The sequence below is a fragment of the Muscardinus avellanarius genome, assembly GCF_963383645.1.
Source record: "Muscardinus avellanarius genome assembly, chromosome: 6".
NCBI lineage: Eukaryota > Metazoa > Chordata > Mammalia > Rodentia > Gliridae > Muscardinus > Muscardinus avellanarius.
Window position 1 is genome coordinate 114,988,734 of NC_137791.1, and position 72,089 is coordinate 115,060,822.

Genomic DNA, 72,089 nt, shown 5'->3' on the forward strand with positions numbered 1-72,089 from the left:
TCCACATTCCCATTCTCTTGGCAAATATAGTTGACAAAAATGAGCAAATAAATATCTAGTTAAATGACTAATATTTGAACAAAGTTTATAATTTAAATTTGAAAGTCAATTATAAAGGATAACTTTTGGTGAATTTTTCAAAAACTGATGTTCTAGAGTTCACACTCCAAGCAAATTAAAATTTCATTATTACTGTTTACTTAAAAATGAGCTTAAAGTAAATTATTAGCAGAATGTGAGGTTCTGTATCCATAGTGGAATATATAATAGTCAAATATGGAAAGAATAAAAATACATGAAAGAACAGCAGATTATATTTTAAATAATTCTAAGATATTTTGAAATTGTTTTATCTCCACTGTGTGTGTGTGTGTGTGTGTGTGTGTGCATTGTTAGTGGGGATTGAATTCAGGAACATTGTACATCTAACCTACACACAGCCCCCTATTTTTTTTTTTTAACCAGGGCCTGGCTAGGTTGCTGAGAGTCTTATTAACTTGCTGAGGTTGGTTTCAAGCCTTCGTTCAATCTTCCTATCTCAGCCTCCCAAAGCACTGAGATTACAAGTGTACGCCACCAAGCTAAGCATACTTGTTATATTTGAATCCTTCTTATCTATCATTTAGTCTAGAATTTTCTTTTTAAGTAATACTAAATGAGGATACAGCATTATCTTTTTTATAAAGATGTATGATTTTATGCACTTGTGAATGCCAACTTCTATACTATTGATATATCATTTTGTAACAAAATATATTCATATTGAGTTATGAATTATTTCAGTATTGGCCTTTATCAATAATTTCATCCAGAAATTTTAGTCTTTATTTTTTTCATTATAAAATTTATCTCAAAGAATAGATCTATTTATTATCCCTTTTTTAATTTTTAATTTTTTTAGCTCTGGGGGTTGAACCCAGAGGTGTTCTCCCTCCAAGATATATCTCCAGACCTTTTTATTTTGAAACAGGTTCTCACTAAGTTGCTAAGGCTGACTTCTGACATCAAAACTGTGATCCTCCTGTTTCAGCCTCCCCAGTACTGAAGTTACAGTTGTGTGTTATCATGCCTAGCTTTAATTGCCTTTTAATCGATGGATCCCTGGCCATATTTATCATTTTCTTTATAAAATGAATTTATCAAGTTTCTAATAAAACATATGTTCACTCAAAATAAATAATTTTTTGTGGTACTAGGAATGAAACCCAGGAGCATTCTCTCTCTGAGCTGCACCCGCAGCCCTATTTTTATTCTTTATATTTTGAAATAGGATCTCACTGAGTTTCCAAGGGGTTACTAAGTAGCTGAGGCTGTCCATGAACTGCGATTCTCTTGTCTCAGCCTTCCAAATGGTAAGATTATAAGCGTGCACCACCACACCCAATTCAAAAAAAGAACCCTTTAATTCATTTTAGAATAAAAGACATGTTTATAACTTTAAGTGATAGTATGTTTTTATATTTTCTAGATTCCCTTAATAAGATAATATCATTTTTAAAATGTATTTTTCTTATGCATATTTCCAAAATTAAATGACCTTCTATTATTTCAACTTAACAAAAATAGTGTCTTTAGCAAACTTTCTGTGTATTATCTATTTAGTAAATTGCTATTTTTTGATAAAATGATTTCTGCTCTTTTGAATTCCAAAACTATGCAAATAGACATCATCATTATATAAGATTTAGCCAAATTATTTAGGCTTGGAAAAGAAAGCTTATATGATAGAAATTTTATGATATTAATGCATATTAATACAAATTATGATATTAGTCCATGTTAATACAAATTTGCTAAAGCTCATTATTATGGAATGTAACTGAACAGAAGAAAACTCACTTAGATGGGATTAAATTAAATAATGTGATTGACTAAACTGGCTCCTGGATTGAGCGTGATAGCAGTTTGATTTTAATTTGTCAGCCAACTGTTGCCAGAGATTCACACTGTGTTAGCCCCATGTTTCATAAAGGTGAGTGAAAGGAATTTTTGATATATTACTCAAACAAAGTTAAATGTCTCCGGGTCATGAGAATACTGTGGTAGATGTCATCATTTATGAAAACAATGTGTTTCTTTGTGGAGATGCAAATTTCTCTACAGTACAACTTTCCCTTGAATGATTTCTTTTAACATTTCCTATGATATAGGTAGGTCTTGTAGTAATTATTTTATGCAATAAATTTTAAGTATTATTTTCTTTTTTATGCCTTTGTTGGTGCATTATTTTCTCACATCATGTCAATCATGTTGACAGTGACGTACATACACAAGCACCTCCCCAAATAATTCTAGGTTAACAGCTTATTTGCATTCTTTCTTTCAATGCTTGAAAAATATCATTCCACTGTATTTTTAGTTTGAATTGTTTCCATTAAGAAATGTGATTTTTTCATCTTTATCATTTTTAATCAGATTTTTCTTTTTATTACTTCTTTTGTCAATTTGACTGATCTATGAGTTTGTGTAATTTTCTTTCTTTCTTTCTTTTTTTTTTTTTTTTTTTGGTAGTACTGGGGTTTCTGGAAACCCTTCTATCTCTGGGCTACACTCCCAGACACCCATTTTTATATTTTTATTTGGAAACAGAGTCTCTGAAGCCAGCAAGCCTAGCTTTGAGCCTGCAGGATCCTCCTGTCTCCACCTCCCAAACACGGGGATTACAAGAGTGCACCACCACGCCCGGTTTGTGTAGTTTTCTTAATATATCTTTTGCTTAGAGTTTTTTGAGACTGGGATATATGTATTAAACTAGCATCAAATTTGAAAATAAAACAAGTTGAACTATTTTTTTTTTGGGGGGGGTAGTACTGGGGTTCATGAAAGCCCTTCTCCCTCCAGGCTACACTCCCAGACCTTTTTTTATTTATTTGGAAACAGGGTCTCTTAAGCCAGCAAGGCTGGCTTCGAACCTGCTCAATCCTCCTGTCTCCGCCTCCCAAGCGTGGGGAATTACAAGCGTGCACCACTACGCTCAGCTGAACTATCTTTTTGTCACATTTTTGGCTGCTTCTCTTTCTGTGGACTCCAATACACACACACACACACACACACACACACACACACACACACACACATATACACAAATACATATATATGTATATTATAAAAAGAGAACAAGACTCCTTCATGCTGTGCCACAGTTCACTGCTATTTATTTATTTATTTATTATATTTATTTATTCATTCATTTAGTACTGGAGGTTGAGCCCAGCCAGAGGTATCTTTTTTTGAATTATATCACTCAGCCCTATTTTACTTTTTGTTCAGAAACAGGGTTATGCTGAGTCTGGCTGCAAACTTGTCCTCCTGTCTCAGCTTTCTCCTATCTCAGTACTGAGATTACAGGGAGGTGCAACCATGCATGGCTTTTTTATTTTCTTTTAAATGCTTATTTTATATGTTAGCTTCATTTCATAGAATTTTTGTTATTATGCCTTGTCCCATCCCTAAGGCTCCGACCTGCAGAGCCCCAGGAAAGAAGACACAAACACCGAGTCTGCTGATGATACTTCTTCCTTCTTTAATGCGTACAGCAAGCAAATATATATCAGCATCATAACCCCTCCCTGATTCCCCACCAATCCCAAGCTTCCCACAGCTAGGGCACGCACATTTCTAACCCACTCATAGGCGGGCTGGTGGTAGCACGAGGCGCTGCGTCACTGATCATCCTGCAGGCATGTAATATGACACTCTGCGCATGCTCAAGGAGACCTCAATCTTGTGAGTCTTATGACTTGGCAGCAAGCCTAGGCGCCATCTTGAGTCAACGCTGGCAACAAGCCTAGGCGCCATCTCGGTCCAGCGGAGTGGGCCGCGACAATGCCTGCATGTCTACCATTTTTGTTCCTCAATATCTAACATGATGTTATTCTCATCTAGTATTTTTCAATCACTGACATTTTCATTTCTAGATATTTGATTTGAGGCACTTTAAACATATTTTTAATAACGCTAAGCACATGACATCTATTCTGTAGCATCCTCCACATATGGGATACAGTCATCATAGCATCCTTATCTACTTTTATCATCTATGTCATTTGTAGATAATTTCCATAGATTTTTAAAACTTTTTATGTTTATCATGGGTTATAGCTTTGTCAAATTTTGTAATTTTTCATTGTATTTCACTTGTTAAGGTGCAGAACATTTTAATGTGTCTTTAAACAGTGTTAGGTTTGCCCGGTGTGGTGGCACACGCTTGTAACCCCACACTTGGGAGGCAGAGAAAGGAGGATCTCACAGGTTTGAATCCAGCCACACTGGCTTAAGAGACCCTGTTTCCAAAAATAAAATAGGTCTGGGAGTGTAGCCCAGAGGTAGAAGGGCTTCCAGGAACCCCAGTACCACAAATAAATAAATAAATAAATAAATAAATAAATAAATAAATAAATAAATAAATAATACTGTTAGGTTATGGAACAGATAAAGTTACTTAGAAAATGACTAAATTAATTTCTTTGTTTTGTTTTAATTTTAAGTATTTTCAGTGAGTCAACAGTAGTTTTAGTGCAAGCTTGTTTCTCATTATAGAGGCAAGAACTCTCAGTATCTAATGCCTTCATGAAATGAAGTTTTCTTTTCAGGCTAATGAGAACTCATTCTCTCTCTGATCCTGGGAGTGTGGTGGGCACCACACTGCCTCATGATCTTAGTTCATCACTATTCTATCAGTGGATAATTTTTGCACACATTCACCAATTACTGTTCAGCTGAACACTGGGAGATACACTGTTCAAATCTTGAAAGTCCTCCCTTGTGTAGTTCTTTCCTCCCTCTTTTGTAAAATTGAGCTTTTTTTTTTTTTCTTCAGAAACTCATACCTATAATTTCAACTTAAAAAAAATTCCTAAACTGAGTTCCCTGTTTCAAGAACCAGGATCTAAAATATTTATATATGTTTACCTGGAGAGAAATTATACAAATTATACAACTCACTGTCTTATTGTTGTTGCTCTTTTCTGTTTCTCCCAGATAGCACTGCTCCTCTTTGCCTGATGTCTAATGCTTTAAGATATGTTCTTATTATATTTTATGTAGTGTTTATTTTATCCCAGAGGGTAAATGCAGTTCATGTTACTCCTTGATTAAAAACATTAGGGTTGTGGACATGCTCCTTGTAACAGTTTCATTCTCTGCTTTATGCCTTAAGATAATCCATGAGATACTACTTTATTCATGTCTCGTTCTTTAGTAAAACATAGACGTCTTTCCAATATTACCAGTTAGTCTTGATTTTCTGTGGCGTAAAACTCTAGAAGTGGCAGAGTAGAGCCAGATTTTGCTAGTTTATAATGTATACATTCAATTTTTCAAGAAACTAACACATCCATAGTTGTAAATTAGTTGTTAAACCCAAGTGATATTAATAAAATTAATTATATAAACATAATGGGACATTAAATTAAGAAGAAATGGGAGGAGTATTCAAAAGTCACCACTTGCTCATTACTGTACTGCTGTGTAATCAGCAGTCCGGCGTTGAGCTTGTTTCACCTGCACAGTGGAAATGCTTTCCAGGGCCTGTGCGTTTACTTGCATTGTGTTCAGCCATATCACATTGGTAGCTTACAGCAAGTTATGATGTGAGTATTTACACCACAGAAATCAGCAAACATTTAAAACAGGACTTGGCACATTTCATATTTAATATGTCAGCTTCAGAAAGTGACAGAGAAATTTTAGTAATACACATTTGACTTAAACATGTGTCATATTTGTAGTCAGTACAAAGTGAATAAAATGGAAAACATTTCTCAGGGAATGTTCTTCTAGCATTTGAAAGGCCTGGGCTTGACTTAATGTTTATGCCTAATTCGGTTAAAGAAGGAGTTTTAATTCATTGGATGGAAACAGTATTTTATAAAGAATGATATTTGGAATGTGTTACTGGCATTTTTGATTAGTAAAATTGGTCATAGCATTTTCATTATTTGTGTATATTATATAGTTATTCAATACTTTACTTGACTTTTGAGGAATTATACTATCAATCTGCATATATTTATGTTCTCAAATTTTTACTCTGTAACCACCTTCATTTGTCTTTCTAATTTCTAATAAATACATATTCTGGATTATTGACTTAAAATATTAAGGTATTTAATTTCTCTACTTGTAGAGGATTTTTGACTTTACCAAATCATATATATTAAACTCTCAATAAATAAAATATCTGACATGAATTTATTTTCATTTACTAATCAGGTAAACATCTATCTGAACAGTTCATTTTATAACAATATGATAGGGTAAAACTTTTGAAAAAATTAAGAAAAATGAATGGCTTATTTTATGTTTCTTTGAAAACCCAATAAACAGGTTTCTCAGGAATTGCAGAACAAAGATTAAAAATTTCATAGACTTATTGTCCTTTGCGATATGATTTTCTTTTGCAATTTATTTTCCTAAGAACTAATGGGTAATTTAATTTCCCATGAACTTCAAGATTAGAAATCCATAACTTAAATCTTTTTATAATTAAAATATTCACTATTTTTCTTAATATGTGGATCCTGTATCCTATGCATGATTCTCAGTGTTGAAGATATGCACATAGCTGAGCTTTTCCCATGCTATTAATGCTATCTGTTCAGGAGTCACTTAATGGCTGTTCCAGGTATCAGATATATCTTTTGCTTGAAAGCAAGTAACTAATTTTACTTAGTAATGACCCTAAATTACAAGAATAGTGATGTTGAGAATTTTTCTATGGTATACTGTCACAATTGTATACCATATTTATAGTATATTAAATATATTAAAATATATTTATATTTTATTCTATAAATTTATACCAAATTTATAGAATAAAATTCTATTTTATTAGTTATTATTAATCACTTACTGTGCATAATTTGCAAATCAAATTTAATTTATTTATATTTTGGGGATATATAACTAAATTAAATAACTATAAATAACTATATAAATATATATATAACTAAATTTAATTTAGTTATATATTGGGGAAATATATATATATATATATATATATATATATATATATATATATATATGAAAAAACAAAATATACATGAAGGTTTGGTACTATGTATAGTTCCAGCTACCCACTGGGCAGCTTGGAATATTTCCCCTGTGGATAAGGTGTTTATTTTATTTCTAAACAGTCTATGAAACCAAAGGCTACAACTTCAAAGTATGAATTGTTTGTTTCTGGAATTTTCCACTTAATATTTTTAGACGGCAGTTAACAATCAGTAAGTGGGACCATGGAAAGTAACACTGTAACACATAATCTTTGATCATATTTTAAAATAGTATGAAAAGTACTGATAAACAATTCATCCAGTGTGAATGTCAGTGTAGAGAATGAAGATTCCAGCTTATCCCATGCAATTTCCTTCTCTTGTGGAAGGAAATAGTTAAACGCAATGAAATATGATTAAACTTGCATTAGGGGCAATTAAAAAAGTAAAGGAAGACTCAACATTGCCTGGCAATATTTATGTGAGAACCCACATACATTTGGCATTTTCTTTCTTTCTCATCATTACCTAGTAAGTGCAGCTATTGAGTTCTCAGAATGTTCATTTGTGCGGACTCAGGGGAAAATAAATCAGGTTGTTTATTCTTTCTCAGATTACACTCTCTTATGATTTACTGTGCCCTTCCCATGACAGCAGATCAAAGACCATTCATTGCACAGAGACTTGTATCCTGGAGAGAGGATGTTGCTGGTTAAAGAATACAGTTAGAACGATCAAGTGAATTAGAAAGACACACGGATTTCCTCTAGTTCACTGTTGTAGACAGGGGAGATGAATACAATAATGGTAGTACCTAGCATATCTTAGGAAGCTACATTTACAAGTTCAATTTTTGTAAAATAAAAACCACATTTACTAAGATTCCTGGAAATCACAAAGAGACTAGATGTAATAAGAAAAACATAAAAAGAAACATATTTCCTTCAGCATTTTACTTCTTTAAAATCCATAATATATAATAAAATAAAGGTAGAGTGATGTTTTGGACACATATCTTGGAGTCTCAAAGCCTTTGGTTTCATAGACTGTTTATAAATAAAGTAAACACCTTATCCACAGGGGAAATGTTCCAAGCTGCCCAGTGGGTAGCTAGAACTATACATAGTACCAAACCTTCATGTATATTCTGTTTTTTCATATATATATATATATATATATATATATATATATATACCCCCAATATATAACTAAATTAAATTTAGTTATATATATTTATATAGTTATTTATATAGTTATTTAATTTAGTTATATATCCCCAAAATATAAATAAATTAAATTTGATTTGCAAATTATGCACAGTAAGTGATTAATAATAACTAATAAAATAGAATTTTATTCTATAAATTTGGTATAAATTTATAGAATAAAATATAAATATATTTTAATATATTTAATATACTATAAATATGGTATACAATTGTGACAGTATACCATAGAAAAATTCTCAACATCACTATTCTTGTAATTTAGGGTCATTACTAAGTAAAATTAGTTACTTGCTTTCAAGCAAAAGATATATCTGATACCTGGAACAGCCATTAAGTGACTCCTGAACAGATAGCATTAATAGCATGGGCACAATGGGCAAATGAATAAATCTTGTCCTGGGCAGGAGCAAGCTATAATGAGATTTCATCATGCTACTTAACATGGCCTACAACTTCAAAGTATAAATTGTTTGTTTCTGGAATTTTCCAATTAATATTTTTAGACTGCAGTTAACAATCATTAAGTGGGACCACGGAAAGTAACACTGTAACACATAATCTTTGATCATATTGTAAAACAGTATGAAGAGTACTGATAAACAATTCATCCAGTGTGAATGTCAGTGTAGAGAATGAAGATTCCAGTTACAGAATCTGTGTCCCAGCTCTCTGTAAAAGGTTTAGTGAGTAAGGATAAAATGAAATAGGTATAATAAGAGGAACGATTTTGGAACTGGACAGAATGAGATTAAATTTTAATTCTGCCATTTCTGAATATAAGATTCTATAGTGTATCTCCACCTGGAAAGTGGACTTAATAAATGCTATTCCCATTTGTATGGACAAATAAGTAATATAATTTTATAAAAGCTTACTAAACAGAAACTTTAATTTTGTAGTCTGTCCTAATTATTGATCAGCACTTTGAGTAAAAAGCTTTCATTCCTCACCAGACTTAACTTGATATATATGTATATATATGAATTATATTTGAAAAAAAATAAAAATATAATATAAAATATAAAAAATATAAAAAACTAAATTTAATATTTGAAAAAATAAAAAGTTATTTGAATATATACACATATATATAGTTAAAGTCTAGGTATAATTAATAATTTAAATTTTTTATTATTCAAAAATAAATTACTACCAAAAGCTATTGTAACCAAAATACTTTTCAGAAAATGCATATTATTAATAAAGATTAATAAATTATTAATAAAGTATTAATAAATACTTATATGTTCCTCATCTCATTTTTATCTATAGAAAATATTAAAATACCATTAAATATCATAGCCACCAGTCCTATACATCATAAATCCTGATGATTTAATAACATTGTATTGAGTTCTTATTCTTTGCCAGACATTGCAATAAGTAGCTATGGACTGAAAATAATTAGGGCAAAATGTAGCACATTAAGAAGATGATACAGCATCCATTGACCTTCACCTACATCACTGCCAGAATGTTTAGAAGCTTTTTAATAAAAGTAAAGTGCAATGATGATATATAAAAGGTTCATAATTAAGAACTGTGAGTAGAGCCGGGCGTGGTGGCGCACGCTTGTAATCCCCGCGCTTGGGAGGCGGAGACAGGAGGATCACGCAGGTTCGAAGCCAGCCGTGCTGGCGTAAGAGACCCTGTTTCAAAAACATAAAATAGGTCTGGGAGTGTAGCCCGGAGGAAGGAGGGCTTCCAGGAAACCCAGTACCACCAAAAAAAAAAAAAAAAAAAGAACTGTGAGTAGATAGATAAGTGAATGAAAATTAAAGGTACTATATTTTTCTTTTTTATAATTAGTTGGAATTAAGCACAAAAGCAAAGGCATATGTCTTGGTATCTAAAGGAAAAACAAAGGATACAGGTGAAACAATACAAAGTCTTTCTCTTAGTCTCAAGAACAGTTTTCAAAGTTTTACAATAAGAATAAAACTTGTCCTTTGAATAATATACAGTCCACGTTTATAACATCTCTCATGGTTACATAGGGGAATCTTCTCCTTTTCAGCAAAACATTTTGTCAGTATTCATCCAAGTTACTACTGTTTCAATTTTATTGTTTCCCACTTAAATAATGGCTATGTATATCTCTTTTTTGCCAAAACATCATTTGATTTGTACATTCATTTAGATGCCTTTAGTTTGATTACACTTTACAGTTTAGTGAAATCTCTAGCTCTCTTCACTGCTGAGAAGGTGCATGAAAGACAATTTAAGTTTCCTTTCTATTGGTGACACACTTGGAAATTGGATTTGCAAAATAATAAAAACAAAATGCAAAACAAAATACAAAAACAATTCTTAAGAAACTACAATGAACAAAATTGAAGGTTTTCTTATCTATGTCCTCTTGAACAATTTATGGGGTACTTACAGCCTTTCTTTCTTCCCTTCTTCCTTTTTATTTTTATTTCTTTCACCTTAGAATGATTGCTGTCTTGCTAACTTGGGGATTTTTATCTTTCCAATTGATGTATCTTTTAAATTTTAAGGACTTTTTCGTAATTTGATGTTTTAATGCATAATATAAAAGTAATTTTGTTCTTGTAAACTTTTACCTAATATTAGTCAAATTTAATGGCTGCAGTACAAACCATGCATGTTTTCATGCATGGAGATAACTAATAATACTTTTTCAAAATTATAAAAAAAAACTTGGTTTTATCATTTTTATTAGAATTGAAAGCCATTATAACTTTCTCTGTGTTCAACAAAAAATAAAAAAAAATGTGAATACCATCTTTTATTCTTTCTCCTTTTATATAGTTACGGTTAGTTTCTGTGAAATGGAATAATATATCACCAAAATACTTACAACATAATTCCTCAATGCTATGAATTTATTTTTCACATGGCAAAAAGAAGATTTGCTAATGTGATTATGGAAAAATATCTTGAATTGTTCAGGTGGAGTCAATGTAATCACAAGGGTATTTAGAAAGAATACAAAAAAATTAAAGGCAGATGAAGTTTCACATGTGGACCTCAGATTCATCCCCTACCCAAGAGTATTTTTTTTTTTTTTTTTTGCGGGTATGGGGCTGAAACCCAGGGGCATTAGACCTCTGAGCTATACCCTCTTCCCTATTTTTTATTCTTCAATTTGAAACAGGGTCTCACTAAGTTGCGGAGGGCCTAAGTAGCTGAGGCTGTTGGCAAACCGCGATCCTCAGGTCTCAGCCTCCCAAATGCTGGGATTACAAATGTGCACCACCATGCCCGGCATCCCTACCCAAGAGTTCTAAAATGTCCTTCCAATGGACTGTCTTGTGCATTTTTTGGACTGACCTAGCTAGCCTGTACTCATTCTATTTAAATATATGATTATGATGCATCATATATGGTATCAAATATATGATACATTAATTTAATAGGGAGGAGAGTAGATATGGAACAGGTAGGTAACCAATAACTATCAAGTTTAGAAAATTACCTGATTGAAATATTTCTGATTTTTATGTGTTTGTCTTTTTGAAATATTCCATATAATATTGTGTTGAAATATAATATATAGAATGAAAATAGTAGTAATAATATAGAATTAGTAATTATTAACTTTATGAAAGTATTGTTTTAAATTGTTTACATGAATCCACTGAATTGGTGTTCTCAAATACTATAATGAGAAAGTAATAGTATTTTTTTTATTTTATTGATGGGGAAATGAGGCATAGAAATAGTATTTTGACTAATGTCACTCAGTCAAAAGTTAATATAAAGAACAAGATTCCAAATACTTAAATCTTAAAATATAAACTGCTCAGTGTTTTCAGGATTCAATAGCTTATGTTTTGTAGCTGTGATTGGAATTTAGAATTCCTATAAGTTATTTTCTGTTGTTTAAGTATTTTTCTAAAATAGTTTGTGTATAAAAAGTTCAATGTTAAATACACAACAGATGTTTTATTAATAATTAATTCATAAATGCACTCATAAACTCAGTTAATATTAATGAGAAATCTCTTGTGAAAAGTGATTATCTCAAAACTGACAAATATAATTTGCAACTAGTTAATGAAAAGACAAATTAGCAAATAAAATATTGTTTTTAAAATAATAATCGCTTTTTCAACTTTGGTTCATATTCCAGTGTTAATTATTTGTTTCTATAATTAATATATTTTTAAAAAATTTATTTGTGCATTGTAGTCATACATCTTAAAAGGGTACAAAATGGTAAAGGCATACATGTACACCACACTCATTTAGCCCTTCCCTAATTCACCCCCATTCTCTGACCTCTCTCTCCTCCTAATGTTTAACTTAATGGTTGCTTTTGATATTTTGTGAATGTACATAACATACATAAGGAATTTCCCTCTTCTCCCCTCTGACCTCCCTTAGTTAAGTCATCCTTTTACTAATCTATGGTTACCTTCTTCTTTGTATAGAGTTTTTTCTATGAATCATTATCTCCCTAGATTCCAAATATGATGGTGAGCATACAAGTTTTTACTATATTTAATATTAAAAGTAACTTTGAGTTAGTTTAAAAATATACATAAAAGCTAACGAATTCCAAGAGTATAACATAAATACTCAACTATCAAAAAACATTTTATTCTTTCAAATACAATGTAAATTATGAAACTCTCAGCTTTTGAACCAAAATAAAATTGTCTTAGTTTCCATGGATATTTGTAGTAAAACAAAAATACTAGAAATATTATTTTTAATAATAACTAGGAATTATTTATTAGCTAAACAATTGAAATATAATAATGAGAATGTTTATAAAATTATGACTTCATATTCTAAGAAAATAAGCTTTAGAGTATCTATAATCTTCCTTTGCAGATAATGAGTATCAATGAGAATTTAGTATTATTTTTAACATGCTTTAACTAATATTCTTAATCAGGAAAAGTTTTTTTGGTGATATTAAAAACAAACTAAATTTTAGAAAGATATTCTTATCTATTTTTAAACAATTCAAAACTAGTCAGATAAAAATGCAACTATCTGGTAATTTGTGTGAAGAGGTCATCAGGAGCCTGTTAAAACCCTTAGTAATTTCATATACACCCACCTATGCAAAGAAGATTGGCATTTGCTTTTATTAAACCATAGAATAAGTTAAACAAATACTTCTTTTCCTTTTAAGATTTTAATAATTCTAGAAATTGCTTCAGTTCTCTACAAAATTATACTCAGATATGACCTTATCAAAAGCTAATAAAGAAGTTTTATTATCTTAGTTTCACTCTCTCTGCCCTTTGTTTTTTTATAATTTTGTCTCTCATTTCTGTGATCCAGATCCATAATGTTTAGGTAGTAACTCCTCTTGGACTGTGTTATTCAGTTTTGTCACTGTGACAAAACTCCAGAGATAAACAACTTATAAAGAGGAAACATTAATTTTGGTTCGTATTTTCAACAATTTTAGTCATAATCTCTTGTCTCCTTCACTTATGGATCAGTGGTAAGGCAGAACAATGTGGTGGAGATTGCATGGCAGAGCAAAGATGCTAACTTCATAGTGGCCAAAAAGAGTAGAGGCAGATTGGGCTCCAAATACCCCATCAAGGGCATGTCCCCCATTCCCAGTGACCTCAGTTCCTTCCACTGGGACCCACCTCCTTAAGCACTAGGAATGATTTATCCATATAGCTAAAAATTGTGATATCCTGTGTCAATAATTGTGAAGTAACTGAAATGTTATTCTACATGTGAAATCATTAACCTGAACTCAATGTTTTTATATTCATAGAATATACAAAATTTCATATATATTCATAGAAGAAAGATTAATATTCATCTGGAGAGCTATAGGGAGAGTATTAGTATTTTTTGTGACTGTTCTCTGAGACCTGGTTCTCTATTGGAGCATCCTGTGTATGTGCACACAAAGAGTTGTATTACAGTAGAGAGCACTGAAGCTGAGGAACAGAGCAGAGGCTGTCTGCACACTGTGATTCTCTGGTATCAGTCTCCCTGTGCTGGGATTATAAGTGTGCGCCACCACTCCCGGCTACCCAGCACTATTTTTTTAGACTTTTTATTTTTAAACAGGGTTTCATTGAGTTGAGAAGGCTCACTAAATAGCTGAGGCTGTCTGAGAACCACGATCCTCCTGTATCAGCCTCCAGAATGCTGGGATTACAAACATGTGCCACCATGCCAGGCAGATTACATGTATTTTTACTTTGTGAAATAATTCCTCTATTAAATCATTTGTAATCTATGTCAGCCTACATCTCATTATTTCATAAGGATCATTACTATAAATTCACTTTTTAATATAACTATGTTATAAGAATTATTGATTTATAACAATTTTGTATTAATATCAAAGTTTCTACTCATTGAAATAATTGAATAAATATTTATATTATTAAATTGTTTCTTTAAATTATTCTAATTTCATTTGTTTTAACTTACTGTCCTTTTTCTGTTCCAAGATTCCATTTCAAACAGTAAGTTGCATTTGTATGTCTTGTCACTTCCTGCCGCATCCTATCTCTTAGTTTTGTTAAGTTTTCTTATTTTTAATGACTTTGGCAGTTTTGAAGAAGTACTAGTTGATTAAGTTTTAGGATGATCCTTTCTTGATATTTGTTCATTTTTAGCCCGATGAACATGGATTTTTTAAGAAGACCACTAAATAAATTAGGATTTCATTACATCATGTCAAGGATACATATTACCAAATGTATCACTTATCACAGCTGATACTGATATTAATCTTAATCACCGGGCTAAGATAATGTTCTCTAGTTATTTTATAATAAGTTACTCTCTATCTGACTTTTCATGCTGTACTTTGTAAAAATAAGATTCTATGTGCAGCCCACAGTTTGGAAGACAACTATGTTCTGTCTCTGAGAGTGGAGGAATATTTACATGCATTATTTTATAATATATGCATAATACATGTGTATCATTTCACTAATATCTTTAATCATTTTAATGTGCTAATATCATATCATAGATATTAACTTTTGAGGTCTAATCCAATCTTCAGTTTTTTGCTCAAATTTTTTCAGCTTAGACTGTTGTGAGCCATTTCAGTTGGCTTCTGCATTCCTTTGCTATATTTATTCTGTGTATGTGAGAAAGTGACTGCGTTGAGTGCTTCCTGACTTTCTGATGCTATAAGATATTCTAGTCTTATTTTTTTAAGTTTGAGTATATTATTTTTATTGAAAATAAATGACATACATTTAAATAGTACTTGGTGCTCTCACCCCTTTATCCTTATTTTCCCTTCCCCTCTGCCAACAATGAGTGTCCAGGGTATATTCATACTTTTACACATATTCAGATGTAGCCCCTCATTAATCAAGTTCAGCCTTCTTCCTCTCCTCCTCTCCTATTCTTCAAGTCAAACTTTGCTGGGATTTCCCTTCCATTATCTGGAGTCCCTCTGGTATCCCCAGTGCTCCCTAGTTTGGGCATATTATTTTGGACAGATTGTTTCTCAAGGGCTAGAGCTACCATTGTTTCCAATGAGATCCAATTCCTTTCATTGGATAATGAAAAGGTATACTTCTCACCTCTTGCCCAAGTCTAAAATAATAAAATATATCTAAGGCCCTTTATATGGTAGTAACTATAGGAAATTAAGGCTAATTTTTAAAACTCCAACTTTTACAGTCTTAATAACTTAATGCTTTCCTGATTTATCAGGTTTTCAGGAGATTTTTTTATGTAGTAATTTGAGAAACCGTACTCTTTTCATATTCAATATTCATTTTTCCCTAGGACTTTGAGTTCCTTTACTTCTAGTTATGGGTCATGAGGAGGGAGGGAGAAAACTGTTGAGAAAAGAAATATGTTTTGCATACACTTATCCTGATAATTGCACATGTCTGCCCAACTGCCTTTAGTGATCTTCAACCATTAAGCTATACCTAACTGAGGTTTTGACTAAAACATATATTCCCTTGTCAGCTACTGCTTCTTAGCAAAGTCTTTAAACTATGAAAAGTGGCAGGAGTTTTGTTAAAGAGAACAAGTCTTCATTTCCAAGTCAATTTGAAATGTCTAGTGTTTCTTCTAGGCCATTGTATCAAACCATCTTTATCTGGTACATACTTCTTGACGATCTTTGGTAATTCTTACGTGTGGTAAATATGTCCTCTGATTCCTTCTGTACATAGCTCTCAGAATAACAATACCAAATTTTAAAAAATCAAATTTTCCTACTCAGAATCTCTTTAAACTACCTATTATGGCCAATAATGTTTTAAAATTTAATCTGATTATTCAAACTCCTCCATGAGCTATATATTCTAGTCTGTTCTCACACTGTTTCTCAATATATGTTAAATGATGCAGCCAATCTGACTTGCTCATCATTCCTAGAACACACCATGTGGTTTCCTTCCTCCCTATTTTAATACCCTCCCTCAGCACATCTCATTGTGTTGAATTTTTACCTACTTTTAAAACCTGACTTAAATGCTGTATTGTTTTATGATGATGGAAGTAATTCTTTGAATTTTGATTTAATTATAGCCTTGAAAGCCTCTTTCTAATACTTTTATTTTTGTTGTCAGTTATATCTTATGAAACTGGTGAATAGGTATTAAAATTTATTCATCTTTATATTTATTTATTAAATTAAAAATTATCTGTTATGAATTTTTACTCAGTAAAAAGTTTTAAGTAACCATACCAAAATGAACTTGGATTTCAAAACATTTGCTTTGCATAATCTATATAGAAAAACTGTTCTTTTAAATTAAAATCAGATGCAAAGACTATTTTAAATATTTGACATTTGACTATTAATATTTTCTTTTATATGCTTTATGAATATTCATTTCATCATACAAGAAAATTAAATTAAAAAGACAAATTAAAAGAGAAGGCAGGTAAAATATTTAAATAGTTAATTATAATAAACATAGATAATACATTAGGGTTTTAGAATTAAAACATGCAATTGTTTTATACATAAACGTGTAAAATATAAATTCACAAGTCTATTCAGAAGTATACATATGCCTACAAACAATAAGTTGGAAAAAGATGAACACTGATTCATATATTTTAAGGATATTAATACAATATCCTTTTAAACAAGGATCCCTCGATTCTTATATGGATATTTTATGTACTTGGAATTAAATATAGAAAATAATATTTGTTTCTACAATATGACATATGAAACGTTTATCTTAGTATTTTATAACTTGATTAAGATTCAGAAATTAAAGGAGATATTTGAAAGGTCAACAATTAATACCTAATCAGTTAAGACTCTAAATCATAAAGTACTTATCAAATGCATTCACTTAAAATATAACTGAAAAACAAAATTGAGAAAGAGAGCTAAAGTTAGTCTTCTTAAACATCTAGATGGTGCTATTTTCCTCAGGGGTGAGGTGAATGTAAGTAAATTTCTATGCAGTCCATTCTTTTAATAGACTCCATATTAACCATTTAAATATAAATTACAAGGTATTTGGTGGTTTTATTATAATATTGCATATATAAATATTAGCATAATTCATAAAAATCAAAAGAGTGCTAATTATATATTATTTTTCTTTTTAAAATAGGAAAAGTGATAAATTTAAATATGTATCCTAAAGTGTTGTATTAATGGGAAAAGTTTTGAAATGTTTTTTTATTTATTCAGTTGATTTATGCTCATATAACTGGTTACTGTTCAGCATTTGGAGGAGCGTTATTATCTGATTTTATGCCCTAGTCTGTAGCTTTGGGAGTGTTTGAGCATTTTTTTGTGTGTGAATTCTTCTTGCAATGTGTAACTAAAAATATCTATTAGTTGTTCATCTAACAACCTGAAAATCTTTCCGAGGCCAGATGAAGGAGACTAAACTTTGAAGTTTCATGCTTGGATCTCTTTACTGAGTAAAGGGCAACCAGTTCATGGGGTTCAGGTAAACATGGAGTCTTGGCCATTGATTTATGAAGAATGTATGTATAAAATCTGATAACTGAATAAAGGTTTTTCTCATTCAGCCTCATTTGCCAAGGACAGAATTAATCAGACAAAAGATACTGTACCCATAATATTTTTGTGCACAGTGTATGGTCTCTTGTTTTTTTTCTTTGTAGTAATAGATTATTTTTAAGAATTAAATTACTTGTAATATATTTTAATATCTTTAACTTACATTATGAAGATATTCAGCATCAAAATGTTTATTCAAAATCATTTTATTATCTCCAAATAAAAGTGTGTCAACATTATTTCATCGTTGAAAACCTTTAAAGAAATTATTTGTACATTTTTTCAATGAATATTTTTCTAAGATTGATATAATTTTCCAACAAAAATTAACATATAATTCTACCTCTCAAGCTTTCTTTTTAATATCAATATTTTAGAACCTCTCTTTTTGCTTTTTAAAAAAAGTTTAATAAACTTCATTATTTATAGCACAAAGGAAATTATTGTATTGGTGAGTTTGATCATCATTCTAAAGCCAAGATCACAGATGCTATTTAGAGACATAAGATAATGTATCACTATGGAAATATCCTATTTTCCAAGAATTACACAACTTTATATATTGTGTGTGTATTTGTGTGTGTGTGTGAAAAAGAGAGAGAAAAAAAAGAGAGAGAAAATTATTTCCCTCTTCTATAGCTTTATTTGTATACCTTCAATCTACATCAGGCTATGATATTTCTAAATATTTAATATTTACAATAAGTATCAGTAAAGTACATTGAATTGGATTTTGGCCAAAGCTGGTTAACTTTCACTATTTTTTTTAACTAAGTATTCATAGCATAGCAATTTAAGTTAATAATAAAAATAAAAATTTAAGAGACTTATGGATACATTGTAAATGCTGTTCACTAAAATATTGATCTTTTAATATATTCAGAACATTTGGATGGAATTAGTAGTAGAAATTTGAAAAATAGTTGATATATTAGATTTCATGATATATAGCAAATTGAAGTTAGTTACTGTAAAAATATGCTTCATGGTTAAAAATCTATGAGTTAATGAAATGTTTTATTTAATTCTTATAATTTTGTTGATAAGGGATCCATCTGAATTTTCAGAATATATTTAATAGCTTTAAAATTATAAAAAGTATTAACTGTCAGATACAGTAGTTATCAAATATTATGCCAAACAGCTCACTGGCGGGGACTAAACACTGGAGTGCATGGTTTTACATTGAAATTTTATAAATGGCTAGTCAATGATAGAGAAATAAGCTTATCTAATATTTCTTTTCATAACTCATGATTTATTAGATACATAATATATACATAATTGTTAATAAATGCAAACAAGGCTTTTTAAAATTGTTAAAATAATGATCAATAAACATAACCACCTAAAATTTTTAGTTCAAACATTTCTATTTGTTACCTCTAACATTTACTTTTATGTCTCTTAAAATTTCATTCTGTGTAAGTATTTTATAATGGATATTGACCGGAAAATACATTTCCACAAACAGTAAGTTTTTGACCATCTTAGATTCCCACAGCATCCCCAACACAGTCCTGTGTCTCAATTCTGTGCAAAGTGTAAATAGGCTCATATCACTACCCATATGAACATTGCCTAAGTATCGATTGTGTAAACTGCTGAAATGAAATGCTTCCTTTCTCTACTGTTTTTTTTTTTCTGACTGCTATTTTCTCTTTTAGAAATATAACCAAGCCAGGCATGATGTCTATAATCCCAGTACTTGGAAAGCTGAGTCAGGAAGATTGTAAGTGTGCAGCCAGCCTCAAAACTTAGTGAGCCCCTCTGCAAATTGGAGAGACCCTGTTTCAAAATAAAAAAATAAATAAGGCTGGAGGTGTAGCTCAGAGGTAGAATACCCCTGGGTTTACTCCCCATACCAAAAAAAGAAAAATATTTTAGCTGCATGATTGCTGTAATATAAAACTCTAATCTGTTGCATGAATTTTAATGTAAGAGCAAAGATCTTTACTGTAATTAGGGCCTTAATTAAATTAATTTGATGCAACATTTTAAAGCATCTTTATATCAGACACTGTTCTAGGTATTGAAATTTTACAGATAATATTAAGCAGAGAAAACATTACAATGTCTGTCACAAAAAAACACTGATGCTTAGCCCTACACTGACAATCACTATTAGATGTGCTTTAACAATTTTTTAATAAATTTATATTTCTGTATTGTGTAATGTAATGGGTTTTTTTTTTCTTCTCTTTTCTTTTCTTTTCTTTTCTTTTCTTTTCTCTTCTTTTCTTTTTTTGCGGGTTTGGGGATGGAACCCAGGGGCATTCAACCTCCGAGCTACACCCCCTGCCCTATTTTTTTATTCTTTATTTTGAAACCGGGTCTCACTGAGTTGCAGAGGGCCTCACTAAATAGCTAAGGCTGTCCGTGAACTGCAATCCTCCTGTCTCAGCCTCCCAAATGCTGGGATTATAAGCATGCGTCACCACGCCCAGCTATGGGTTTTGAATATAACAATATTTTTTTCAGACATTGCTTCTGTTTATCTTTATAAGACTATCAAAAATTGTTTTCCAAAAACAAATGCACATATTAGCTATTATTGTTTCCAAAAATATTGTTTAGAATCATTTAATTTTAGAAATATGAATTATTTTGGTTGATTGAATTGGATTATCTGTAGCTTGTGTGATAAAAGCAATAAAATTATGACAAAATTTTTTCATTTAAAATATAGAAATACAGGCCAGAAGTAGTGGCACGTTTATAATCCTACTACTTGGGAGGCTGAGACAGGAAGATCACAAGTTTGCAACATAGTGGGACCTTGTTTCAAAATAAAAAATAAAATTATGAATTGTGATGCTATGAACATGGGTATGCATATGTTAATGTTAGTTCTCTGATTTCAAGCCCTTTGGAAAGATACCCAGGAGTGGTATAGACGGAACAAATGGTGGATCTCTTCCCAGTTTTCTAAGGAATCACCACAGTGATCTCCATAGTGGCTGAACTACTTTGCACTCCCACCAACAATGTAAAAGAGTTCCTCTTTCCCCACATCTTCACCAGCATTTGTTGTTGTTTGATTTCTTTATGTTTGCCACTCTGACTGGGGTTAGATGGAATCTCAGCGTTACAAATGTTGCTAGAAGTGACTATCCATTTGTAGAATGAAGGAACTAAATCCTTACCTCTCACCATACACAGGAATCAACTCAAGATGGATCAAAGACTTGATCCATCAAGACCAGAGTCTGTGAAGCTCTTAGAGGAGGGCATAGACTCAACACTCCAACATAAAGGCATAGGCAGTAACTTTCTCAACAAGACCTACAAAGCTCAGGAAATTAAAGCAAGAACTAACAAATAGGATGGCATCAAACTAAAAAGTTTTTGTTTATCAATGGAAACCATCAACAACCTAGTCTTCTATCAGAGTGGTAGCTGGTAAAGATCTTCCCCCATTCTGTAGGCTTTCTCTTTAGGTTGTTGATGGTCTTGTTGAGAAAGTTACTGCCTATGCCTTTATGTTGGACTATATAATTTATGGGAAATACATACAATGGGAATCTATTCAGCAGTAAAGAAGAACAAAATCATGCCCTTTGCAAGAAGTTGGAAAGACCTGGAGAACATTATGTTAAGTGAGATTAGCCAAGCACAGAAAGAGAGGGGGCATATGTTTTCTCTAACATGCTCAAGCTAGGGAGTATTAGAGATACCAGAGAGATACCAGCCTCCCAAGTACTGAGATTGCAAGTCTGCGCCAGCAATCCTGGCTCATGCTAAATATTTTTTAAGGGAAGCTAATCTAATTTGAAGTGGTTAATTAAATTAATATGTCACAATCCTAGGAATACTATACATAATTAAATTCATATAAAAATGATTTCTACACAAGTAGAAGAACATATTTTGCCACTGCAGTACCAGTTCCTGTATAGACCAGAGTTAATATAGCCACACGACAAGAAGCTAAGTTTTAATAATATGACCACAAGAATATAGGACTAAAAGTCATAATGTTAGAAAAATAAGAACAGTGCCCAAGTGGATATTTGAACAGTAAGCATCTAAGCCATGTTAATCAGGACCATTTCTTGTTTGTTTGTTTGTTTTTTGGTGGTACTGGGTTCCTAGAAACCCTTCTACCTACGGGCTACACTCCAAGACCTTTTTTATTTTTTATTTTTTTGGAAACAGGGTCTCTTAAGCCAGCGTGAACCTGCCTGTGTGATCCTCCTATTTCTGCCTCCCAAGCGCTGGGATTACAAGCCTGCGCCACCATGCCCAGGGACAGTACCATTTCTTTTAACACTGAAATAAATGCCACTCCCCTCATGATAACTTCACATGTTTACAGAGACCTATATCAAAATTATTGTTTGTACCCGCTTAAACCTCTGCATATAGAAATATTGACAAAGGGGTAAGTTCTATCTAAATTAGGTAAACACAAGTAATTATATATATATATATACATATATATATTATTTATAGTTATATAAATATATATTTATACTTTTTTAAATCAAGTGATAATAACAATAAATACCTTACATTTTGCATGGATTAGGCAAGATTAAATAAAGCAAATATAAATATTTTTGAGCCTTTCATCCATATGTCATTTGTAGCTCATACTCCTTCTGAAAATTTTAGGCAGTGTTAAGAATGAAGAAAAGATCACAAATAATAGAACAGGAGATTGACAAAAAATGAAGACAAAATTGTAGCTTTCCATCACTTGATTATTAAACCAGAAAGAATACAAATAAATCAAATAAGCACTTAACACCAAAAATCAAATGAAAACCAACAAATACACCTTGGGAAAGTAGGTGGAAGAATTGAAAAAAAATGCAGTATTCCATTAGAAAGAAGGACAAAAATTACTTGAGTTTACTATAAATAGTTTTTTTAAAAAACACAATATTAATTAATAGCTTTATATTTTTTCTATTAGAAAAGAGCAAATATTTTATGTAAAATATGAAAAAGTACCACCAAGAAGAAATAAACTAATGTTTAAAATATATTAGTGCAAGTTGGCATGATGACGCATGCTTGAAATCCCAGTACTTGGGGAGGCGGAGACCAGAGTATCTCAGGTTCGAGGACAGCCTCAGGAAGTACTGAGACTCTCATCAACCTAGCGAGACGCTATTTCAAAAAAATAAAAATAAGCCGGGCTTGGTGGCGCAGGCTTTTAATCCCAGCATTTGGGAGGCTGAGACAGAAGGATCACGGTTCAAGGACAGCCTCAGCTACTTAGTGAGGCCCTGGGATCCATCCCTAGTACTGAAAAAAAAATAAAAATAAAACGGTAGAATTCTAGAATTATCTTGGTTCAATCTCCAGTACAAAATTTAAAAAAGAAGGAATATATATATATATATATATATACATATATATATATTCTTATATTAATATATTATTAATATATACATATACATATATATATATATTCATATACATATACATATACATATATATATATATATATATATATATATATTAAGGTTAGTTCTATCAGATGTTGCTATAGATTCACTTTCTCCTTAGGCTCAGATTTTTTATTTTTTATTTTTCCCATACTTTGTTACCCTGTTTCATGATACTTGTTTCATCAACCATTTTATGCATCATGCACCAATGAAAATAATATTGAAAAATGGAATGTTTTTTCTCAGGCAAACGAATTCTTGTGCTCCTAGCAGAGTAAACAATCTATGAACACAGGAAGCCTACTCTACCTATGGCCAGGAGTGGTTTGTGGAATCTGTCTTCTGGGAGACACTGGTCACTGTTTTCTGGGGCTCTTCTCTGGAATTGTCTTCTAGATCTTATTATCACTCTTCAACCACAAATAATCTTTTTCAATAACTTTTAATTTCAAGGGAGATACCAGAGTCCATTGCTCTTAGAGATGGAGTTTCTCAAGAGACTGGACATGAATACTCACCCTAAGAAAACATTCAGGCATAGTGAACCCAAGGGATTTTATAGATAAATATAAATTGTTTTAGTTGCCTTTTGTCATGAGTTTGTCAAGTCTTTTGGACTTTCACATTTTTATTTTCTAATTTACATTTTCTAGGCATAATCCCTGCTTGATTCTAAAATCTCTATTAGGTTTAGAATACTATTTTTGTTTGGTTTATTTTGTTTTCATTTTTCTTTGTTTTCTGGTCAGTAAATTTGCTTTAATTTTTTTCCAATGACATTTGGGGAAAAAGAAAATATAATCAATTTGTTCAACCAGTTTTCACAGGTATTTTTGTTTTACTGTTTCTGTATGGCTCAATGTCTGATACTCTAACTGAAATGCATTAATCCTTTTTGTTGAGTGTGGTCATTAGAGCTCCACTTACAAGCATTAGCACATTTTATTCTCAGGGCAATTAAGGCAGCTTCTTTTATAATACTTGTTTTAAAGATAGAGAAGCAGAAACAGAGAGAAACTGAGAAATTTATTCATTGCATTTGTTATGCAGTTTTGAAGAAGCAAACCCAATGTTCTTCCCTGAAGAATTTGACTGCATGACCCAAACTCTCATTAACTAAGAATAGTTAATTTACCTCTCTGAAAATAAGACTGAAGAATATGTGAGAAGTAATTGCTCTGTATTCTGTGTCTCACTCTTTCTGCTATTTTATGTACAACCCAAGAGGTTTTTTACAAATATTCATTTGCCCATCTTTAGACCTATACATCCTTGCTTCAGACATTCTGCAAGTTAGCTACCTTAGTGAAAAAGCAAGTGCATATACCAGGGACATGTGTTAATATGCACTCACAAGGAAATTTACTCTTAAAGGATGTATATTTTGCAGGAATGTAATTCTGTCCTCTATAAATAAACCTATATCATGCATATGTTGAAATTTAATTATTTGAGTATATCTTAAAATCTGTCCTCCAAATAATTCTGTTTGTTTTTGATTTGGTAATAGAATTTCAATGATTTTCCTAAACAAATAAAAATGTCTTTATAAAAGAGAATAAGGTATAATTAACCTATTATAGAAATATACATAAAAGACTTAGAAAAATAAAAATAGATTGACATTTGATATGTGTTTACTTTTGGTAATTTTATTCTATACAATAAAGTTGGAGATCTTATAAACTCTTTATTTGTGTGGAACTAGGAATGAATCCCAGGGGCATTCTACTTCTGAGCTACACTCCCAGCTGTATTTTTTTGGTCTTTTTATTTTTATTTTTTGAAACAGGGTCTCACTGAGTTGTGAAGGTCCTTGCTAATTAGCTGAGGCTGTCTATGAACTGAAATCCTCTAACCTCCATCCTGAATGCTGGGATTACAAGTGTGCACCGCCATGCCTGACCTTCTTATAAACTCTTAAGAGAATAAGAATAGATTGTCTTTTGGACTTCCTAAGTGTGTGTGTGTGTGTGTGTGTGTGTGTGTGTGTGTGTGTGTTACACTGCAATTATACTTCATAATGAAAATCAAAGTGATACAAATGAACATGGACATAGTAATTGGTATATTTTCTTCCACACCCTACTACTCTCCCACCTTCTTTTTTATACATGTTACAGAAATTGGTAGTGATATCTTCATATATGGACATAGTATTACTTGAACTGTTGTTCCTTCAAGCCTCATTTTTCTCCTCTCCACTTCCCTCCCTCAATCCTTACACTATTATACTGTTCTCTCTCCTCATTTATCTAAAGCAAATTAGTTTCCTACTTTCTCTCTAGCCTCCATGTTTGACAGAAAACATATTAGCTAACTTTCCGATAGTAGCTGATATCACTAAGCCTAATGTTCTCTAGTCCTGTACATTTTCCAGATAATGACATAATTTTTTTTTCCGTATGGCTTAGTAAAATTCTATTGTGTTTACATACCACATTTTCTTTACCCATTCATTTGTTGACAGACACCTAGGTTGGTTACATAATTGTCTATTGTGACTGGTGCTGCTACAAACATAGATATGCATGTGTTACTGTGGTATTCTGACTCTAATTCTTTTTGGAAAGATTTCAGAGAAGTGGTATATCTGGATCATATGTTGGCTTAACTTCTAGTCTTTTTAGAAACCTCTGTACTGATCTTATAAAGGTTGAATGAATATACAATCTCTCCAAAATTGTATGATAGTTCCTATTTTCCTACATCCTGGCCATCATTTATTTTCTTTTTATTATTATTGATTAACATTCTAATTGGAAGGTTGGGCGTGGTGGTGCATGCTTGTAAGCTCAGCATTCAGGAGGTAGAAATGGGAGAATCATGGTTCATGCCTTAGCAAACAGTGAGGTCCTTAGCAACTCAGTGAGACCCTGTTTAAAAAAAATAAAAAGACTAAAAAATAGGGCTGGGAGTGTATAGCTCAGAGGTACAATGCTCCTGGGTTCCATCCTTGGTACTGCAAAAAAAAAAAAATTCTAATTGAAGTTACATGGAATTTCAGTATAGGTTTGATTTGCATCTTTCTGATTGCTAAGGATGTTGAACCTTTTTTTTTTTTTTTTTTTTTTTTGGTGGTACCGGGGATGGAACTCTTCTACCCCTGCGCTACACTCTCAGACCTATTTTTTATATTTTATTTGGAAACAGGGTCTCTTAAGCCAGCGTGGCTGGCTTCGGAACTGCGAGATCCTCCTGTCTCTGCTTCCCAAGCGCGGGGATGACATGCGTGCACCAGCACGCACAGCCAATGCTGAACATTTTTAAATATATTTATTGGCCATTAGTATTTATTCTTTTACAAAGTGTCTATTCGGATCAATTGCTTTTTTCTTATTGGGTAATTTCTTTTTTAGTGTCAATATTTTAAGTTCTTTAAATATTTCAAATATCTGTCCCTATCAGAAGTGTAGCTGGTGAAGATGTTGCTGTGCAGAAGCTATTATTTGATGGCAACCCATTTATTAAAGCTTGGAATTATTTTCTGAGCTTTGGAAGGTTGATTTGGAAGTCTCTACCAGTGCCTATATGTTAGAGATTGTATTCCATAATGTCTTCTAATAATGATAAGATTTCCGATATAATTTGTAGGTCTGCCATGCATACTGAGTTATGTTTTCTTCAGGGTAAGACAAATTTTATTCTCCCTCATATGGATATTAAGTTTGTCTCATATCACCTGTGGAAAAATTAGTCTTTTCCCCAGAACATATTTTGGATCTTTTGTCAAAAATCAACTGGCTATAAATTGGGGATTTATTTCTGCATCATCTCTTCTGTTCTAAGTGTCTGTCTTTGTTTTAATACCATTCTCTTTCTGCTACAATAGCTCTGTAATATAATTTGTAATCAGGTATTTTAACACCTCCAGCTTGATTCTTATTGTTCAGAACTGCTTTAGTTATTTTGGGTCTTCTGTTCTTTAATATTAAATTTAGAACTTGACATCACTTAATTACAGAATTTTAAACACAAATATTAGTATATTCTCAATTATTAAAATAATTAAATATTGTTTCTAATAATTGTCAACTCTAATCCAACTCATATTATTAAGTGAGCACTTGTGTGTTAAACATATTTAGAATTTTGAAGAGACAGAAATGAAGACACTGTAGATACTATTGAAGAGCTTGTAATTTGTAGGGGAGACTGAGTGTAATCATTCACGTTATATTATATGCGGTTATAGCATTTCCAGCTAATGCTACTGGACTATGTTTGATGCATTTTCTTAATTTTCTTGAAAAAATAGGACATTACAGAAAAAGTAACATTTTAAGTAGGTCTCAATGGATATGTAGAAATTGTGTGAAAATAACTAGGACAAATATTCTCGTCAAAAAAAATAGCTATAATAATTTCCTATTGCTGCCATAATAAATTACTAGAAACATGATGACTTAAGCAAGAACAACAAAATCAGTGCAGTCTTATAGGACAATTTCTACATGTGTTTCACTAGGCTAAAGTATCGTCACATTATGTTCCTTTCTAGATACTCTAGGGGAGAATTCATTGTCACATACATTTTTTTTTTTAACTAGCAGCCTCTTCCTCCCTCTCTCAAACAGCAAATTTACTTCTTTCTATATCTCTCTTCTGTATAAACATCTTCCTCTGTTTCTTTTCTTTTCTTTTCCTTTTTTTTTTTTTTTTTGTGTGGTACTGGGGGTGGAACCCAGAGACTTTCTACCTCCGGGCTATACTCCCAGACGTTTTTTATATTTTATTTGGAAACAGGGTCTCACTAAGTTGCTGAAAGCCTCACTAAGTAGCTGAGGTTGGCTTCGAACCCGTGCAATCCTCCTGTCTCAGCCTCCCAAGCGCGGGGATCACAAGCGTGTGCCACCACGCCCGGCTGTTTCTTTTCTTATTCCTTGCTCTTCCTCTTTAGAAAAAGCTTATTGTCAAAACTATCCTGAGATTTTACCTTTTCCAATTAGAATAGCAATCATCAAAAAAGACAACAATAAATGCTGATAAGGATTTGGAGAAGTGGGAGCTCTAATACAGTTTGTGGGGATTGCAAATTAGTGCAACCACTCTGGAAAACAGTAAGAAGGATGCTCAGAAGAATGAGAACAAAATTTACAACTGACAAACTATGGAACCAGCCAAGATGTCCATCAACAGATAAATGGATTATAAAAGAACGGGATATGTACACAGTGGAATTTTACTCAGCCATAAAGAAGAAAACAAATACATCATTTACAGGGAAATGGATGGAACTGAAATTCATTATGCTCAGTGATATTAGTCAGTCACAAAAAATAAGAAATTAGATGTTCTCCTTAATATGTGGAAGCTAGAGAGAAAATGTGTTATAGGAGGAAGTTTAGATGAAGAAGGAGAAAATATGGATGAACAAGTAAGGCGACCTAACTGAGAGATGGAAGGGGGAAGAGGAAAACTCCCTAAGTCCATAATGTGCATTCACAAATATGTCAATCAGTACAACAAACATAAGACAGAGTGAGTGGGAGGGAATGAGATGGGGATTTGTTAAGGGCTAATTGAGTGCTGTGTGTGTTATGCCTCTACCATCGTGTACTCCATTATGATGTATGACTACAATGCACTAATAAAAAAATTTAAAAAGGAAAAGCTTGTTGTAGCAATGTCTTTTAGAAATGATGTCAAGTCTTCTACTTACTCAAAAGATTCTGTGAGACCTACCTGGGGAAATCTGAGTTCTGATTACCTAACATGGAAAAATAACTGACTCTTGGCACAACCTATTGGACATGCGAGTGGCGTTAGCAATAATTACAGCAGCGAAAGTAGCAGCACATGAGAAACTGCTGTGAATTAGAATCACAATTCTGAGTGTCGGTGACAATAGTAAAGAGCTATAAAATAGGAAATAAAAACATTGGGCAGCATAAAACTTGATCTTTTGAAGAGCTTAATGATCTGTTTACCCAGAAAATCTCATGACTTGTGTATGACTAAAAACCAAAAGATGATTTTAAAGAAGGGCCAAAATAAAAATCTTGATGGCATTAAGATATATTCTTCAATGAAAAGATAACTCTTAAAGAACCTGTTTCACATGTTATTTTGTACATACGAAATATTGAAATAGTGATTCTAAAATAAATCTGTATGCAGAAATAGGCAACATAAGCCAGGTGTGGTTGTGCACGCCTATAATCCCAATACTTGGGAGGCTGAGACAGGAGTTTCACAGGTTCAAAGTCAGCCTCAGCAGCTTAATAAGATCTTCAGTAATTAAGTGAAACCCTGTTTCCAAATAATAAATAAATAAATAAATAAATAAATAAATAAATAAAGATAGGGATATAGCCAGGAGATAGAATGTCTTTGAATGTCAAATATCTCAGTGCCCTCAAAAAAGTAGTCAATATAACCCCAAAATATGTGGATCAAATAGACAAGTAGAAAATGTTGTCTTTTCTATTAGCTTATTATAGTAATTGTAGTGGTCCAATTGGGACAAGAAATCACAACATCCATATATCAGTTTAAAAATTCAATATATACTTTTAAGAAAATGGATCATTTGAAAAAATATATCCTTATCTATTTATTTCTAATAGCACAATAAAATTCAGATACATCAAATTGTTAAATGCAAAAATCAAAGTGCCAAAATTTAAACAATAAAGTCAGAAAAGTATTCCGAAGAATAGAATGAAAAATATCACAATGGAAATTTTGATCACAGAAATATAAACTTTGAATCCTGTATATCATCATAAACAAAGTATAAAACAAGCAAGTGAGTATGTGTGTGTTAGTAGAATAATTTTTTGGAAATAAAATAGTTTGGAGGCTGATATTTTTAAAGTAATAAGTATATGATTTCTGAATAAAAATATTCAGTAATTATAAACTTAAAGTATACAAAATAAATGCATAAAAATAAATCACAAAGTACTATAAAAGGGTTTTACTTCATTACTAGAAAAAAAGTGTACATCAAAAATATAATTCAGCTGGGTGTGGGGATGCATATTTGTAATTCCAGTATTACATTAGGAGGATCTCAGTTTGGAGAGGACAGCCTCTAAAAGTAGTGAGACTCATAAACTTAGGGAGACGCTATTTCAAAATAAGAGTACAGTAGGGCTGGGGGTTTAACTCAGAGGAAGAATGCCTTTGAGTTCAATACCTGGAACCACACACACACAAAATATAAATAAATAAATACATAAATACATAAATACATACATAAATACATAAATACATAATAAATAACAGATATCACCGTGTAATTTTGATGAGAACACAACATACAACTTTCATACATTCATATAACATTACTCTGATAATATTTGAAAATATTTTAGTAAGGGGATGTCAGAATGGAGCACAAATAATGTTTGAAATAAATACATTTCCCAAAGCAGTGTCTTTATAAATGAGCTTTGGCCAGGCTTGTTGGTGCATGCTGGCAATGTTATCATTTGGGAGGCTGAGACAGGAGGATTGCAGTTTGTGTCCAGCCTCAGCCATTTAGTGAGGTTCTTTGAAACACAGTGAGACTCTGTTTCAAAATAAAGAATAAAAAATAGAGCTTAGAATGTAGATCAGAGGTAGAGTGTCCATGGGTTCTCTCCCCAGTACCACAAGTAAGTAAATAAATAAATAAATAAATAAATAAATAAATAAATAAATAAGCAAGCTTTGGGAAATTTTTTTACAAAATAATTAATTTTAAAGGGAAATGTGTTATAATTTTATAAACAATAATGAATGTAAAAATCAAGTAAATAACTAAATAAAAGTATAAACCAGAAAAGAACCTCTATATTTGTAAACATCTGAAAAGAAGTTGTTATTCCCCTAACTGTGAAGGATGATAAATGTGTAGTTAACTGACTTAATTACCTGGAGAACTCTGATTAATATAAAGGCTTAAAAATGTATAAAAGTCATAGAGATCTAAAAAGAAAATATTAAAAGCTATTAGATCCATCTCGGTAAGTGTGGAATGAAAGTTTTTTTGGAATTTCTAACAAAAAAGAAAGTCAAGCTCAAGACAAATGGAGATTAAAAACTCAAGGTAAAAAAATCCATTTTTTTCTAAAATTTGAATTTTTGTTGAGCTGGGGTTCTGTTTTTCGTAGTATGCAATATTTTACCAGAAGTTAAAGAAAAAGAATAAAGGTTTGAATCGACTGAAATATAGACATTATACTGAGCACTGTAAAAAATGTAAAGTGAACAAAATATAAACCCTATCTTCAAATAGGTTGTAAACTAGCATGACTCATATTTTCAGGGGTGATTTTAAACGAAAGCAGAGCATCCACCAGCCTTCCTGGAGAGGTACATTCTCCTGGAAAGAATTTGAGAGTTAGATATACAATTTGATTTGATTAAAACATGTTAGTGAGAAGGGAACAAAAGCTCCAGACACCTTTTTAGGGCTCATCAAAATGAGATTTCAAGAGACAACTGGGCTATTAAGCATATTTATAAAACTTTATTGAATGTGAAATAGTAATTCCAAATCAGGATCATTAATAGTCATTAATTGGATTTACCAAAATAGATGCAAAGGCCAATTCTTATGGCATAGAAAATGTGTCACTATGCAAATAAATACACAGTGAAATTACAAATAATATCATTTTCTAAGGAAAGTTTTGTTCTTAATGAACAAAACCTTATGCAGAACTCTCAAGTGAAAGATACTTGTGTATGTCTTGTGCTCAGGAAGAGCATCAGGAAAGGATGTGAAAACACTGACAGCCTGTTATTTTCTCATGCTTCTTTGGACCAATCAGAAGTTACTTCTGAAAATGACTATTCTGTGGAGTAGAACAAGTTCTTGGCTCATTACTGAGCCATGGAGGCAGTGTCATTTAGGTCTCTGTACAAAAAAAAAAATCCATTAGGAACAAATCAGAAGATAGCTGAACATAGTTATGCTGTATAGTTAGAGTCGTATTGTTAAAAGCATTCCAAAAATAACCAAAGTCACCAAGGAGTAAATAATTTTGAATATTTTTTCCTGTTTAAAAGCAATTCTTTGTATTCTTTAATAGTGTTTATTGCTGACATCTGTGAAGATTAAACAAAAAGTAAGGTGTTTAATGTCTACTTTTCAAAAATAATATTGTCTCTTTCCTTTAATGTTTCTCTGGGAACATACTGGCTTTCATTTATTTTTTGAAATGATAATTTTCTGTTGTAGGTATTCTAAACATAATAAAAAGCCAACACAAATCATAGATATTTTAAAGGATTCCTTGGTGCAGTGGCAGAAAAATTATATATATATATATATATATATATATATATATATATTTATACATATATGTATTAAAATATGATTAACTTGCAGAGTATGAAGACCTTGCCATGAGCACTCAGTAGATAAGGGAAGACATGACCTTGGCTAAAGTATTGTATCCAGAAGGCCCTGACAAGTGTGAGTATATCTTTAATTTACTATTGTTTAAACTTTTTCAAAAAATAGCTTTACAGGAAAGTTGCAAAGATAGTATAATTTCCATAAAACTCTCACCAAGTGTCCCCCATTATTAGCATCTGAGGTTACAAACTGAGAGACTGACATTGGTACATTACCATCAAATAAACTCCAGACATCATTTAAAATTAATCATTTCCATTGATAATCTTTATAATTAATATTCCTTCATAAAATCTGGAATTCCACATCTGATTAGTGATCATAGAGCCACATACTTCTGTCTGTGACAGTTTCTTAGTCTTTCCTTTAGTTTATGACTTCGAGAGAGTTGAGGAATATTTAAGTCTTAAAGAATAACAGAGAGAAGAGCCTTTACACTGGATTTATCTATTTTTGTTGTTGTCAGAATACCAAATTTTATATGTAACTTTTGTGATGTATCAGAATACAGAGGAGATGTACATGACATCAATGATACACCTTTATCACTTTTTTTTTTTTTTTTTTTGCTTTATGGGGGATGAAATCCAGGGCCATTCTACCTCCAAGCTACACTCTTAAAAATTTTTTTGAAACAGGGTCTCACTGAATTGTGAAAGGCCTCGTTAATTAGTTGAGGCTGTCCCAAACCGTGATCCAGGCTCTGCTTCCTGAATGCTACCTTTATCACTTTTTTAAGGTATTAACTGCCCAATTTTCTCACAGCAAGGTCATTCGCCTTACCTTTTTTTCTATTCTGTATTTTGAATGGTAGGCACTGTCTAGTGTGCCCACAAAGGGATGGGAATGAAAGTGGAAGTATAGTCTAATTTTGGAGGTTATATCTGCACACATATTATACATAATATATATGTGTATGCATATATAGATGTATGTATATATATATATATTTGCATATATGTATGTTTATTTGATTGTTTATTTGCATTATTAATTAATGCAATATTATTTTATTCTAAATTGGAAATCAGTAACACTTATTTTGTTGCTAAAAATCAAGTTTTGGACATTGGGAGCTTTATCAGTTTGACAGCTATGTTCATTTGAATAGTCTCCGTTTCCTGTAATATCTGCCTTTTTACTATTTTATATTGCAGTAAAAATTTGCATTTTAACCATTTTGAAGTGTGAGGTTAAGTAGCATCGATTGTATTTATAAAGTTGTATGATCATTAATACAATTTTTTAAAAAATCACCCAAATGCAATTGCTTTTTAAAAATTCAAGTAGAGAATGCATTGTCATTCACCATAGTCACTATGATTTAAAATAGACCTCTTACACTTATTTCTCCTGTCAAAGAAATATCTTATATCCTTTTACCAACATCTTCAACATCTACTAAGCCCTAACCCTCCACCCCAGCCTCTGATGAGTACTGTTTCACTTAGTATATTTTTAAAGTTCTGCTTTAGTAGATTTTACATATAAATAAGAATGAACATTATCTTTCTTTCTGTGTCTGTTGTATTATACTTAACATAATGTTCTCCACCTATATACACGTTGTGATAAAGAAAAATATTTCCTTCTTTTTGAAGGCTAAACAGTATCTTTATACACTGGTGAATACAAAACTTGATTCCCTATCTTTGCTATTGTGAGTAATTCTGTAATAAACAGAAAAATTCAGATATCTTCTTGACATAATGATTTAATACTTTTGTTTAAGTAACTAGTAATGGGATATCTGTGTTATATAGAAGTTCTATGTTTAATTTTTTGAAGATCCATTATAATGTTTTCCATAGTGACTTCACCAATTTACCTTCCTACCAATGATGTACAAGAGTTCACTTTTCTCTACATCATTATCAATACTGGCTATGGTTTTTGGTAGTAGTTATTCTAAATGATGTAAAGAGATAGCTCACTGTGGTTGCAATTTGCATTTCCTGAATAACTAGTGATATTGAGCATTTTTATATATCTCTGGTCTATTTGAATTTTTATTTAAAATATTTATTCAGGCCTGTTTTCCATTTCTTAATAATGGTATTTGTTTTCTTTCCATTGAGTTATTTGGATTCCTTATATACTTTGTTCATCAATCAATTATCAGATGTATGATTTGCAAATATATTCTTTTGCTACACAGGTTGATAACCTTTAACTCTTACCTCAGCTATACAAAAGCTGCTTAATTTGACATAATTCTATTTTTCATTTTTTCACTGTGCGTTTGAGGTCATATTCAAAACATTATTCCCCAAATCAGTGACAGAGAACTTTTTCCCTATATAAACTATTTACAGAATTGTGCATTAGCACAGCAAGAAACTTTATATTTACTTAAACTTTTTATAATTTTGTTGATTCCTATTATTTTCAAGAAAAGTCAGAATTACCACAGATTGTAAAAGGGCTCTTGGCGATCTAATATTGTCTATTTCTGCAGACTCATTTGCAATGTTTTCTCTTAGTTTATATCAAATAATACCTTTATTTCTAAGCTTCTTGACAAAACTATATTATTTTCTGTTTTGGAAATTCACAGCTAGTGTAACTCTCCTATTTTGTGGCAAAAGACAAGATTTTTTGTTGTTGTTGTTGCTTTAAATTAACCAGTGCATTCACAGTGCCTGACACACAACAGAGTATAAATAAACATATTACATGCCTAACATTATATTTGATATCTCCTTTTCAAAGTCATTTCACCAGGTGAAATCTTACTTATTAATCAATTTTATGCTTTAACTTTCTGTTCAAAAAATATATTTTTAAACAATCCTTGATGAGAGTAGGTTAGAATTCTACCATGTTCTTTGGACTCCACTCTGTTTTTTCCTTAAAATCACTCATTGTGATACCAATATTCATTGTCTTTCTTTCCTAAAAAGGTACAGATAGCTTCAAGACTGTGTTTTTCTCTTTCATGCCTTTGCACTCTGTTTCCTGCTACACGTTTTCATACTAGGAATCTGGTAGCTATTTGTTGAATGCATGAAAGAATGAATTGAGGAGAGAAAGATTAGATACGGAATCTGTGTGGGCAATGGAGCAGCTACTGAGATTAAGGGAAGATTTCCCTGTGGACTCTTTATCTGGTAGCTTCAGCTATGGCAAAGGCACCCTGGGGCACCTTAAGCAACATGGTACAAATTGTCTGTGAAAATGTCATTAACTCTTTGAAGCAGTTGAGAATCCTGTGGAAGAAGGAGGTTCCAGAGCAAAGATTGTCAAACAATTTAGGAGAATATTAGAACAGACATGGGAAAAGTTTGGGGAAAAAATGAGTTGATTGTGTGGCAATAAATAAATAAATTCATATTTTAAGAGTATGTATTTTTTCTTTTGGGGGGTACTACTTATTAAACCCAAAGATATTCTACTTGAGAATTATTCTCCCATTTTTTTTTTATTTTTAAGAGGATCTTCCTTTGTCCCGGAGAGTCTTACTAGATTCCTGAGTTTGGCTTTGAACTTGCAATATTCCTCTCTGCTTTCCAAGTATTGGGATTCAAGTGTGCTTTACTATATCTGGCTAATAGAGTATAATTTTGGATTTTAATTTTTATCCTTACCTCTCTTATAGGTTAACCTTCTAAAAAACAGAAACATGTATATCTATAATACATCAACTCTTCAACAGAATATATCAAAGGAAATTTTACATCCCAAAAAAATGTCGGGGTGTGTGCATACAGTGCCTAAAGAAATGCAGCCTCCCTCGGCCTGAGTGGCCTGCAGGCTAAGCCTTAGGTAAAGTTTAAGAACTTCTGCAGTAAAATGATTCAGTAGAAAAGGGGCTAAGATGGCGCCTGGAGGAAGTTACGAAGGCATGGTTTCCCCATTCGTTGTAGGAGACTGAGCAATTTTTCCCTTTTTACCTTTAAAGGAGCTTCCGCACAAATGAATGACTCGTGTACTGGCCTGGGATTGGCTGCAAGCTACATGCTGGGTCCATGAAGAGGTGACCTTTATCCCAATAGGCTAGGCTATTTCCTCATTAGAAATTCCCCTTGTGGTTTTGTGCTACATATATATGTTGCTTGAAGAAGAATAAACGAGATCCTGCTTGACTCGGCTCCCGGCTCCATGTGTTGCTGTTGTTCAGAGCCGTCAACACACAACCTTCCTTCCCAGCCACATCGCTGACGGACTGGACCCGTCACCAAAATTTTATACCTGCTTTCTCACTCTTTCTTATCTACCAGTCCCAAACTTTGATATCATCATGATCCTTAATGAAACCCATATTTGACACTTCTCCTATTGCTACATTTATCCCCAAATTTTATTATTCAACACATTTAAAAGTTCAGTTTTATTTTTGTGTGTCAATATAAATTATGCATAAATGTATAAAATTATTTTTATCATTTAGCTAAGAATTTAACAGTTATGAAGTCATTTACTTTTTAAAATGTTTTTATTTTTTATTATTTATTTTCAAGCAGGTTTTTATTAAGTTGCAGAGGGCCTCACTAAGTAGCTGAGGCTAGCCTTAAAACTGTGATCTTCCAGTCTCAGTCCCAAGTACTGGGATCACAAGCATGCACCACCACACCTGACCCCACACACTCTACTTTTAATAGATGATTTTTAAAATTTAACTCATTTATATATTACCTGTAGCTTGGGACATTATTATCTAATCTATACTTTTGGCTCAGAAAACGTTTTATAAGATATAATTAGTCTGGAAATGCAAAGTGACTAGAAGAGTATTCGAATTTCTAGATGAGAACCATTATTTATTTCACACATGAAAACAAAGACATTGTTTCTAATTACTTTCCTTCACTTCGCAAACCACATTTTCTTAGAATTCTATTTTCCAAATAATTTTGTTTTTATTCTGTTAGGAGCCAAAACCAAAACTTGCAGAAAGCATAAGAAATGAGTTGTTAAAAAATTTCTGTTAGCAAATTTCTACATTACAAAAAATGCATACATTTTTGTCTCTATGAGTAACACATGGTTTGGACAGGTGTTAGTATTAATAATGACAAGAGATTTGCATATTTTATAAACAAGTTTTCATATGTAACATAATATCTAACACTCCATACATAAATTTCAAAAGATATATCTCTTCTATCTAAAATGTGTTTACAACTTTCTAGAATGTACTAAAACACTCCAGCAAGAATGTTTACTACAGCAAAATCTGGGCCTATCTATTCACAGGTCCTAAAATGCAGAATGTATGCAGTTAATTAAACTCACTGAAGGTTAAACTTTATAGGACCTAAAAATAATATAAAAATGTCATTTTAAATAAAAATTTGAAATAGTTAAAAGATAATATGATATATTGAAGAAAAACAGTGTACTCTTACAATAAAGATTACAGTGATTAATTTTTTTCTTTTTTTCCCCTTTCTGTCAGTTGCTGTGTGGAGGAGGTTGGATGTAGCATTTCACTTACTCTTCTTTTTGTTTACTTTTGGATAGTAGCCAGTTAAGACTCTAACTCTAGCTTATGGAAATTGGTTAAGTAAATGGAGACAATGAGCCAGGTGCAGTGGATGATGATTAGGGAGACTGAAATGATAGACTTAGTGAGGTATGATTTTATTGTTTCAGTAGGAGAATCAACACCAAGTGCAGGAATATGGGATACAGAAATGAAAAACACACATAAATCAAAATAATTGTCCCATATATATGCATATTAGTTTAATGTGTCCAATAACTATCCATGTATTAGGTATAACTATATTTATAGCTCTATAAATATTTTTTAAATCAGAGGTGCTTCTCATGTTTGTCTTTTCTCTCTAAGCACATATTTTTGTCTACTGATGGATAGATTTGGCAAAATATTCTTGGGTCTTCTACAATGCAAAGAAAATCAAGAAAAAGAAACTGTAAAAATTTAATGTCTGGAATAAATAATACAGTCTGTCTAGTAGATTTTTACATGTTTGGTACATCATTAGCAATTCTCCTTGTATATAGCTTTTAAACTATCTCTGAATAATTTGACTGAAGATTACATGTATTATACAATTCAAATGTATAGCATGCTGCAAAATGGCAGATTGTTTTACTAACACAAAAATGCAGAAATTAACATGGTTTCCATGCTTTATAGAGAGCAGTCTGTTATTTCTTGTTTTGGATCTTCTTTTCTTACTTTCTCTCATAATGTACAAAATTTCAGTCATTAAATAAATGGCTCTCTATATATTTTCCTAGGAAATAAAAAGGATGAGACCTAGAATTCCTCTTTTTCTACTGTGTGAGACTAAGGATTAACTTTACATAGCTTACAAGAAAAATGTCACATATTTCTGTATAAACCAATGGGGGGAAAAAAAAGAAAACACAAAGGGAAGATCTAAAATATCCTACTAAAATCTGCAAGTGGTTATGAAATGATTAAGTTACTGCCACTGAGTATCTAGCAATCATCAATCCTGATACATTTTATGAAACTAAATTTTTTAAAATTTCTTGATTACAAGTTTCACAAGGGATGGTTCTTATAGCCAATACTGACAATGTGCAAGGCTACTCATGTCATAGAGTGGAAAAATGATTATCCTTTATCCTGTTTTTAAAAATAATTTATTTGAATGGGTAATTCCATTTGGCCTTGACTAAGTAATTTAAAATGCAAATGTCACATAAATTGTGATTAGGTTAAGCTCAGAGTGACCACAAAGTTATCAAATGTCTAATGCACATGACACTGTTAACAAGAATTCATCTGCCTTCCTCAAAGCCACAGGTGACCTTTACCCTTCATGTGACCAAAATCTGTCAGTTATTCCCTCAGAATTATGTAAAGTGTAGAATACTATAAGAAAAGATATATATGTTATATATGTATATATTTATTGTTTCCTTTTTCTGTCAGAAATCTCACCTATTCTGGAATCTTCTATTCTAATCACCAGACTTCTGTATTTGACCTCTAGAGTCAAATTTAAGTCTTTTATTTTTCCTAACTCAAGCTCACAGTAAGGACTCTAGATAAGAATTATCTTCATGAAATCCCTCGAACATCAATGGATTGTCCCTTCTTTAGGGAAAAGAGGTCGAAACCCCTATGAAGAGTGAGCATGGGGTGTACATAAAAGTCAACCTATTTGTTTTAGACTCCCATGTTAGATATCCTGAAACAAAATTAGTATTTCAAAAAAGTATTTTATGATTGCTGATAGCATATGACATACCTATTTCTAAAAATATTATTTGTATTTATCTTTCAACTACACTATTTCTGTGTAGTCATTTAACTTACTGAAGTTATGAGACACTTAAATGATCTTTGTTGTTTTTCTTGAAATACATTAAATATTTCCTCAAATCAAATGGAAGCTTCCTCCAATGTAAGTTTAGATTATGCAGAGGATGACCATGTAATTTGACTATCAGTACAATAATGATATGTATAGAGATTAGAAGCAATATTTGTAATTATTTGTTTACTTAGAGTGTATCTTCTTATGGAAGGCAGGAATATTTGGAGTTTTTTAAAAATTAAATTTATATGCAGGCAAAGAATATTTACCATTATCTAGTGTTATTGTGGTGATAAAATATGTTATAAAACATTGTAAAATAATAAAATATTATAATAGTATTTAAATAACCTTGAATTGCTATCAAAATACAAAATAATTTTTTCTGGATTTCTCACCTAATTTAGGTTGGACATCTTTAGTGCCATAATGTCAATTATATTATAAACACCATGAAATTATGCATGATTAAACTATATTTCTAAAGTAGCTTTTATTATTATATAACTAACTTTGTAAGTTAAATAAAATTAAAATAAATGTATTTTAAAATATAAAAATATATTAAAAGGTCTGAGCATGTAGGTCAGTGACAGAACACTAACCCAGCATACATAAGTCCCTAGATTTGATCCCTAGTATGGCAAAAGAAATAAAATAGTTTTCCAATCATTATATTTGTGATAAAAACCTGTAGTACTTATCCATCTGAACTACTGGATAAACATTATGTATATAGCAAAAACTATTGTGTATATATATATATGGATGTGTGTGTGCTCTTGTGTGCACACACATGCTTGTAGGCTTAATATTAATAGGGACATTAATTTAAGACAAATGGACAATGTTGAGATAACACTAAATGTATTCAAAAGACTAATACTCAACACAAAAATAAACACATGGGTTTATGAAAAAACATTGACAATTTTACTAAATGAAGCTCTTAAGTATTACTTTTTTATGTTCAGTGAAAAAATCCAGGCACATCAAGACACTGATTAAATGATCTCACTAATATGTGAAACATAATATTTGTTCTCATAGAAGTTGAGAGTAGAATATTGGTTACATTACTTCTGTTTTAAAAGCTTATTACTTAAGAAACCCAGGAGTAAAATGCCCACTAATACTCTCTCATATATGTAATATAAATTTATTTTTAAACTAATTTATAGAAAACAAAAAATAGTAAAATTAAAGGTTGCTTTATTCATATATTGTCTTATTAACTATGTTAAATGGTGTTAAAAATATCCATCTTCACTAATGTTTAGTTATCTTGGAAACATTCATAGATCCCTTGAAAAGAAACTGAAGAAATAGTACAACATTTATTCTTAGGGTGATGTTAGAGGTTCTTCCTCAATGAGAACTTCTCTTTCCTTCCTCCCTTCCTCCTTCTACTAAGTTCTTGATCTATGACATAACAAAATTAGAACTAAAGGATTGTCACTGTCCACTGCAGAGGCTAACATCTGCCCCCTGCTCGCTAGCTATCACTATTTGAAAACACTTGATTAATACCATTGTATCAGTATCTACCAAGTTTATACGTTACTGTATTTGCTCATTTGCTCATCTGGTCTTAGACTAAATTTGCTATCTAATACTACAAATCGATGTGGGTCAGGGCACCATAATCTTGGTTTATATTCTGTCACTAATCCATGAGAGATGCCATCAGATTATTGCTATGACCAATTTCAGTGTGCCCAGTTTCATGATTTTATCTTACTACTATAACTCTATTCTTCTTTGGACACACAAATCAGCTTCCAAAACAATATATCACAAACAAGATAGATAAAAAGAGAAGGAAATATAAAGAGAGAGAGAGAGAGAGAGAGAGAGAGAGAGAGAGAGAGAGAGAGAGAGAGAGAGATGTATATTTTCATATATGTGGAAGCTTACATACTCAGATCCATGATTATTTTCTGCGAGGGTGCTCTTGGAGATGACTGTCTTCTCACTGGATTCCCATATAACTTTTCTCTGCATACGTGCGAGAAAAGAGAGGGACAGAAAAAGAAATCTCAATGTTTCCTTTTCTTTATTTTAAGGACATTGATTCTATATTTTAGTTGTTTCACCCCTTCAACCTTATTTAATGCTAACTATCTCCTTAAATATTCGGTTTCAAAATACATATATATTAGAAGTAATGGATTTAATATATGAATTTAAAAGAATCCAATCAGGTCATTACAATGAAAAAATAGCTTTTCAAAGATATCAATGAGCACCTAGTCTCCTATTTATTTTATTGCAAATGAAAATTCTATCACTGCACTCACCTAGAAAGGGCTGCATTAGAGAAAACAAAATCATGCAGTGGGTTTTATTTCATTTTATTTTTGCATCACTAGAAATTGAACACAGATTCTACCTCTGAGCTACACCGCCAGCCCTATATATTAATTTTACTTTGAAACAGTGTCTTACTAAGTTGCAGAGGGTCTCATTAACTGAGGGTGGCCACAAATCTGTGATCTTGTTTCAGTCTTCCAAGTACTTGGATTACAAGCATGTACTACTACCCTTTTCTATAATCCCACATTAAATTTTTAACTCCTTGAGATTTATGATTTCTACTAGGATGCTACTCAAAGGAAATTATGCTGTCTCTACCTTCTCAATACACAATCATTGACACAAACCAAGAAATCACCCAGGATAATATTAGCACTGTCTTTAGATATTCTTAAGAAGCCTTATATTTGGAGATTGTTGAGGGTACCCATGCATATTAATGTTTTATTCACTACTTTGTATATTTTCTGCCCTTAGAAGGACTCAATAATGTCATTAACTATTCCATATATACTGTCCTACTTAGTAGATAGATACTAGTTCTTGCTAATTAACTTGCCTTAATAAATAGTACTTTCGATACATAAACTCTTTCTAGAGCATCAGCTATGTTTTCTATCCTGGATTATGCTAAGTTATAACCATTATTTTAATGCAGGGAAATTAATATTGTAGGTGAATATCACCAAAACCAAAAATCATCCTCAGAAAAAGTGCCCTGAATGAGTTCTTTCCACAGCCTCCAGAAATGAATTGGTGCTTCTTTTCATGAAAGTTAGAGAAAATTATTTTACCCACCCTGGAGTATTCAAAATCCTCAGGCTCATCTATAGAGATACCCCCAACCTAGGCTTTTCCCTTCCAGTCTCTTTCTTCACTTTGACATAGGAAACCTATCAAGGCTAGACACAAAGCATACTTAGAAGCATTGATATCATTGCTTTAGGTCTTAAGCCTGATTTACAGCAGCAGCAGCCAGAGATGTGAGTCTCCTTAAGATCTTCATAGAAGCCCTCTGGCTTTCACAGCTTGCCCTAAGATAACAGTTGTATTCCTTGAGACAATCATCTTCTTGTTACAAAACTTCAAATGAAGTATAAAATAGCCAGAGTACTCCATATCACTGTAATTATTATCACCATAAGTTTATCCAAAAAAGAAGTCAAAACATCATTTGGTCTCTTAGGACCCACTGAACCTCATCCTAATTAATTACAGTTAAAATCACAGTAAATAGTTTGCACTGTATAAATAAAGAATTTATAGCAGCTCTCATTGCCATAAATGAATGATCTTTATACTTTGCAGTCCATAGAGTAATCTAGGTTCAAAATATGATTCCAAGCATCAGCTATTTGTTCACTTTTCTGATACCAAAACTGCACTCATTTGTATCACAGAGAAGTCTGAGAACTGCATGTGGAATGCAGTGTCTGAGACCAGTAGTGAAATGCAAGAGAAGGTTCTAGTAAGATTTAACACGAAGATTCATTAACAAGATGGTTACCAGTAATTGCGACTTACTGCCTGATACTTTTAGATTTTCCACAAAGAAGCATGCTGAAGAACTTGCCCTCTGAAAGCAATACTTCATCATATTACACTGGTTTGAAAGGAAATGTTGAAAAGCAGCAATAATATCTAGCAACTGGTTTCCATTAATTATAAACCTTGGTGATGCTTGTTGAACATAGAATTTTTCAACATCAACTTCAGAATGGACTTTTCTTAATGAAGATTTAACAAGGAGAATGCTAGATGATTCTAAAGTAATGGCCAGAGAATGATAAAAGTAACTACAGTAAAAGCAATCTGCAACATATGATAAAATGTTTCTTATACCCTATTTTTAAATTTTCTATTGATGCATTGTAGTCATACATCTTAATGGAGTAAAAAATGGTAGAGGCATTCACACACACATTACTCAATTGTCCCTTACCCAATCCCTGCCCCATTCCATCTCCCCTATCTCCTTCTCATGTTTGACTTACTGATTGACTTTGATATATTTGTGAATCTACATCAAGTACTCTTGAATAATAAGCCTATAACTGCTCTGTTCTGTTCCTCCTGTATCCAACATAACACAAAATATCAAAATATCAAAATTCTAAATTTCTCCTACTTTGTACTCTATCTAGAATACCTCATTATTCCTTGAGTGTCTCCCTCCTAATGTAGTCTCTAAATTTTAAGTTTTTCTAACATTTCTTGTTATTAATATTTTATACACACATATGTACATTTCTATATTATACATAATTTTATTTCTCTTCACTTTGTTAACAGGAGCTTAGTAAATATGGCCTCGGCCTAGGTGTGTTCTGCCTGGATTTTGCCTGGTGACCATTAATCGAAGAACAGTCTACAGTTGTGTATTATATATGTTAGGAAACTAAGCTGTATTCTAAGGAACCCAAATCAGTGAAGTTTAGGTCAGGAGGCAAGACTTCGATATCAAGAGCTTGAGTTAAAGCCAGGTGTTTTGGCACATGATTATAATCTCAGCATTTGAGAGGCTGAGACAGGAAGACTGCAGTTTCTGGACAGCCTCAGCTACTTAGTGAGGCCATTTGCAAACCAGTGAGACCCAATTCAAAATAATGAAAGAAAAATTGGGCTGGGGGGTAACTCGTAGGTAGAATGCCCCTGGTTTCATCCCCAGTACCAACAACAACAACAACAACAACAAAAGAGTTGGAAATAGAGTGTGATTAGATGTACCTTCATTAATTTTTCATCACCCATAAAAAATTTTAGGTACATACATCTAGAATATTCTGATCACAGCATTAGAGATGTAGTAGAGATTAGGGCAGTTGAAGTTTAAGTAAAATATTTGGTGTGTTGATGCAACATGCATCTACACATAGTAAGGCAAGACTTAATTTGCACTGAAATATGAAATGTGTCCTTTAAGTCTATCAAAATATACATCTCTAAAACATTGAGAAAATTATATTAAGATGATGAGTATTCATTAAAATTATTACATGGTGAACATTTCAAAAGCATCACTGTCACACTTTAAACAGATCATACACAGTTAAACACATATGTCAATAGAGAACTTACACACCCATTTTTGTACTGATAATTTGTTTATAATTTTATGTACATACATTTAGAATAGTCTGATCTTATCTTTGATTTGATTTCTTGAGAGTGAAAAAATTAGTTTTGATCTAGTTTCTGATTCATTGCAGTAACCAACATGGTCCCTAGGGGGAGCATTGAGGCAGCCTTTTAGGGCTTTATATATGATAAAAAATAACAGAAATTGTTCCTCTCTAAAAAGATTGGTCATTAACATAGCCTACTAAGATTTCTGCAGCCCTGTTTTTTGGTGGGCTTCAGATATTTCACATTTTGTTTCTATACTCTTCCCTTGTTAGACGGTCTTATACATAAACAAGCTAGATATCCATGGATATTGTTTTTTCCTGAAGAAATAAATGAACAAATAAACCTAGGATTCTTATGCCTACGTGGCTATACTAAGAATCTATGTCAACATGAGCAGAATTGTTTCCTCTTTCTATTTCAATAAATAAAATTTTTTCTCATTAATTTTATGTACTATAAAATTTCAAAGACAAGGTATAATAATTTTAAATCTACATTGATTCTTTTTATTATAATATACTTTTCATTAGTTTCAGGAGACACATTTTCTCTGAGTTATAAAATATAATTGAAGTAAATATCATACTTAATAATGTGAGATTTAAGTCAGATATTTTACTGTCTTTATTCATTCACTACTGTATTCCTTTACTCGCTCAGCAAATATTTATTGAATAGTTCTGTGCCAGGCACCATGCCAGGTACTTGAAAACAGTCGTAAACATGATACACTCAACCCTTGTTCTCCTGAGTTTTATGATTTAATATCATTATGCTTAAGAATCTCATAGTAAATATGAAAAAGGCTTTCAGTGTTGGGGCTGACCTTTAGAAGTTATTGAAAGGCAATTTCAATATTATGTGTGAGCACTTAGGCACTTTCTTATGCAGATTCACAGAGCTTGGTTTCCACATTAAGCAAAGCAGGTATTCTTCTTAAATGAAAATAGTAATTTTGTAATAGATATTCCAAAACAATGTTTGTCTGCCATTAGCATTTTGGTTTTTCACTTGGCAAACACTGCAAAGAAATGACTATGTGTGATTATAATATAACTGAAAATAACATTGTCATTTTTGTGTTTTATGACTCTCAGTCCCTTAATACTTCATCATGGCCAGAATGTATTTACTTAAAAACTAGCATCAATGTCTGCCCTTAATATCAAAGTATGCCAATAAAAGGCAACTTTTCCCTTTCTTACATTGATGCATATCCTGATACTTTTAACGAATACAAACAATAGTATGAAAGGCATGTTCTCATACATTATTATCTTGAAACAAAACTTCCCAATTGAATGGTATAATGGTTGAGAAAATAGAGATTGCACTTGAAGAAGCAAAAGGATGAGTGCAAAAAATATGGAAGCTATTCCATGGAAAAAATATTAGACAATTTACAGAAGAAGAGATTGGTAGTGTGTTGTCTTAGATCTACATATAAAATAAATTTCAAATTTGAATGTTTTTAACAATGTGAATATAAAAGAGACAGTAGACTATTTCAGTCATTGGCATGTGTTTTTCATATCAAATTTGCATATTGATGTTTTATGAAAGTTTGCTTTATGTTGTTGTGATAAAGATTTTCGCATTAATAATCCTCTATATGATCTTGCTTGAGTTCTATTCAATGAGGCCTGATTTTTTTGATTTCTGTATTTGTTTCTGCATTACTAACTTTAGCAAGAATTGGGCTAAGTCATTTTAACCACTGTTGTTTTCTGATTGCTTTTGATATCTGAAAAGTTTCTCATCCTCTACTATCACAAAAATGAATTCTGTTCACTTGGACCTGCCTGCAGCTAATATGTTATTGGTATAATTTTCATAGACTCCCAAATTGTATTGACTTCCCACTTCCTTTACAGAAGAACGATTGCTAAGCAGTCCCTGGATACATCCACTGCACCATTATTTTTATTTAACACTTCCACTTGTACCCCAAGCTGCTACCCCATCTTCTTTGACTTTCCAACTCTTTCTCTTTGTCCTATGTCTCATGTATTAGGAATTTAGGAAACCTCTTTATCCTTAATGATTCCAATTCATTGTTTTCCATCCACTGACTTCCACCATTTCTCTTGATCATAAATTTCTACTTCCTCAAACAATGTTCAAATTTGATTTCAATCTTGCCCACTGCAAGAGTTCTTTGCAGGGGTCCCTATAGCTATCACTATAGTTTTTTTTAATCATTTCTTCTCTACCATCTTATGCAAACATCATAAATATTTTTTTTATTTAGAAGTAGCCATTATTGTTTCAAAAAAGAAACAAACCCCAAATCTGCTTTTAAATATATTTCTTTGAAAATAAATGCTTTAGATATCAAAACTACAATGTAATTGCTTTTCTAAAACACTAATTAGCTGGATTCAGTGGATCTGGCCTGTCATTCTAATACTTCGGAGGTTGAGATAGGAGGATTGAACGTTTGAGGCCAACTTTAGTGATTTAGAAGAACAATATTTCCAAAGTAAAGAATAAAAAGGGTTGGGGGTGTAAAAAGCTCAGAGGTAGAGTGCCTCAGTGTTTAATTCCTGTATATCCTCTACAAACTAATTATATACATATAATATTTCAATATATAATTAATTTTAGTAAATTTTACTATATATAATTTATGTATGATAAAAGTCATTTTCACATATGCAAGCCCCATTAAAATCATTTTATAATAAAATTTTATTACACATAAATAATGAAGTATAGAAAAGCATTGAATATTGTATTTGAAATCAAAATTTGCAACCACATTCCAATAATAACACATGATAAGCAGAAAGGTAGCACTGAGAATCCTTGATTTGACTTTCACATTGACTATAAACAAGTCATCAAGGTGTCAATGCCATTATTTTAGAAACAAAATAATCTTAAATCTGTGCGATAGTGAATTTTTCCCCATCCTAAAGGAAAAAATTCTTTCTTTCCCTACTCCTCAGTGTAAAGTGACTTCTCTTTGAAATGGACAAATGGTTTGTATGATCTAACACTGCCTTTTCTGTCATTAGAAAGTACAATTCTTGGGGCCTCATCCTGTGGTGCTGGTATTCAATACGACATTCATTTGAATAGGCAGCTATTTTACCCCATGGGTTAGTCAGGGTTACAATATCAGTTTTCACTATTAGAAAATTATTAGCATAAAACGTTCACATTCATTCTTTTTCTTCCAGATTTTCTTGATTAACTAAGTCCTTTGATTTTCTTGAGTAGCCATTGCTCAGTTTTAATTTAAATTATATTAAACCTATTAAGCACTTTACAGAGAACTAACATCGTAGTCATATTAAGTCTTCAAATTCTTGAATATAAATGGGTGTCGTGGTGCATTTCTGTAATACCAGTACTTGGGAGGCTGAGACAAGAAGATTCCAGGTTTGAAGTCAGCTTCTGAAACTAAGGGAGGCGCCAAGGATCCTAGCAAGACCATGTTTACAAATGAAAAATAAAATAGGGTTCGGTGTGTAGCTTGGAGTAGAATTGCAGCATGAAAGAGTATCTTAAACACGGCACATCTTTCCATCAGTCTATTTCACTTTAATTTCTCTAATGATGTTATCTATTTTCAATAAGGGATTATTGCATATGTTTCTTAGATTTTTCTGGCAATTATTTATACTTTTATATCCTATTGAAAAATGGATTTTAAAATTTTAATTTCTAACTTTTGTGTGTTGCAAAATGTGCGGGTTAAATTGACATTTGTACCTTGACCTTTCATCAAGTAATTTAGCTAAATATTATCAATTGCAATAGTATGTTTGTAGAATATGTCGAATTTTCTATAAACAAATTCATGTAATCTCTGAATAAAGATAATTTTACTTTTTCACGTTTTTAAGTATTAATTATGTTACTTAAATCTCTTATATAGTAGCTTTTGTTTTGTTTTGTTTTTCAGTGGTACTGGAGTTCCTGGAAGGCCTTCTACCTCCAGGCTACACTCTCAGACCTATTTTTTACTTTTTTATGTTTGGAAACAGGGTCTCTTAAACCAGCGCAGCCGGCTTCTAACCTACGCGATCCTCCTGACTCTGCCTCCCAAGTGCGGGGATTACAAGTGTGCGCTACCACACCTGGCTATATAGTAGCTTTAATTTTAATTTTTTTCTATCGCAAATCAGAGTGTTTGCAGCATTTAGGATTATGCATGGCCTCAATTTTCTTTAATTTTAAAAATAACTAACGATGTGTTGACAATTCATTGCAACTCATGATATACAGTGTATTTTCTTTTCTTGTGAAATGTGAATAACTTCCAAAAGCACTTTTGGTCAGTTTTTCTATTATATGGAATGGGACTAACCTTATTGTAGAATACTAGAAATAGATGTTAATATTGATATAGTATTATAGTTTCTTAACAAATAATAAAAATCTTTCCATAATCTCTGTTCTATAAAGTAAGAGCTATTGTTATGACTGACTTCATTCCAGTAGTAAAATGGATAGAATTATGTAGGAAATTATCAAACATAAGTGAACTGATATCACACATACACACAAAAAAACTTTTAAATGAATTTTACTCTCTGCTGTTCCTGAGGTCTCCATAATTTTGATAATGCATACGAATAAGTTTAAAGTAAAAATTTGGGGGCAAATAGGTGAGTAGCTTCTTAGTACTGTTTCTCGAATGAAGATAAAATAGATAAGATTTGTGTAAAACTTAATATAATTGCAGAACATTTTTTAGTTATTTTTAGCTCTTGCAATAGCTACACCTAAGGCTTCCATCATTAGTTGTTTTTCTTTAAACATTGTCAATTTCTTGAATTACTTTGTTCTTTTCTCCACAGAGGTAGATTACCTTGCTGAACCAATAATCACTGTTTCCATGTCAAATATCATGAATGTAAGAAATTGCAAATCTTTCTATTCTCTCTGCAACCATATCATAAGGAGATAGCAATCTGGGGAAATGAATGCAGGGATTCTAATGTTTGTTTAAATAATCAATACTCCAGGCTAGACAGGAAGGCTGAGGACTCAGCAGGACTATTTGGCTCTCGTTTTAAGGCATGTTAATTACTACAGGTTTTATCTGGGATGAAATTTATTTTCAATCTGTTGATTGACTCTTTTGTCTTATATTCCAATTGTTTACAACTTGAATTTGAAAGATTCTAATTATTGCATCTCTTTAAAAATGTAATGATGTACATTTTGTTCTGTGAGCAATATATAGAGAACAAACATCCTATAATTCATTTAGCCCTGTTGTTATGAATTAGATGTTCAATTTGATATTGCACATCTTTTTAAAATTTTAATTTCAGATAAAAGATAAATATTTTAGCATAATTGTGTTATACAACTGCAAAAAATTTTTTTTCATGTTTTATTGGTGTATGGTAGTCATATATCTTAATGGAGTACAGGATGGTAGAGGCATACATGCACACATCACTCATTTAGCCCTTCCCCAATTCCCACCGCATTTTCTCCTCCCTCATCCTTCTCATTGGCTTAGATTGACTTTGATATGTTTGTGAATGTACATCATGAATATTAGGGAATTACTCTTGTAATTACCCACTCCCCTTTGCCTCAGTTAGGTTGCCTTATTTATTTATCTATGGTTTCTCCTTTCTCGTTTAGAGTTCCTCCTATGGCCCATTTTCTACCTAGCTTCAACATGTTAGGGAGAGCATTTGATTTTTTACTTGTTGTGACTCACTAATTGCACTTAGCTTATTGTCTCATAACTTATTTTTCTAATTGGTACACCATGTTTTATTCCATAGAGTCCTATGCTGTCTACAATATGACATTTCTTTATTCATAAAGGTTAAATACTTGTTAAAATCCATTTTAAAAATTTATTTATTTATTTATTTATTTATTTATTTATTTATTTATTTATTTATTTATTTATTTTTGGTGGTACTGGGGTTCCTGGAAAACCTTCTACCTCCGGGCTACACTCCCAGCCCTATTTTAAATTTTTATTTTGAAACAGGGTCTCTTAAACCATCGAGGCTGGCTTCGAACCTGGAAGATCCTCCTGTCTTCGCCTCCCAAGTGCAGGGATTACAAGCAAGCGCCACCACTGTCACAAACCAGCTCAGTCTAATTGGGGCGCGAGTCCACTCACGGTCGAGAATCTCAGCAAAAATGGGGAAGGATTAGAGTGAAATACTGCAGCCTCTTATCTACAGGGATTCTTTCCCTTCTAGGAACTAAGAGTTCCTAGTGACGGCGCTCTCTAGAAAGAATCTGATATGGACAAATGCTTCTTGAGCCAATGACAATTTATTACGGGAACCCAGAAAAATTTATACCCTTCACCAGTAAAGTTAATAGTAAGAGAAAAGGAAGTAAATGCAATCACTGTGAAACAATAGTGAATGACATGTGAACAAAGGTAAAAAAACTAGTCCGGCTTTCAGCTGGCTTTTGGCTTTCAAGAGATTAACTCCGGATCCTCTCCCAGATCTTGCAGACAAGCAGTTCCAAAGGGCAGTCTTCCAGAAGAAACGGGCACGCCCCAAGGCTTGGAGGCTTCTCGGGGAATCTTCTTTAACTTTCTTGGAACTTTCCATCTTTTGGGCTCAGTCCATATAGCAAGTGTGGGGAGATGTGGTGATTCAGGTGGATGTGATAGAGTTTCTTCAGGTGTTGGCATCTTACCTTCTAAATCTGAAAGTTTAAGCAAACTCACAACACAGTTTGGCAGACAAAATACCACAAACAACACCATGAAGTTCTTGGATTTAGTTGTCAGATGTATTTCCTTAACTGCTGAACACTCTTCTTTAGACAACAAGCCTATTAAAAGCCTATTCATTTTTAATAATCCATTTCCCTGTCACAAACCCTCTGCAACCTGCTTCTAACTTTCTAATTCCTTTCTTTCCCAGTTGGGACGTTCTTATGATAAGCTCTTCTTCATGCAAAAATGCTTTTCTTACTCTTATGGTATTTCTTTTCCTTCATACATGTATTTTTAGAACATCTGTCCTTTATTTTGTCATATTCATTTCTAACCATGCGGCCAGTCTCTCTGTCTCGGGGAATGCTCATACTGGGCATAAAAGTCAACAATCTTTTTCCTTCGGCTCTATTGTATTTGGGCAACTAAGTTGTTCATCAACTAAATTGCTTTGAAGTCACACACAAAGTTTTATCTTCTCTGTCTCTAGGCAGGATCTCAAGGTTAAACAGAGTTACCTTAAACTGAGCTACCGGTTACCAGAGTTAATGGCTAACCTAAGTTAGTGATAGGAATGAGGGTCAGAGACCATTTGTGATTGCTGCAGCTGGAATGCTTATCACAGCATCTGAGTTCTGGCCACTTCTTCATTACTATTGAGCAAAGCCAAGGGCGTTTAGACAAATTATTAGAGAATTTATTTCCACGGACTCAATTTCTTTCATAGTCCTGATCTCACATCACTGGAGCAATTCGTGTAGAGAGTTAAAAGGAATCATTACCAAGAAAGTAATAGTCATGAAGGGTATCTAAAAGTGGGGGGTACTTTGGCCAGAGATGACACCTCCTTCTCGGGGCTTGTTGCCGATTGGCTATGTGGAGTGGGGTCTTAACACATAGATGCCGAGGCAGAAGGCGGTCTCGGCACACCACACCCAGCTAAAATCCACTTTTATTTAGCCAAATTCTCATCACATTATTTAGCCAAATTCTTATCATCTATTCAAAATAGAATATTAGCAATGATAATAAAACAGATTCATGAATTAGAATAATAATAAACAAGCTCTAGAAACAATGTTTACTTTTCTTTATAGGTTATACATTTGTACATTATAAGTTTTAGTGAAAAAATATATTTACTGTGTAGATGAAGAGCTCAATTTTAAATTACAAAGTGGAGAGTCGGGCCTGGTGACACATGCTTGTAATCCCAGCATTCCAGAGGCTGAGACCAGAGGATCGCGGTTCAGGGACAGCCTCAGCCTCTTAGTGAGGGCCTCTGCAACTCAGTGAGACCCTGTTTCAAAATAAAGAATAAAATATAGGGCAGGGGGTGTAGCTTGGAGGTCAAATGTCCATGGGTTCCACCCCCCCACACACACAAACACATAATAATAAAATAAAATAAATAAATTACAAAGTGGAATTACATTAAGATATAAATGCATATTGAGAGTCCCATGTTCATGATAGGGGCAAGAACTAGCTATTGTGTAGTTCACTATTAGTTTCTCTTTTGATGTTAAACTAACAGTCATGTTTTGAAGGTGACAATCCAGTTGTGTTATTCAAAGAAATCACCAGCTCTTTTTGCAACCATCAGCTTTAACCATTAAAAAATATCTAGGATGATTAAATTTATTGATTTTCCATCATTTTCCAGACATGAATGCTTCCTATATGTTTTTGGGAAGAACATACTCCAGTCAAAGAGAATGGCATATTTGGTTACCTAGATAAGATATATATAGAAAGAGTTTGTTTGTTTGTTTGTTTGTTTGTTTCTGCAGTACTAGGGATGGAACCCAGGGGCATTGTACATCTGATCTATACCTTCAGCCCTATTTTTTATTTTTTTATTTTGAAACAGCGTTTCACCTAGTTGCAAAGGGCCTCACTAAGTAGCTGAGGAAGACTGTAAACTGCATCCTCCTGTCTCAGCCTCCCTAATGCTGGGATTACAAGCATGTAAGATAAAAAGTGTTTTATATTGGTGATAAGTAATTATTTTATTAAATAAAACATTTTTTATTTTGATTAAATAAAACATTAGATTTTTTTTTTGTCTGTATTTACAGGATCACACTTTTTCCTTGAGAAATTTAGAAAAAAACCTATGATGGTTAACTAAAATAGGTTTATTTTGCCTGTGTTATTCAATAGATTATCAACTCTTAAGAAAATGTATATTGGTATTATGGGAGATTTTTGGCTGATAATTTTTGTGTATTGCTTCAGTGTAAAAAATGAAATTATTTTAAAGGAGAATTGCTACTGTTTCACACTCAAATAAAGGGGAAAAAACGTTCCTCTGCCAAGTTAGTGCTTCCAAATAAGATAACTACTTTCATTCCCCATGAGAAAACAGGCACAGTAAAACTTATTCCTCCAGTGTTTCAATATTTGGAAAATGATAGGGACAATTAATAAGGAAAGGAAATGAAGGGCTTGTTATGAAAAATAACCTTTACAAGTAAGAACTCACCTCTATAGGTCGGTCTCTGAAGTGCTCAAATGATCTGTGTGTTCACTATCTCCCCCTGGTAGGAAGTGTCTGCATTTATAAAGTTTCTCCTGAAACTTTCTTAAAGACCTAGACCTGACCTAGTCCTCACCATCTGAATTGTAAAATATGCCAACTTTATGTCCTCTCGTTTCAGACCAAGCAGTGTAATTAAAAATGAGTCACACTTTGGGAAACACAGAAAGACATATTTTCTTAAAAACCAGGTACAGTGCTATTTCTGGAAGAGTCCAGTGGTCTAATTTATTCAAAATGCCCAATAGTAACCCATCAGGGATAGTTCCTGGGGTTTCATCATGAAGTTTCTGTCTCTCAAACCCATGCTTAAAAAAGAAGCTACAGAATTAATTTTTTTTCTGTGCCCTTATTATTGCTTCAGTACAATAGAGAAAAACATATATTTAGTTTCACTTAGCAATCTAACTATGGCCCCATGGCTTATCTGTGATTTCTAACTATACTATCTTTCATGAATGTTACTATACTCAATTTAGACAGTAGTCAACATAAAAATTAAAATAATATTTAGCTATAAAAAGGAACACTATACACGCTGACGTTATCTACCTATCATCTCTCTTTCATATATATATATATATATATATATATATATATATATATATATATATATCATGTATGGGTATATGTTATATGTAACTATACAAGCCATATAAAATAAGTAATCCACATATAATTATATTTTCTAGAAGTGAAAATTCATCTTATAAAATGTCTACTAAAGATTCTTCTTTGAAAGGCCTCATAAAGTATGAATATTGACATTAATAAGCACTCTTTTAAAAATAAAATGGCTGACAAAACAAAACTCTAAAATATAGAGATTCTCAAGAGCACAAAGGAAGCAAGTGTTTTAATGCCTACATTCATTCCTGTGGAAGAAACAGTTATTTTTAAAAATAGTGCTAAGTCTCAGCAGGTGCCATCGTGGTGCCCATGCATATTGTATCTCTGCCAAACTCTAGTAATTATTTAGACTAGTCAGACTCTGTGTGTACTCTACACAAAGTCAGCATTCACTACATTGCTTCAAATTGTTTGTTGGACCTTATTGTTGGGATTGTGACATTCATTACTAGGGACTAAACCCTTCATTACACAGTTTGTCAAAGTCCTCAAGCAATAGAATATTTGAAAACGAACAAGCAGAATTAGTTTCCTATTGGGAGCCCTCAAGAAAAAAAAAGACAGAAAGAAAAGAGTTTTGAAAATACATGTTACTTTGTCACCAATTAGTGACAGTTCCTTTACCTGAATGTCAGATTAGCAAAAGTACACAATATTTAAGAGATAGCAGTAAATTTATTTATAATAATTTTTATAATCTTTACTGTCTTACAATGATCATCTTTTTAGCAATGAATAACATCATTTTCACGTAATAGAATTTTGTTTGCTCGCAACAGATATATATGTATATATATATATATATTTTTTTTTTTAGAAAACAATTATAATATAGCTGTTCTATAATAAAAAATTTGTTTTAGAGAGCCATTTGGCAAGTATAATTTTGACATAACACCACAGAAGTTATGAGAGCAAAAGAATACATCTGAAATATTAGACATGATCTATTATTGAAACCTCTATTGAAATCCAAGAGATTACTTCTTAGTCATGTTCATTCAGCCTTCTAAGAACTAACATGTTCTAAGTCACTTTTAGAACATGACTTCTCAGTCTTATTCCCTCTGCCCTGTAACTTAAAACTTGTAAACTACATAAAACTTTTTTTTAATATAATAAGTCCAAGTTTCTCTTCAATGGAGCATAAATCCAGAAAACCTTGGCAGTATGAGAGACAGAACATTTAATGCATGCCAAATGCTTTCACAGCCAGAAAAATGAACCTCTATTTCAGACAATGGTTTGGGACTTTAGATTCCTCAGATGACCATTTCTCTTCAAACTACCCAGGCCTATCAAAAACCCAGTGGCCTGACCAGTTAGTAACCTTGCTTTCTAACTGAATGGGTTTGTTGATTGTTCTGTTTCTTTTCTTTCAATTATTTTTTTCTTACTCTATATAGTAAGCCAGGCCCCATGAAGTTAAGTGCATTCTGCAGCTCTTCCTTTTGAATATCATTTCCCAGACTTTATTTTTTTCTCTGTTCAGAAAATTTTCAACACCTGTCTTCATTTCTGACTGTTGTTTCTTCTGCTACTATTATTTTGCTGGTAGTCATTTTTTAATTCAACTTTTACACTAATCTCCATTTAAAAAAATACTAGAATTTTTATGCACCAATGTATTCTTAAATTATATACTATTAATTACTCTCAAGAGGAAATTGGATGACCATTAGAAAATTCAGGTAACCTGATGTTTAAGATAAAATATAAGAATTTTCAGATCAAACTATAATTTTAATCTATAAGGCCACTTGACTGTGTTATGGTTTGTGTGTTTTTGTGTATGTGTTTGCATTATATATACAGAGGTCAGTAACATCTTTTTTCTCTATAGTTTTCCTATTCAATAAAATATTTGGCTTTATTTATAGCAAGTATATTTTTCTTAACCTGGTGTTATTGATATCTGAGATTTCACTTTGAAATATATAAAAGGGACCATCCATGCTCAGGACTTAACTTTCACAATTCAACCATTTCTCCTTCACAGGTAGGCAGATTTAACAAATTGTCTTGGACCCCTGTAGTTTCTAATTATTACAGTTTACATGATTTAAATTAAACTATGAGCCTAAGCCTGCCTTGGGGAGGGAGCCAGTATTGAATTCCTTGTTTGGCATTCTGAGACCAGGGAATGTGGGTCCAAAGCCCAACCAATGCATCTTCAGAGAGAAAACAAATAATCAGAACTGAAGAAAGTTGCTTCAGCCTCAGGAAAAAAAGCCCTTTGTAATTGAGCCAGCTTTTCAAAAGAAATAAAATATGTGAGGAAGAACGACTGTCTACATCCTGAGTGGGCTGTGGACTAAAGTATCAGCAGTCATATGCAAAGTCTCAGGTCAGGAAATGAAGAATTACTGTGAAGAACTGATTGTGAACCTGCGTAGTACTCAGTAACTAGCTTCTGTAATAAGCTAAAAAGGAATCTGAATGTTTAGCATAATATCTGCTATTAAATAAAACAACATATTTATTAAATAATGTATAGTTAATTATTTTTCAGATAATTTAATATTTCTCCAATTATTTTTTGTAGAAAGCAGAATGTCTCTCCAGCCCAACATTGGACACCTCAAGTGCTTAAATTATAGTACTGTAAATTTTTAGTAATATCAGATATTATATACTTTATTCTCTTCTTCTGACCTCATTCTAATCCTTAGATCCTGTCCATGGCAATTCTAAAGATTGTCAGTGATACACACTGTCTCTTACCTAGTGATATATAGTAGCACCATATATATATATATATATATATATTAACACAAAGTGGCCTAATATTTCAAGAGGAGAGTAAGGTAAAGGTGATGTGGAAGGGAATTAGTACTCCACGTGACTCATATTGCTTTGACAATAGTCAAAGGAAGTAGCCACCATTCAGAATTATAAGAAAATGCCATACAGATTTGGTTAATAGCTGTAATTCTTTGTCCCCTCCTGTCATTGCTCCCCTTTTCCTAACATAACTGGTAGGACTCTATCAGAGGGCATTAATGTACCTAGAGATGGTCCTAAATGTGCTACTAGATTATATTCTAATAAATCCACCAAAAGTTAAATATTCCCTTAGTCCAAATGCATTGCGTATGCTTAGCCTGTCAGATGTCTGGGCTCAGCAACAAAATTTCCCATAGATCAATAGTTTCCCTTCATGATCCTGTGGCCAACTGGGGGCTGTGGCTCACTGCTTCTGTTCAGCTGCATGAGAGAGACTGTATTCCTAGCTTCAGAAGAGAGCAAATGTCATGTGGTGTATACTTTCTACTGAATGTTCATCGTTTTCATACTATTGTAAAGTTTAAAAATTGAGTTGAACCATCATATGTCAGGAAACATCTGTATATAGCTTTTTCTAACTAAATTATTCTATTTTCTTGTAGAAGTAATTTAGGATGAAGTCAGAACAGAGTTACATTTTTCAGCAACAAGTTTTTTTTTTTTTCTTGTTCTATGTAACATCTCAGGTTCCTCCATGTTATGCCAACGAACTGCACTTTTGAAGCAATTCCTTGGCAGAGCATATGTAGGAATGACTTCACTGTTATTTCCAAGGATTTTCAGTCCAAGACAAGAAAGAGACATTTCTATTTATGGTATAATATAGGTATTCTACACTTTTATTTTAAAGCCAGTATTATTGGATCTAATTTGGTCCAAGTAAAATGATTCCATATGGTGATTTTAAAAATAAAATTATTTCTGCATAGAAAAAGATTCACAGGAAAGGTACTAAAACTGGCAGATAAAATTCTGATATGAATATTTCTGGCCTGAGAAACTAGAGAGAAGGACTATGCAACAACAAAAGATACAATGTGAAAGGGAAAAAAATCTGAGAATGAATGAGCCAGAGACTTGGAATCTATAAATCTAGAAAAATACCACTTAAATCTCTGTATGGCTCACAAGAAAGCTAAGCACCAAATAGGACTGCACACATTGTAGTTAATAATAAAAGAACATAACTGTGATGTGAGCTGCTACCTGATAGTGAGGGTAAGTGAACTGCCGGCTAAAAGCAATGTACAAATGAAACATAATGCTCTCCTGAAGAATAGAATATAAAGTCTACAAAATAGAAACCACAATGTCTGATAAATAATAAAAAATAAGGAACATAAAAACGTTACACTGTTCAACAGAAAAGCCATTCCTGAAGATCAACCTTGGGGTGACCCTAGCAGGAAAACTATCAGATAAAGATTTTAACTCAGCTATGATAGCTTTGCTCAGCAACATAAAGAGAAATACACATGGGGTGAATGAAAAGTCTATCTGAGCTGTTCAGCAGAGAGTAAGAAGCAAGGAAACAATCTCAAACAAATCATCAAAGCAAGGAAAGTGTGAACTAAGGTAAAATGTCTGCATTTGAGTGGACAGAATGCATATTTCCTGGGAGAACAACCTAAAATTATCTTATTTATGTACATATAACAGTGTTTGAGATACAGACTCCAAGAGCAAATCATACCCAAGTCCTTAGGCAAATCCATGTTTTGGTGAATTAAAATAAAGAATAGATGGAATATATTTTAACTTTTCTCTAGATTTTCATCTTGGATCTAGCTGATGGATGAAGTTTGGAGATTATTTTATTATTACTTGGGTTACTAATATTCATATCATAAAATAGAATAGCTATCAAGTGTCATCTAAAATTTTACACCTTTTGGCATGTGATAGTGATTCTCTCACTGAAAAGATGACATTTTATAACATCATTCTCTACAACCTAAGAGACAAAAGGTAAATCCCATAATCACATTTTCATATATATAAGAATTATTATAATCACAATTGACTTATAAACTATATAAACATTTGTAAGTATTGACTTACAAAGAAAAACTACAAAATAAGCATTATTCTGTTGTACTTTTTTTTTTAGTGAATAGATGGGTTTTCTAAGACTAAGTTCCCCTCAAAGCAAAGTCTAACAACAACAAAAAATCCTTTGTCCATGACTTTATTAGTGATGGGATTCCAGAAAGTGGAACAAGACCAGAATACAGCAAGAAAACACAAAGAAATGTTGCCAAGCTATCCACCCCAGGCAAAAATAACTGCTCAAACTTGTAGTCTCATTTTTCAAGTGAACACTGTTGACTTCTCTATTCCACAATGTTGAAATGTCTGGGAAATATGTATTTCCCCAATATATGATTTTCCTAGAAAATATTTACCAGGTCATCACAAAAAGATACTGTATGATTGTGATCTATAACTGGTGCTGTTTGGAGTCCTTTCTCAAGGTGAACATGCATATTCTTTATACAATTTGTTTTGTTTACAAACTGTCTTAGAGACTGGTTTACAGGTAACAGTTTTATGGTGTAAAATTTCCTCAACCTATTTGATACATTGTAGTCATACATCTTAATGAATTATAAGATGGTAGGGGCATATGTGCAAACATCACTTATTTAGCCCTTCCTCAATTTCCACCCATTTCTTTTCATTTCAGTCATTTGAATTTTATTATAACCTAGTATGTTCTCCATCTCACCTTTGATAGTTTAGCTATAAACCCTTTGGATCAATGCCATTTGATTATATTTCCATATTTTCTTTGCCTTATGGTTAAATTCTCAAGTGCATACCCTGGAATTCCATGATCTCCAATGATGTGCATAGGACCATTGGTCAGTCATTAGTGATATCATCATCCTACACAGTCCATGCCTGACAAGGGCCACAGTGTTGAGCTTCTCACTTCTGCCAGTGTCATCCCGAAACAACTGATTATTGTTTTAAAAACCATCCCAGAAAATATTTTGAAGGTTGAGTTCTGGGATATGGCATAATCAAGTCATCAGCCTTCCTACATTCTTTTGCTATTTAAACATTTGCTCAATACAGTGTAACAAGATCTGTCATTTCAAATTAATTTTTTGTATGTCACTTTAACTCTAAGCTTCAAGGAGCCATTTCAGAAAGTTATTAGAAGTTTCCTTTCCTCCATATAATTTTTATGAAATGAAAATGCACCAAAGGTAAATGGTGTATGTTTTTAAAGATAAAAGCCTCTTGCAGCAGTGAAGGGAAAGGGGACAGAAGCAGGGAAGGGGACAGAGTAAACACAGTGAATGGTCACAGTTGGTAACCACTTGATAAAATGGCCAAAATAAATAGTCTTGAGGTCTTCTCTCCCAGGAGGCTGTGTGATAGACCAAACCCAGGAAGTTTGTTAGAGGAAAAATTCATACCTGTTTTCCATTAACTCTTGATTAATGTTCTTCTCAATGCCCTTTAATTCCTTACATTTTCTGGCTGCTCATATATTGATCCTAAGTAGATACCACTGTCAATTATGGCTTAGTAGCATAAAGAGTGTCCAAGTATCATGGCAAAATGATAACAGAATCAATAAAACTTGGTGATTCAATTAGTAGCTGTGGTACAAGATCTGTGAAGTGGAATGGAGAGGATGAGGGCTGACACAAGAGAAAGGTCCTGACAGATGACACCCAAATGGAGATATAAATGCACATAAAGGCTCAGAGGAAGACACAAAGGTTCTAAAGCCCTGAGGATGAGCAATTATTAGCATCCAAGTGATGTTACATAACTAAGCCAACAAAAGTTCAGTTAAGCATTTCTAAGGCTAAGATCCTAAAGAGAAGTACAAGATTTTCTGGGCAAAAACTATTTTTTAAGTGCCCTGTTTAATCCTAATGCCATTAGTGACATTGAAGTCAAACTGACAAAACTCATCCTGAATAAAAGAAAAAGTGTGCATGTATGTGTATGTGTGTGTGTTTATGTGTGTGTGTGAGAGAGAGAGAAATTACAAAAGTGCCAGAACAACAGTCAAAACTAAACATTTTTCTAAGCTACATTTCAAAATAGAAAAGGATCTGTCAATTATAAACTAGCTGGAAGAAAACACTTTTATTTCAGTTGGTCTTTTAAGAGTTGGGCTGCTATTAAAATTCTGTAAGTATTCAGAAATAGAAACAATATTTTATCTAGGGATAAACAAAAGTGTGTTTGCCTAGATCTTTTAAATATTATATCCCCCCAAACAATGGATTAAGCTGTATAGGAATTGATAACTGAATGCAGGAAGCTGTCACATTTGACCAATGGTGTATGTCAAATGCCTATAGCAATTACTGATGCATATCAAATGCCATTTACATGTTTTTTCAAAGAATAAATGAATTTGTGTTGGAGAAGTAAACAAATGATAGAAAATAACTGACTAAATAAATGATTTTATATTTAAAATCAGTCTGATCTTTCTATATAATTGCATACATTTTGAAAGTAAATTATTGAGTTTACTTTATTATTGTTATATACTTTATTTTATATTTATTTATTTATATTTATTTTATTAATACTAGCAACATAAATTATAGCCTACATTATTATATGAACTTAAAATTAATCTAATCCCAGAACCAGTATAAGACAGGAAATTACTAAAATCAGAGCAGAAATTAATGAAATAGAGAGTAAAAACAATGCAGAAAATCAAGAAAACCAAAAGCTGGTTTCTTGAAAAAATTAACAAGATCGACAAATCACTACCCAACCTAACAAAAAAAAAAAAATGAGAGAGAGAATCAACCCAAATTATGAAGGTAAGAGATGAAAAAGGAGATATTACTACTCACAGTGTAGAAATCCAGAGGATTATCAGAAACTACTTTGAAAAATTATACTCCAACAAAATAGAAAATCTGGAGAAAATTGACAACTTTCTAGATAAATACAACCTTCCTAAACTGAGTCAAGAAGATATAGAAAATGTAAGGCAACCAATAACAATCAAAGAAATTGAAACAGCAATAAAGAACTTACCATCAAAGAAAAGCCCAGGACCAGATGGTTTCCCAAGTGAATTCTATACAACCTTTATAGAAGAGCTAATATCAATACTCCTCAATCTATTTCATGAAATAGAAAAAAAAAAACCAGAATTCTCCCAAATACATTCTATGAAGCCAACATCACATTAATACCAAAACCAAACAAAAGGGAGTTCAAGGAAGAAGAACTACAGGCCTATAGCTATGATGAATTTGGATGCAAAACTACTAAACAAAATACTAGCAACACACATTCAAAAACACATACAGAAAATCATACATCATGACCAGGTAGGGTTCATTTGAGGGATGCCAGTCTGGTTCAACATACGGAAATCAATCCATATTATTCATCATATAAACAGAACCTAAGACAAAAATCACATGATCATTTCAATAGACGTTAAAAAAGCATTTGATAAAATCCAACATCCATTTATGATAAAAGCACTGCAGAGAATCAGAATAGAAGGAACATATCTCAACATCATAAAGCAATCTACAATAAGCCCACAGCAGACACCATATACTAAATGGGGGAAAACTTCAAGAATTCCCCCTAAATACAGGAACAAGACAAGGAGTCCATTATCACCACTTCTCTTCAATATAGTATTTGAGACTCTCACCAGAGCAATAAGACAAGAGAAGGAAATCAAAGGAGTACAAGTAAGGAAAGAAGAACTCAAACTTTCACTATTTGCAGATGACACGATACTATATTTAGAAATCCCAATAAACTCAGCCAATAGGCTTATCGCACTGATCACTAAATTCAGAAAAGTATCTGGATAAAAAAATCAATCTTACAAAAATCAGAAGCTTTTCTGTACACCAACCATAAATCCACTGAAAAAGAAATTCAGAAAACACTTCCACTCAGGATCTTCTACAAAAAAATAAAATACTTGGGAATAAACTTAACCAACGAGGTAAAAGATCTCTACAAAGAAAATTATAAAACATTGAAAAAAATCGAAGAAGATCTTAGAAGATGGAAAGATCTTCCATGCTCAAGGATAGGTAGAATAAATATTATCAAAAGTGATCTACAAATTCAACACAATGCCCATTAAACTACCAAAATCATTCCTCACAGACATAGAAAAATTAGTCTTTAAAATTATTTGGAATAACAAAGGCCCAGAATAGCCAAAGTAGTTCTCAGCAACAAAAACAATGCAGGAGGAATCACAATACCTGACTTTAAACTATACAAAGCCATTGTACAAAAACCATTGTACAAAGCCATTGTAATAAAACCAGCATGGCACTGGCACAAAAACAGATACATAGACCAATGGAGCAGAATAGAAGACCCAGAAACAAGCCCAGACACTTGACAGTTGATTTTTGTCAAAGGGGCCAAAGACATATACTGGAAAAAAGATAACCTCTTCAACAAATGGTGTTGGCAAAACTGTTTAACCATATGCAGAAAACTGGAAATTAATCCTACTTCTTCACCCTGTACAAGAGTCAATTCAAGATGGATCAAAGACTTGGAAATTAGACCAGAGAGCTTAAGGCTAAGCTCCTCAAAGAGGGCATAGGTCCAACACTGCAACACATAGGCACATATAAAAACTTTCTCAACCAAACCTCAAAGGCACAACAAACCAAAAGGCGAATGGTTGTGTGGGATTGCATGAAATTGAAGAGCTTCTGTTCAGCAAAGGAGACTGTCACAAACTTCAATCGAGAGCCAACAGAATGGGAGAAGATTTTTGCCACCTACCCCTCTGATAGAGGACTAATATCTAGAATAGACAGAGAACTCAAGAAACTCAACAATAAAAAAACAAATCATCCAATCAAAAAATAGGCAAGTGAACTAAATAGGCACTTCACCAAAGAAGAAATTCAAATGGCCAATAAATGCATGAAAAAATACACAAGGTTTTTACCCCATTATGATGTATAAATACAATGCACCAATAAAAATATTTAAAAAATAGAAAGTAAATTGAGTTTACTTTATTATTACTATTTACTTTATTTTATCAATATTAGCAACAGAAATTATAGCCTACACTATTATATGAACCTATAAATAACAACATATACTACTAAAATATGTCATAATATTACATAGCTTGGGAAACATTTTAAAAACAGCAAGGTAAGAAACAGCAAGGTAAGAAACATTTAGAAACCACTCAATTAGAAATTAATTATCTTTAAAAATGCATATTAACAAAATCCATTATTATTCAAATGACCCTATTTCATTTGGCAAAGCACTAAACCTGCATTTTATAGCAGACCATGTGATTGAAATTGGTTTTGTGATGAGCAAATTAGACCTGGGCTCTGACAGAGCTTCTGATTGACTACTGCATGGTTAATAATACCCCAAAATAGTGTAAGTATGAGATAGCATATTTTGATATACTGTATCAAAGTGTCCAGTTAACCTAAAAGACACACTTATTAACTTGAATGGGAAAATATAAGCCCTTATGGATACTTTGTAGTACTAGAATTATTATTCTTTATTTTCTCTCTTTTGAAATATATATCTCTGAAATAGTTTTTCATAAAATCTTTTTATTCACTTTGTATAAATCCCAACCAAGTTGATCTAGATTCTGCCACATAAATTAAATGGTTGTAATAAAGCAAACAGAAATATCTTATTTGAAATGTAAATAACAGTTAAAATAAACAACAAAAAATTATATATTCTATCAAACATTCATCAAAATTAGTGCTTTCTTTGATATGTTAAAATGAATTTATAAATTTAAATACACTTCATATTATTATATTAAAATCTCTATATTAGTTACTAGAATCAACTACATATTCACTATCTCTAATCTCTACAATATACTAACTTTCCAAATGCATACTCTCATTATATTTCATCCTATCTGTGTCTTTACACTATTCTTGCATTTATGAATTCAGTTTCCTCCTGAATCAACATTCACTGTTGAATACAACAAACTTGCCTTTGGATATACCAGCTAACACTTAGAAACTGAGAAAATCTATAAAAGCAATAGATACAAACTTCTGAAATCATGAGAAGAAGAAATAACAATAAAAGTATGAGCTCTCACAACCCCACAATAACAGAATCTAACAACACAGAATTGCAGAGATCTCCAGAAGGTCAAATCAGGAATGTAACTACAGAATTAATACAGGACTTTTGAAAAGAATTTAGTTAGAGTTTGAAAGAAATAAAGGATGCAATTATTGAAGTAAAGGCATAAACTCAAACTATAAACACATGGAGAATAAAATATTGCATCTAGAAGATGATCATGTAAAAATGTCAAAAACAAATGCATAAGCCAGGCGTGGTGCCCACGTTTGTAATCCCAGTGCTTAGGAGGCTGAGACAGGAGGATTGCACAGGTTCGAAGCCAGCCTCAGCTACTTAGTGAGACTCTTAGCAACTTAGTGAGACCTGTTTCAAAATAAAATATAAAATAGGTCTGGGAATATAACTCAGAAGTAGAAAGCCCCTGGGTTCCACCACCAGTACCACCAAAAATACAAAAAACAAAAAGAAGAAACAAATGCATAGTATATAACTTAGAAAAAATAATTTGAGCTGGGCGTGGTGTTGTATGCTTGTAATCCCAGCATTCAGGAAGCTGATATTAGAGGAATGGAGTTTCGCGGACAGCCTCAGCTACTTAGTGAGGCCCTTTGCAACTCAGTGAGACCCTGTTTCAAGATAAAGAATAAAAAATTTGGCAGGGAGTGTAGCTTGAACATCAAATGCCTCTGTGTTCCATCCCCAGCTCCGCAAAAAAAAAAAAAAAAAAAAAAAAAAACCTCAGCGGCATAAATTGGACATTGAAAAATAAGGGCCCTTAAAAGAGCTAACCTATGAATAATAGGGATGGAAGAAGGAATAGAGTTGAAACCAAAGGAATCAATAATATTTTCAAAGAAGTAATATCAGAAAAATTTCCAAACATAGAACAAGAGGTTAATACACAGGTGCAGGAAACTTATAGATTCCCCTTTAGACAAGATCAGAGAAAAGGTTCAACAAACCAAATAACAGTCAAACTGATTATTGTAGAAGAAAAAGAGAGGATCTTAAAGACAACAGAAACAAAAGACCAAGTGACATTCAGAGACAAACCAATTATAATCAATCCAGACTTCCCCAACCAAGTTATAGGGCCCAGAGTAGCATATTCCTAACACTGAAAGAAAAAAACTTTCAGCCAAAAACTTTCTACCCAAAAAAACTATCCTCAAATTAGATAAGTAAATAATAATCTCACGTGACAAAGAGAAGCTGAAGTAATTTGTCTTCCCAGCCAGCACCAGAGAACATACTCAAAGAGATTAACTGAAAAAAGTTATACATGTCACAACCAAAAAAACCAAAAATTTGACAAAGCAACTAAGCAAAGAGGAAATTAAATTTAAATATGGTAGAAATTAAAAACATCTCTCAAAAATCACAATGAAGATGAATGGCCTCAACTCCCCAATAAAAAGATATAAGATGGCAAAATGAATTAAAATCCAGAATCCATCTATCTACTTCCTGCAAGAAACACACCTTGCAAGCAAAGATAGTAACAAACTAAAGGTAAAATACTGGAGCAAGCCACGCGTGGTGGTGCACGTTTGTAATCCCCGCACTTGGGAGGCGTAGACAGGAGGATCGTGCAGGTTTGAAGCCAGCCTTGCTGGCTTAAGAGTCCCTGTTTCCAAATAAGAATATAAAATAGGTCTGGGAGTGTATCCTGGAGGTAGAAGAATTTCCAGGAATCCCAGTACCAAAAAAAAAAAAAAAAAAAGCTGGTAATCCATGACAAAACCCAAAGACAAGCAGGAGTAGCAACTGTGATATTAGAAAGGTTTGTATTCAAACCCAAATAAGACAAAGCATGCAATTTTTTACTGGTCAAAGGAAAAATCTAGCAAAAGAAAATGATGATAGTCAAAATTTATGCCCCAAACATAGGTGCAGCTACTTTATAAAACAAACTCTTTGTGACATTAAATCATACATAAATCCCAATACAATAATACTGGGAGACTTCAATACCCTTCTCATATTGTGAAACTGATAATAGATACAAAAGGTCAGTAAGATGCCTCAGAGCTAAATATACCACTGACCAAATGTATTTATTAGACACATATAGACTATTTCACACAACTACAGCAGAGTTCACATTTTTCTCAGCTGCTCACCAAACCTTTTCCAAAATACAAAATAGAGAAGTGAGCCATTCTGGGCCAAAAAGTGAGCACTAGTAAATTTAAAAAACGAGACAAACTTCTCTGTCCTGGGCCACAAAGTGAGCACTAGTAAAAAAAAAAAAAAAAAAAAAAAAATAACATACTTCTCTGTCTTTTCAGACCATAATGGAATGAAACTTGAAATCAACTAAGAAATCGACACAAAGAAACCACATAAACATGTGGAGACTGCTAAATAAAGAGTGGGTCATAGAAAATATAAGGGGTGAAATCAAGAAATTTTTACAAACAAATGAAAATGGAAATCAAATGAGTACAAATAGGATAAGAAAAACTGAACCTTTTAGTATTTACAGATGACATGATACTATATTTAGAAGAGTCAACAAACTCAACCAAAAGCTTATAGAACTGATCAATAAATTCAGCATGATGTCTGGATACAAAATCAATCTTAAAAATTGGAAGTTCACCGGGCATGGTGGCGTACGCTTGTAAACCCTGCACTTGGGAAATGAAGACAGGAGGATTGCTCAAGTTTGAAGCCAGCCTCGCTGGCTTAAGAGACCCTGTTTCCAAATAAAAATATAAAAAATAGGTTTCTGGGAGTGTAACACTGAAGTAGAAGAGTTTCCAGAAACCCTAGTATCACACACACACACAAAAAAAATTCGAAGCTCTTCAGTATACCAACCAAAAATCCACCAAGAAAGAAATCAAGAAAACAATACTTAGGAATAAACTTAACCAAGGAGGTAAATGGCCTCTACAAAGAAAATTACAAAATATTGAAGAAACAAAGCAAAAAAGACCATTGAATATGTAAAGATATTCCATGTTCATGGATAGGCAGAATACATATCATCAAAATGGCCATAATTCTAAAAGTAATCTATGGATCCAACGTAATACTCATAAAATTACCAAGGTTATTCCTTACAGACATAGAAAAATAAGTCCTATATCACCTGGCACAACAACAAAAGTCCCATGATAGTCAAAGTAGTTCTCATAATCAATAACCATTCAACAGGAATCACAAAACCTGACTTTAACTTATACTACAAAGCCATAGTAATGAAAGCAATGTGGTACTGGCACAAAAACAGATACATAGACCAAAGCAGCAGAATAGAATACTCAGAAACAAATCCACACATTTCAACCAATAGATTTTTGACAAAAGGACCAAAAAAAATTTAAAAATTTAGTCTGTTCAACAAATAGTGTTGGCAAAACTGGTTAACCATATGCAACACATAGGCAAGGATAAAATCTTTCTCAATAAGACCCCAAAGGCACAAAAATACTAAAAGGCAGATTAGTATGTGGGATTGGATTAAACTGAAAAGCTTCTGTACAGCAAAGGAAACTATAAATAACCTCAACTAAAAGCCAAACAGAATGTGAGAAGATTTTTGCCACCTACTCCTCCAATAGAGGACTAATATCTAGAATATACAAAAAACTTAAAAAACTCAGCACTAATAAAACAAATAACCAAATCAAAAAATGAGCAAGTGAACTACATAGACACTTATTGAAAAAAGAAAATAAAATGGACAAGCAATTCATGAAAAAAAAATGTTTAACATCATTAGCATTTAGAGAGATGCAAATCAAAACTACCCTAAGATTTCACCTAACTACAACTAGAATGGCTATCATTCAAAACACAAACAACAACAAATGCTGCCAAGGATGTGGAGAAGTAGGAACTCTAATACATTCTTGATGGGAATGCAAATTAGTGCAACCACTCTGGAAAAGTCTGGAGGATCCTTAGAAGAATGGGGATGAATGTACCTTATAATCCAGTAATCCAGCAATACCACTCCTTGGTATCCACCGAAAAACAAAACAAACAAAAAAAAAACTACCAAACTGATGCATATGTATCTATGTTCATAGCTGCACAATTCACCATTGTCAAACTATGAAACCAACCAAATGTCCATCAACAGATGAAGGGATTACAAAACTATGGAATATGTACACAATGGAATTCTACTTAGACTTAACGAAAAATAAAATTATGTTCTTTACAGGAAAATGGATGGAACTGGAGAATATTATGTTAAGTGAGATTAGTCAGTCTCAAAAAATAAAAAAAAATTGGATGTTCTTTCTAATATTTGAAAGCTTGGGAGAAAATATATCATAGGAGGAAATCTAGATGAAGAAAAAGATACTATAGATGAGCAAATAAGGCAACCTAACTGAGAGGATGAGAGGTGGAAAGAAGAAAATTCTCTAATATTTATGGTGCACCTCAACAAATATATCAAAGTAAATCATTAAGCCAAGCATTAGAAGGAAGGAGGGAAAGGAAATGGGGCAGAAATTGAGTAAGGGTTAATTGGGTAATGTGTGCATGTGTGCCTCCACCTTCTTGTCTTCCATTAAGATATATGACTACAATACACCAATAGAAATTTTAAAAAATAAAATATATAAGCAAAATTTATATGAACCAAGAAAGAAGCAACATATTAATTCTACTTGCAAATGTATTTTAATTTAAATGTATTAATTAATTTGCATAGTTTTAACAAAAATATTGTTTGTCTTCAAGATTTCTGACTTTCAAATTAAAGCAAGATTTTGCTTCTAGGCTCTTCTCAATATTTATTAAAACTCAAAGCGTTCTTGAAGAGCTAAATTAAATGATTGACATAACTCTTGTACTTAACATGCTTATAACATAACAAAAAGTTCCATAGGGTAATTTCAGGCACACACAATTAACATATTTTTTTCCACAGAGATTGCTAAGCTTCAATTTTGTTGATGTGGTACACTGTAGATTTATAGTTATGCTGAAGTTGACTGAAGGACCCAATAAATTTGTTTTCTCCAGTGGAAATGAAAACCATTTCACAAGCATTTTTTCCTTATTTCACATCCAAGCAAGAAGATAAGTTCAGAGACTGAAACCCTACTGTGCATGTGCGTGTGTGTGTGTGTGTGTGTGTGTGTGTGTGTAACATTTTTTCTGACCTAGCAGTTCTATTTCACCTGCTTTCAATTACTCTGCATTTTACATTACAACATGTGTTGATGTATGAAGCAGGGATATTTATACACTATATTCTAAATTGTCTCAGTGGTAGGAATAAAAAAGAGAAAAATTTTGCCTTTTGGGGATTTTTATGTATCCATTTATTGTGCCTATCATTCTCAAAATGTAACTAAGTTCCCTGAGGGATTTGGCACATTCATATTGCCATAAAATCATTAATGCACTGGACTATCCAAACATGGAATATATTTAAAATCCTGTTTTTTCTGAATTATTGAAGTGTATAAATTTTTGTTTGGAAGATGTATCTGCCATGTGGTATTTCAGTATACAAAGAAATGCACTGTATTTCGGATTTGAAAAAATGAAGATATATGGAGTATGGGACACATAAGCATGCAAAGTGGAACAAAATGAGATCACATGGCTTCTGGTGAATATTAATATAGCACATATTGTCAGTCTATAATTGTTTTTACATTTGAGAATTATGTTAAAGAAAAGGCTACAATTAAATATTTTACTCTTGAGCTTCTCTCATGAACTTCACATTTATGGGAGTTATTGATCAACTAAAACAGCATTGT